Raw genomic sequence first — 64343 nt, forward strand, 5'->3', positions numbered from 1 at the left:
GCACCAGAACCGTCAGGCACAGGAACAGTTTTTTCCCCTCAGGCTATCCATCTCATGAACAGTTAAAACTCCCCCATTGAGCAATAACTATGTGCAATACACAGTTTAGTCTCTTATATTTATCCAACACATCCAACCTCTTCTGCCATTTCATTCCTCCGAGAGAAAAAAAAAAAACATTTACACTGTACATAACAGATTGTATGTATGTGTATAATTAGTTTTATATTTATTATTATCCATGTCTTGCTGTGGTTTTGTATCGTTTCTATATTGTTGTACACTGGAAGCTCCTGTCACCAAGACAAATTCCTTGTATGTGTAAGCATACTTGGCAATAAAGCTAATTCTGATAATAGGTATGCGTCAAGTGAAATGTATAATACTAAGACTTTTGTCTACTACCCGGGTAGTGTGTGTATGGAAATGGCAGCCTAGCTGTAGATGAACAATCCTTCCATGCAATCAGGTCCAGGGTTAACATCAGAAATAAATCTTCTCTTTATCAATCACTGGGTCTGACTCGCCATTCGTCGTGGGTATATATATCACTTCACACAGTGAAATCAGGCAATTTAAAAAAAAAAGCACTTGTGTAAAGCAGTTTCCACAAGATCAATTTGGAATTTCCTTCACAGAAAGATGAATTCTTGCTCCAAGAACAATGTATAAATCAATCACCTTATCAATAAGATTTATACAAAAAAAGTCCACAGCATTTGGTCAGCGCATGCATATCAATTGAGAGCTTTTCTTTTATATCCTATGAAAAGTCAATTGGTCCAATTACCATGTGGCACCCTCAATGGGATAACTGATTTTACATAAAACACTAGTACATATACCCAAGGTAAATTTTAAAGGGGTTACATCCTCCCCTCCTGAACCTGCATGCAGTACGTTCATAAGAGTTCAGATGTATCAGCAGCTAATACTCTTACTTCAGGGAAATTATCAACTTCAATGGCTCGTGTGAAAGCTTGACTCAAACCATCTAATAAAGAATGTATAACTAATACCAAAGGATTCCCTAAGGATTAATATGTCAGTCTATCAGGTGGTTCCCTATTCCTTATAGAGCACCTAAGAAACAACTCTGACATCTCTGGAACAGGTAGATTCTCATTTCTTTCAGTACTTTCTACATTCACAACTTCACTGTTGTTATCTTCATTTTCTATTCTCACTTCCTTTTCTCTCTGATCAATAGGTTCTGCATCTTTATCAACCAACTCACTTGAAGGCTCATCAACATTTACAACTTCATTGACCTTGACAGGTAAGTTTTCCACATTGTCATTCAGGGATTTTTCAGGGACTCACAAGGCTTGCAACACTGGCTCTGGGATGGACAAGGCTTTAAGAACTAGCTCGTTGGCCGTGGCAGGCATGGGCGTTGGATCGCGGAACGTGGCAGGCGCGGGCGCTGGCAGCAGCACGGGGTTCCCACCATACCCCACAGTGCAAGGAGAATGGGAGCCTCATAGTCAATGAATTCTACTAAAGAGAGAGTTCACACTTGCCTCTAGGCAGGCAGGACTTCTAGTTCATAGAGTCCAAAACGGTAGATGTCCTTGAAACATCTATCTCCCCAATTAAAATCCTGGGCAAGACTGCAGAAACGCTCAGTATACTGCTCGATGGTTAAGTCTTCCTGTTTGAGAGACAGCAGTTGCAAAGCCGCTAGATCCATAATGATGGTCAGTTGTTCTGTATTGATTGCAAGAAGAGTCAGGAGAGCAGGATTTAAAATGTAGCTTATATTTAATAACAAAACTTGTCCAGATCCAAAACTTGGAAAACACAGGAACAAAACAAAACCAAAACTTGGAAACAGAACAAACATTACATCCATATAGGGTAACAGGAACAACAACTGCCAAAGTCTGAGCAAACACAAAGGACATTATATACACTGGGGCAAACAAGGTAAATGAGATACAGCTGGGAACAATCAGGGCAGGAAACAGGAACAGAGACACAAGAAGGTAAACACAAAACTTCAAACTAAATGTCTCTCAACTCCTAGCAGCCTCTGGTAGCTGCTAAGGCAAATGTCTCAGGTGTTACAATAACCCTTCCCCCTGAACATGTGTGAAAACAGGTGACAACATACAGAGAGAACTAGAGTGTCAGCTTGTTTCTGTGCTTGGGTTTGATGCTTCTGTTATTAACAAAGTCGTCTGGGTCACTGACCAAGTATCAAACATAAACTCATGCCATATTTTCAACTGGACTGCCAGGACCACGTAGCCTATGCAACACTGTGCTCAGGCACTGTGTGAAAAGCTTGAAAGCTGCAGGGAAAGCCAAACATCAACAACATATCTCCCAGTGTTCTAGAATTCCTGTTGGAACTTCTTCGATCATTCTACAAGGCTCAGAGGGAGCTAGACGATGACCAGTACCCTACTCTCAACCTGGTCGTGTTGTAGCTTAGAGGCTTAAACGCTACTGCACACCAGTGGCTACAGACAGCCCTCACCAGGCTATTATACATGAGCAACATCTTGAATGGCTGAACCGCAAACATCAGGAGACTACACAAACTTGCCATATTCCTTTGGCCAACATTCTGCCAGCTTCACATGCTGTCCTACCCTGAAAGAGAGGAAGGCCACCAAGAGGCCAGACATGGGATAGCCTGCATCACAACACATAGTGAGTCTGCCAGTGAAAGCCTGCGCCTAAGAGAAGCAAGACTGTAGTGGCAGAGTTTAAGGAGTGGGTGAATGTTCCCCTGAGTGAAATGGTACATCACCCACAACTACACTATGGAAGATGAGCAGGATGTGTTGGGTTGGTGGAATAATGGTGGGCCATTCTCGTTGCTTTTGAGACTCGCCTGAAGTGTATTTAACATCCCTGCAATTAGCAGCAGCTGTTAACCGCTTGTGCGTTAGTTCTGTTCACTGCCGAACCAATCGGAAGGTGATGTTTAGGCGGCCGGCTACTTTGTATGGCTTCTGAAACTCTTGAAACATTATATTTGAATTTTTAGAAAATTATACAATGTATTATTTCCTAGAAAATTCTAGAAGTAAGGGGGAAGTGTCACCCCACCTCAGGTTATAATGGTTGCTACAGCCCTGGCTTTGTTACTACTATAAAATGTAATTTATTTATTGAAAATGTAAATACTGTCTATATGATATTAAGATATCAAATTTACATACACAAATGGAATGACATATGGTTTTATAAAGTTACCAGGGGAATAAAAACAGAAAGACAGGACAGAACTGACAGTGATGCTGGGTGAGACTGAAGATCCAGGAGGTGCAGAGAAAGACTGAAAACTCTACAGGAAAAACAAAAAAAGACATAAAACCAAAAAGCCACTGTGTTACTGTGAAGATTAAATTGAAATGACCTGTTAAAATACTGTCAACACTTTGACAATATCTATTCTCTATTTGCAATCATTGTATGACTTTCTTGATTTTCTCTTAAAGGAATGGTCCAGTCGACGATATGGCCTGAGTTTGTTATGTTTGATACTTGGTCAGTGCCCCAGACGAAGCATCAAACCCAAGCACTGAAATTAGCTGACACTGTAGTTCTCTCTGTATGTTGTCACTGGTTTTCACTTTGTCGAAGGGGAGAATTTTTGCCATTTTCATGATCCACTTCTGAAATCTCTTAAAGGGATAGTTCACCCAAAAATGAAAATTCTCACCATTTATTCACCCTCATGCCATCCCAGATGTGTATGACTTCCTTTCTTCTGCAGAACACAAATGAAGATTTTTAGGAGAAAAATATGTATATAAACCTCCCAGACAGATATTGGTGATTATACTAACTCCATTTCGGACCACATCAATGGGTGTGTCAGCAGTCACTTCTTATAAGACAATTAAAATATACCTTAACCAGAAGTCATGGATGAGTAGGGAATTACGCCTCTTACTGAAATCACATGACACTGCGTTCAGGTCTGGAGACTGTGTGACCTACAAGTCTGCCAGGGCCAACCTGAGTACTGGTGGTTCCAAACTTCTTCCATTTACGGATGATGGAGGCCACTGTGCTCATTGGGACCTTCAATGCTGCAGAAAATTTTCTGTACCCTTCCCCAGATCTGTGCCTCGATACAATCCTGTCTCGGAGGTCTACAGACAATTCCTTGGACTTCATGGCTTGGTTTATGCTCTGACATGCACTGTTAACTGTGGGACCTTATATAGACAGGTGTGTGCCTTTCCAAATCATGTCCAATCAACTGAATTTACCACAGGTGGACTCCAATCAAGTTGTAGAAACATCTCAAGGATGATCAGTGGAAACAGGATGCACCTGAGCTCAATTTTGAGTGTCATGGCAAAGGCTGTGAATACTTATGTACATGTGATTTTTTTATTTTTTTTATTTTTAATAAATTTGCAAAGATTTCAAACAAACTTCTTTCACCTTGTCATTATGGGGTATTGTTTGTAGAATTTTGAGGAAAATAATGAATTTAATCCATTTTGGAATAAGGCTGTAACATAACAAAATGTGGAAAAAGTGAAGCGCTGTGAGTACTTTCCGGATGCACTGTAAGATGTTTGCTGAACAGTTGTTCCATTTCTTGTTAAAGGTTTTTGCAGAGAGTATTGATATGGAAGCACTTCCGCCAAGTATGACACAAAGGATCATTACCTTAGTACCAAAACCCAATAAAGAAAAGGAATGTTTAGATAATTGGCATCCAATTACCCTTCTAAATAATGATTATAAAATTTTAGCTCTGATTTTTTGCAAAAAGAATCAAAGAGATTGTTAACACTATCATTGACGATTCACAATAAGGATTTATGAAAAACATCATATCAAACCATATAAGGTTAGTTTTAGATCTACTGGATTACAAAGAACTTGTCACTAATAACAGTTTTTTGCTCTTTCTAGATTTCTATAAAGCCTTCGATTCACTTGAACATAGCTTAATATTTAAAACTCTTGAATTTGTGTTTGGCGATTTTATTTATTTATTTATTTTTTTGTAGAATAATTAGAACATTAATTAGAAATACTAGTAGTTCTATCAAGTTAAAATGTGGTATTTCCCCAAGATACAATGTATTACGTGGTATAAGACATGGCTGCCCTATATCCCCATATTTGTTTCTGCTGGCCTCACAACCTTTAACTCTTCATATTTCCAGTATTAATTTACAGGGTGTGACAATTGACAATACACAAATTATTATTAGCCAGCTGGCTGATGACACCACATTGTTTTTGAATGATGCCTCTTAAGTCCCTATTGCTCTAGGATTGATTCATGCTTTTTCCAGGGCTTCAGGTCTCCACCTAAACATTAATAAATGTGAACTAACGGCCATTAAAGTTGTGACATTTCCTCTATCTGTAACATTCCGGTGAAAGATCAAATTACACACCTAGGAATAATAATTAATAAAGACCAAAATACAAGATGTAGATTGAATTTTGACCCCCTTATAGAGAAAACCCAAAAGAAACTCAATACTTGGTTGCAAAGAGACTTATCAATAAAAGGAAGATTGTTTTGAAAATTGGTTCAAAAACAATCTTATTTCAGTCAGACAGCTTTTTGACCCATATGGTAGACTTTATAGTTATTCAGAATTATTCACAAGTATCAAATTCCTATACCTGTTAAAGAATATGCAGTTGTTTTTGATGCGGTTCCTTCTGGAGTGTCTGCTGCTGCAAGGTAGTGATTTTCCATGGCCGTCTACATATTCCTTTAACTTATTAGAAACAGTGCTTGGAGGCAAGGGCGTAGGGGTTGTACTTGCTTGTTTTGATTATTTTGGGGGTGGAAACCACGCCCCTGCTTGAAAGTGTATGTTTCTCTTAGTTTAATAATTGTAAAATTAGAGCTCTTTTCCAGAAAGAGATGGTAAGAATTTCTTAGAGTACATAATACCATATTGGAATAACATTGTAGAGTATGTGCCTTGAAATAAGGTGTGGTCCTTGCCCCAAAAGTACCTGCTTACAAATGAAGTAAGAGAAATAATGTTTAAATTGATTCATAGGTTCTATCCAGCTAAAGCTGATCTTAAGCTATATAAATCAGACATTGATGTAAATTGCTCTTTCTGTCAATCGTCAGTGGAAAATATTACTCATTTGTTTTGGTACTGTGCCCATACACAGAAGTTTTGCTCAGAAAATTGGATGGTTATTCAATCTCATTTTGTATGTGACTTCTCTTTTAGTTTAGAAGATGCATTTTTGGGAATGTTTGATTACTCAAAAGAAAGTGAAGAAAAATATTATATAATTAATTTAGTTTTGTTGTTGTTGTTTTGCTGGCAAAATACACATGCAAATATAGTGGTGCTAAACCTTTCTTTCCTGTCTTTTAAGAGTGAACTCGATGAGTATGTGTAACAGTTATATCATAAGGAATATTGATATGTATATAAATATGTACATCTGTGACCCTGCTCTTTGTTCCTGTGCTGTTCTATGTTTTGTCTATATGTAATATTTGTACTCATTGTCATTGTTTTATGTAAGCATTAATAAAAAAGGCCTGTTCTTTTATTTTGACGGCTCGCAGGCGGAAGTGCTTTTCACAGTTCGATGACGATGACAGCACTTCCGGTTGTAGATGGCTTGTGTTTGGTGTCCGGTCAACAACACAAATCATGAAATGTGATTAAAATCATCAATGACGATGACAAACACTTGATTATTGATCGATTAAACCCGATGCGAGATCAGAAACTGATCAAACTAAAGCTGCTGGAAATATTCACCTCTGTTCTTCAAGTTTACAACATCTAACAGGTAAGAGAAAGTTACATTATTATCATCATCATCACGTGGTCAGCATTAGACTCGTGTACTTGAGTGTTTTCACTGTAAATGCATGTCAGTTGAGTAGAGATGCATCACTTTTGTTTTATTCCTTTTATAAATAATTGTGGTGATATTATACTTGAGTGATTATTCATGTACTAGTGTTGTTATTAGTGAAGTGCCAGACTGTTGTAAATACTGTGTTGTGCATTAAGAGTCTGCTGACAAAGTCACTATATTAATATCTGATTTCATTAGATTGTCATTATAAGCAGCAGTGTGCATTAATGTCTGAACTATTGAACACTTTGTGTAATATCAGATGTGAAAAACATTTGTCATGTCCAGTGACTTTTCCCACTACAAGTTTTGCCATTTATAATATTGAATTTCCATTGATTACAATTTGAATATGCTTGTTAGTGAAGACTAATTATATTTGTAACATTATAGACTATTTATAATGTTACACACTGCTGTCCCATTTGAAATACTGGAAATCATTTTAATTTATTGCACTGGTGTCTTCACGTTTAAGTGTCGAGTATGACATTCTCTCACTAACATGTATTCATTAGTGCTAATATGGCATTTTAACACTGATAATCTAGTTTTTTTGTGTGTTCCTTGATGTATTGTTGTGATACTGTGAGCTTTAATTGAGGATTTATGGTATTAAATGACATCACACACACCGGAGGTGATATCAGCCATGTTTAAGTTTTCCTTTATTTTGTGATATTAGTCACATGTGTTCAAGAGTAACACGTCCTCTCAGTTATGGGAAGATTACTGCAATTTTAAAGTTTCAATATAGTTATGTTAACAGAAATAAAACAGTTAGTAACAATATATACATGTGTTTGCTAGATATTGAATGTTTGTCTTGTTATTGTCCACCTGACAGAATGGACATCTGAATATGTTCATTCATTGACCTGTATGACCTATACAATCTTTAACAGGATTCATTTTTCAAAAGTATTGTAGGACTGACCCCTGTACCTTTACAGGATGACTGATAAATCGATCAGGCTGATTAATTGCGGAGATTATTGTTTGATTGGCTCATTTATTTTCAGTAGTGTGTGTGTGTGTGTGTGTGTGTGTGTGTGTGTGTGGTTTTTTGTGTATCATGTATATTGCAGCATCAGCATGACTCATTAAACCGCTGGTGTGTGTGTGTTTTCTGAGTGAAGGATGAACTCTCCGGGTGAGCGGCGGTGCATCAGTGTCCAGCAGTCTGACCTCATGTGTAAGGCAGGATGCGGTTTCTATGGTAACACCATCTGGCAGGGCCTCTGCTCGAAATGCTGGCGAGAAAAGAATCAGTGCGTTCGAGCTCCGCAGATACAGGATGACCAAGTGCTGGCCGAGAGGTGACACACACCAAACATGAGTTTCACCATCTATAGTCATTTCAGTCTGTGCTGTAGCGGGATGAAGATCTGTCTGTGTGTGTGTGCGTGTGTGTGTGTGTGTGTCAGGTTACAGAGAGAGGAGGAAGCAGCAGCTGCTCGATCACAGACCTCCGTCACGTCCTCTACAGCGTCCAGTGTGCCCATCGTGAAGAGACTCTTCACATCGACTCCCAAAACACCCGTGAGGAGAGGTGCGACTTCTGTACTCTCACATATACACGTGTGAGAGCAACACTGACTGGAGAACTGAACCATGATACCACATTAACACAACCAGCCCACATCATGACCTCTTACCAGTTTAAAAAACATATTTGAACATTTGAAGTCATTTATTTCAGTGCTGTTTTTAATTGAAACATTAAACTTATTACCCAGCTCTCTGAAACACTATTTTAATTCTGTTCATTAAACACATATTGACCCAATAGCTGGGCCTGTTGTCACACTATATGGGGTAAGTTGTCACAATGGAACCTGCCATTAAACAGTCTATTAGATAGATGTAAACATGCGTGAATGTACTGTATGTCAGTGTGGTTTTACAGTGTTCACTTACACAAATTACAAAAATATGATGATATTGAAATTTTAGTTTGGAGGGTTGAATTCACAACAATTATTCAAATTTAAGGCAGTTTTAAATCAGGTATTTCAAATCAACAGTTGAACCTTCTGCTAGAGAAAACACACATTTGTTTAATTAGACGTTTTACTCAAACTCAAAACTTTAGTTAATTGAATATAACTGTTGTGACAACTAGCCCCGGTCTCTCCTATACACTACAAAGAACATAAAATTACAGGAAGTGCTTGTTTTGTGTGATCAGTTCATAAGAAATGAGGCAGTATCCAGTGGAACATCATGTCATGATCATGTTCCTGTTGTTGCAGACGCAGCAGCTCTCACGACCCCGATCACACGACACTCAACCTCTGCAGATGGTGACCCCGTGACCCAACATTTCATTGACTTCCTGAAGAGCTTCAACAGAACAGGATATGACATCTTCAGACAGTGTCACGCCTTCGCTGAGAACATCGCACATAAAAAGGTCACAGACATTAATGTGCATTGATTTATGATTTAGTTGTAGAGCAATTAAACTGATATTTTTTATATATGTAACATTTGATATTACATAAGTAATTCAGGGGAATATTACATCACTTTGAGAACATATAAAGTGCATAGATGTTATTTCTATTGTTTGTAATCCACACTGTAACCTAAAGAAACAAGTAACCCCCATGAAAATATGGGTTTATGGGAAAATTTGGTTGAACTTTAATATCAGTAGATAATAGTTATAATCAGTTATAGTTTGCATTCATTAACTCCACAATCATTCAGCGCAGTGAGGTGTCTGTACTCTCTGCAAACATTCTGAAAATGAGTGTCACACTCTTCATGCTCGTGTTTTCTCATCCCAGCTTACTTCCTTTTTTAAAACAAAAGTCACTTTTTCATCTTTTCATGTTACATACAGAAAAGTTCTGTGAAGAACACACATACAGACGCACACACGCACACACATGCACGCACTCACAGACACACACTCACAGACACACACACTCACACTGAAGCTGTTTGACTGGTTTGTGTTGCAGGTTGTTGTTGGTGAAGAGTCTGTGCAGGACTTCTATCAGAACATGTCTGAATATCTGCAGAACAACCTGAAAGGTAAAAGACGCAACATTATGTCTGTCATGCATTAATATTAATACCAGAGCTTTTGCTGCTCATAATCATCATTTGTCAATCTTATGGACTGACTGTCATATTTGTTTTTATTTCCCCAGTAGGTATAGAGATTTGTGTCATTGCATCTGTGTATGTACATGTGATTGAAATCTGTTTAAAAACACATGAAACTGCTCATCAGTTAGCTCATTTTTTTTTTTTCTCAACAATATGTTTATTAGAAGTTTTCTTTTATATACATATGTGTATGCTTAATCAACAACAAACAAACAAACAGTAGGCTCCTCAGCAATCAAGACATCCACTGGGATACAAATGAATAGTATGTTACAAAGAACAACTTCTCAGACTTAGATCGATCTATTATACATATCATTGAAAGTAAAAAAAAATTAAAAAAAAAACACACATGGTAAAATTAAATATTTATTTAAACTTCACAAAATTGAGCTCGGGTTAACCATGTTGCGAGGTTACCGACACCATACTTGGATTATTAGTCTTTTTCCAATACATTGCAATCGATCTTTTAGCATGCAGGAGACACATTTCTATCGTTATTCGTTCACTTTTGTCGTACATGTAATCTTTTGGATAAAGCCCTAAAATAAAAAGCCCAGGGTCCATTGGAATGTCTTTTGAGACAATTTTTTCAATTGCTTTTTTAACCTCCTCCCAAAAGGACTTTATCTTACTGCATTGCCAAGAACAATGAAATAGTGTCCCCTTCGCCTCAGTGCATTTTGTGCATAAGTCTGGAATAATGCTATTATATTTATTTAATTTAGCTGGGGTGATGTATGTTCTCATTAGCCATTTATACTGTAGCAATCTTAGTCGAGTATTAACTGATTGAGTGTGAGCCGCAGTACATGTTGATTCCCAGTTTTCTAATGAAATATCTGTTTCTAGGTCTTTCCTCCACGCATTCAGTTTGTAATTAGAATTCTCAGGTGAATTGGACTGTAATAAATTGTATAACTCTGATATAGCACCTTTACTTAGAAAAAATGATGTCTAAGAATAGTTTAAGTTAGATTTTGAGGGTTTGGTTAGGACATTGTTACGTCTCGTTCTAATAAAGCTTCTAAGTTGAAGGTACTTAAAAAAATATTTTCTATCTATTTCATATTTGTGTGTAATTTCTTCAAATGACATCATATAGTCTGTGTTAGGTAGGTACAGATCTTTAATTTTTCTAATCCTTTTGTTGCCCATGTTCTAATACAGCATCTGCTCTTCCTGGAGTAAAACACTGATTTCCCCATATGGGACTGTACTGTGATAAGTTAGATTCTTTAATAAACTTTCTCACATCAAACCACACCTTGAATCTATTTTTGACAATTGGATTGGTAGTTTGTTTCATCAAATTTGGCAGTTTATCTGAATATAAATATAGGGGTAAAGGCAAACTTAAGCCTTCCGATTCCATTTCTTTCCACTGTGGAATATCCTTTGTTGCAAAATAAAACCTAATAGACCTAAGTTGTACTGCCCAATAGTACCAGATTATATTTGGACATTTCAAACCTCCTTTGTTATATGGTAAGTGTAGTAGGGACAGTCTGATTCTAGCACCTTTATTTTTCCAAATAAATCCAATAGATAAGTTTCTGAAAGAAGATTCTGCCAATCAAGGAAAGAGGTAGGGACATCCATCTATTAGTGGATTCCACTATTTCCTCCATTAGAGGTTCATAGTTGACTTTAATGATCATTTCCAGATTTGACACAATTTGTACTCCCAAATATGTTAACTGGTCTACCACTTTAAAGTGGGAGATTTCCCTAGGTGGATTCTCCCTTTCCTTTTCATCAAGCAATAAAATATAGGACTTGGTTTTATTGATTGCATATCCTGAGATGTCGCGAAATGCTTTTATTAATTCCCGCAGCTTAGGAATAGTTCTGCGGAATTGCGAAATAAATACAATAACATTATCCGCATATAATGAGAGCTTATGTTCTACTTGTCCAATTGTTATTCCAGCTATTTCTGCATGCGTCCGTACAGCCAGAGTAAATAATAGCGGGGATAAGGGGCATCCCTGATGACATCCTCTTTTGATTGCAGTTGGTTTTGATATTCCTGTTTGTTAGAATTTCTGCTGTTGGATTTAAATACAGTACCTGAACCCATTTTAAGAATGTTTTCTCACATCCAAATCGTTTCAAAGTTTTAAAAAGATAAGGCCACTCTACCTGATCAAAAGCTTTTTCTGCATCTAAGGACAGGAGGGCCTTATCTGAGGAGTCCTCCAAACTTTGAATAATATTAAAAACCCTCCGAACATTATGAAATCCCTGACGTCCCAAGATAAACCCATTTTGATCCCTGTGTATTATACTAGGTATTGCTACTTGTAGCCGTTTTGCTAATATTTTGCACAGGATTTTGAGGTCAGAGTTTAATAGACTTATTGGTCTCATATTTTCACATCTGTTGCTGGGTTTCCCTGGTTTTGGCAATAGTGTAATTAATGCTCCTGTCATCGACTACCTTCGTGGAAAGCTTCCAGAAACATTTCTAATAGAGGTTTCAGTAATTTTGTTTTACATTTTTTATAAAGATCTATTGGGAGCCCATCTGGTCCTGCTGTTTTACTAGATTTCATACCATCAATAGTATATGTGTGATAAATAAAATTATTATAAACACTATAAATAGGCCTTGAAGGAATCCCACTTTATACCTGCCTTTGTTTGTGTTGTGTTAATTCTAAAATAATTATCTATTTCTTTCCCCACGTATTTAACAAAATCTTCATCTTGTAACCATTTTTGATTTAGATCCCTAGGTGGATCTTTTACGAGATTCCTATCCACATATATCAGACAACATGGCCCATGATCTGATATTAATATGCTGTCATAGTAGCAATCTTTTACTTTGGAAATTAGTCCCGCTGAGATTACGAAATAGTCTATGCGTGACTAAGTCTGAAAGGTGCTAGAGTAAGAGGAGTAAGCTATATCTCTGGGCTTCAGGTGCCTCCAAATATCCAACGAGTTTAACTCTTTAATAAAGTGATGAATGGTTATCCTACTTCTACTATGTGTTTGATCTGTCCTTGATTGGGTCTAGTGTACAGTTCCAGTCCCCTGTAGTTATGTACTCTCCTGGGAGGGATGCAAGTGTGAGAAATAGATCTGTAAAAAAATTGGGCTCGTCCGCATTAGGGCCATATATGTTTACCAAATTCAGATTCACTGAGAGAAGAAATCCCTGGATGAGCAAATATCTACCACATTTATCCTTAATCACACTTGTAACTTGAAAGGGTACTGATTTGTGTATAAGAGTCATCACTCCTCTAGCTTGTGAAGTAAATGAAGCTGCGTAGACACTCCCCTGCCACTTCCTGCCAATTTTTGCATTTTCATCTTTTCAGGGTATGAGTCTCCTTTAAAAAAACAATTTTTGAATCCATTTCTCGTAGCTTATCCATAACCTGTTTGATTTTTGTAGCTTTTTGTAAACATCTGCAATTCCAGGAGGTACGTTTAAGTTCTAACTTTTGAGCCATTCCAAATACTATACCATGATGTTCCTTTAGTAAAAATAACCTGTCTGAGAAGATTAACACATTTAAACACTGGAACGTACATTGAAACCCCCCCCAGCTTGTGTAGCCTCCGATCACTATTATGGACAGATCCTTTGGATCAGTCCTCTCGTCTTTATCTAAGTTCACTAAAGAGCAAAAACAGACAGAATTTAGAAGTAAAAAAAAAGAAAAGTTCCCTGCCTGCTCCGAACTACATTATGCAGGAATAAGCGTACTGTATAAAATATGTTAAATAAGTGCAGGCTTAGTACCAGCGATCAATGTACTGAGATTGCCACAGCCTTTAACAGAAAAAAAAAAAACAACCTCATATTAGCAATAATGTAAAAAAAAAAAATTTCAGTCTATGTTTAGTAGCTATCTCTCGGTGACCGGTTTTTGCTCATCCAGCATCTTCTTTGAACTTGTTTATGAATTCCTATGCCTCCAGCGGTCTGTTGAATGTGTAAGTTTGTTCTTTATAAGTTACCACCAGTTTAGCTGGAGGTAATATGCCATGTCTGAGTTGTTTATGCACTTCTGTGGCAAGATCATTGTAAAATCTCACTTGCTGGTTCTTGTAAAGGATGTTTTTCTTCACCTATGCAGATTTCAATACAAGTATTTTATGCTTGTAATTCAGAAACTTCATTATCAAAGTTCTCGGTGAAGCATCGGCATCTCTTCTCGGCCCGACGTCCAGCACCTCCGGTATCCAGCTTTCCAAAAATGAACAGGGATCTGAGCTTTCAGCTCCCTCGGGCAGATTCACCAACCTCAAGTTATTTAGTCGAGATCTCGTTTCCATGTTGGTGATTTTATCCTTCGATTTATTTCTTCTCTCCAGGGTCTGAACCGTTTCCCATAGTCCGGTTTGTTCGTCTTCCACTGCTGACACGCGTACCTCCACTTGTGTCATTCTTTCGGTACAATCAGCAAGATCCTTCTTTATCTCTTTAATAGCAGTCAGAAATTCATCGAACTTTAAATTATTTATTGCTGTCAGTATTTCTTCTTTAGCCCCTGTGAGCACGCCTTCACTTTGCTTTGAAGCTTTTTGCTCCACGTTCTGCACCCCATAATCAGTTAATTTCGATTGCGTCGGTGTTTTCCCTTTATCTTTGCCCATCTTTCCAGTATTTGGCATTCCTGCGTCGAGCTTAAAGTTCAGCTACACTTTTCAAGATCGAGTCTGTGAAATATATCAGGATTTATTCAGGATCGTAGCAGAGCAGTGTCAGGCGTGGCTTTCTAGCTTGCGGCCATAACCGGAAGTCGCAGAGCTCATCTTTTACTTCAGCTTGTCACTGTCATTGTGATTTGTGTGTCAGGTATTGAGAAGGATGTTGTAAGACCTGCTATGAAAACAAGACACACTTTGTCACATTTGTCCATTGAAACTAGAAATCACTTTATCACATCTCTCTGATCTGCTTGTTTATTATGCAACACATCATGACCTTTCACCCCTGACTGTCTGTATCGACCGGCCACAGCCATGAGCACCAGAAAATGTATAGAAATGATTTTCCACCTGTTTGCTGGGGGAAAGAGTTTTGTGAATAAAGTGAAATCTATAATGAACATACTTTACATAGAAAGGAAGTGTGTTTGTGCTGGGAAGTCTATACTCAAATACTCGAGACACAAATCACGACTGTTTAAACTGAACTGCAGCTGCTTACTGAACGAGACAGATTTCTGCACTGAAGTCCACATGATCAAGAGTGTGTGTGTGTGTGTGTGCAGGCTCATCAGATGTGCTGGAGCTGGTGATGGATGAGGTGGAGCAGTATGTGATGGGCCGTCTGTACCAGCAGCTCTTCTGTCCCGACATCACTGATGATGAGCAGAAAGATCTGAACATACAGAAGAGAATCAGGTATGAACACTGAGTGAATCAGTGAATCAGTGAAAGTAGTTTCTGTAGTTTCTCGTGTGTGTGTGTGTGTGTGTTTGCAGGGCTCTGCACTGGGTGTCTATTGCGATGTTGTGTGTTCCAGTAGATGAACAGATTGCTGCAGTGTCAGACAGTGTGGAGAAAGCTATAACAGGTATATCATTATGACACATTTATAACACAGTGCTGCTGATTACACAAACAGTCTACAGACTAATGCATTAAATCAGGGGTTTTCGAGTGCATGTACCGGTACGAGCAGGGGAGGTCCAGGTCTGATTCCTGGAAACAGGACTTGGGGCATTCTGAGGGGCTTCCCATGGGTCAGGAGATGGCTGTTGCTGTGACCAAGGCTGGGATCGAACACTTGATGCATGTGGTGCCATCCATGAGCTACTAGACCTCTGACTTGAAGAGCTGGCCTCTGCTTGAACACATTCCAGCAGGTTTGTCGAGTTGGTATTCGGAAGGCAGGATAAGAAGGTCAAAGATAAGTAATGTAAAGTTTGGATGCCCGGTGACACCATGCGAGAAGCAGACGTGTGTGCTAGTTTTTGATTATTTTCATGTTTAATCCGGTGAGATTCGATACACCCATTTACATATTTGCTCTTTTGAGGTAAACTTGGCAGAGAAGTCAAAATCCTCAGACTCTGGAGACGTTAAAAGACACTTACGTGCTCTAGCTGAAACCTCTGACGGGCCTGCGAGCCGTGGACTTGAGTTGGAAAGCACGACGGGAGATGAAATCCAGCGTCAACTGTCCAACATCTCGGTGATGCTGATGAAGGTTGTTACTGACTTGGAGGATCTCGCTGTAATACGTCATTCTATTACGGCGATGGAAACAAAATTCTCTGAGTTGATCACAAAAGTTACAGAAGTTGAGAAATTGATTATCTGGAATCATCAGAAAGGGAATTATCCGCTAATCCGCCCACGTCCAAAACAGACTTGGAAAACATTTTGGAAAAATTGGAAGATCTTGAAAATTGAAATCGAAGGAACAATATACTAATTGTTGGAATTCCTGAGCATGAAGAGGGCAGAGATATGGTGAAATTCCTGGACGAGCTCTTCCCGAGTCTGCTCGACATAACAGGCCATAAACTGGAAATCAAACGAGCTCACAGAATCCCGGCTCGCAGATTTGCTGAGGGGGACAGGCCCCGATCAATTCTGGCCAAATTTCTGACGTCATCTGATAAAGATCTCATGTTGCGCCAGGTGAGGAGCAAAGGAAAGCTTTCTTGGAAGAATCCGAACTTTGCGAATTCGACGAGAGAAACGCGATCAGTTCAAGGAATGTAAGAAAATCTTACACCAACAGAAGATCGCTTTTGCACTGATGTTTCTGGCCAAACTGAGAATAGACACCAAGGACGAGAGCTAAGTATTTTTATGCCCCAAAAAAGCACTGTCCTTCATTGAAACTATGGGTGAGTAAACCATTGCATGTTACTTATGTGAGTGGACTGACTCGCTGTAGGTAACTCGACTGTTTAAGGAAGCTGGGCGGCATTTTTGTTTCTTTCTGTTTTGGCTCCGCCTAGCGGCTGGAGTTTGTTTTTTGGAATGACACTTCTTTCAAGAAACTTTTGCATGGACGGATGATCACTTTTACACTGTAGTTCCCGGCCAGATTGAGAATAGACACTATAGATGACCGCAAAATATCCACATGCCCACACAAAGGATGTCTTTTATAAAGCTGACAGACTGAGTAAATCATGATGTATTTTTTTTATGCGGCCTCCGAGTGAATTTGACTCTTGATCATCCGAGGAACCAGGATGTCTATTTTGTTTCTTTTTGTGCTAGTTCCGCTTAGCGGCTAGAGTTTGTTTTGTTGAATAACACTACTTCAGGACAGTTATGGATGAATCTGTTCGTTCTTTGTACTTATGCCTCCTGTTGGCTGGAGTTTGTTTTTGTGGAGTATTATCGTGGGACATTGAAATGATTAGGTCATCTGCTGCACTCATAACAGCCGGCTCACTGAACAATTGTTTGTCTGTCCGAGGAAACTGAATGGCTTTATATCAGCTGGAATTTGTTTTGTGGAGGAACACACCTTCAGGACAGTTCTGTGAATGAATCTACATGTTCTTTCTGTTTATTCTGCCTGTTGGCTGGGGACTGTTTTACAAAGTATTTTCTGTTATGTGCTTTTGCCTCACAAAATCTGTATAGAAGCACCGGGCTTGAGTAATCTGACGGCAGAGTTGTCGCAGGGGTTCTCGTATGCGTACATGGACCTTTTGAGTTTAGAGGGATTGACGACGGTTGGCGCTGTCGTGCGCCGGGTTAATGCGCACGTTTTCTTTTTTTCTGTTTGTTTTGTTCTGGGGAAAGTTCGGGGTTTGACTGTTGCATTGATGTTGAAAAGTGGTCTTTGTAATCTTGTTTTTGACACACAATTAATTTTTTCTATTATATCAAATGTTAATATGAGTGGGATATCTTTTCTCCATGTGGAATGTGAATGGGTTGGGGCACCCCATAAAAAGAAGGAAGGTTATTTCTTTTCTTAAACGTAAGAAATATGATATAGTGTTTCTTCAAGAAACGCATCTTTCCCCGCAGGAAGCTGAAAAATTTGGGAAGATATGGGGTGGACATGTTTGCTTTAGTGCTGGCTCAAGTAAGAGTAGGGGGGGTCATTATATTGATGAATAAACGTCTACAATTCAAGTGTCTCAAACAGATTAAAGATAAATTAGGAAGAGTCACTATTGTTTTAGCTGAAATTCAGGGGCAAAGGTTGATTTTGGCTAATATTTACGCACCTAACGTTGATGATCAGGGCTTTTTTATAGATCTTGAAGGGATCTTGCAAGCCGCTGGCTCCCCTCATGATATAATATTGGGAGGAGACTTTAATCTTTTGATGGAAGCAAAAGTGTGTAAGCTCACTAGAGCAACATTGACGCTTCACAGGATGTGTAAAAATCTTGGTCTTGCAGATGTTAACTTGCAGAAATTAACTGTATTACAAAATTTAACTACCTGCTATAGTCTTTAGCAGTAGAGACTGCTCTTGATATCCCCCTCTCTTATTTCAAGCAATTTGAGAGCATAGCGAAGTCTTTTATGTGGAGGGCAAATGCCCCAGATTACATTTTAGTAAGCTACATAGGCCGATTGACAAAGGTGGGTTAGGCCTACCCAAGATTTTGTTTTATTACTATGCGTTCAGTCTCAAACATTTGGCTCATTGGTCGCTTCCACCTGAGAGAGCCCCTCCCTGGTTCTGCACTGAACAAGAAGTTCTTGCCCCAATTTTGCCATTGCAATTTTGCCAGAGAAGTTAAATCACATTATTTCATATTTGCACTCGGTATGGACAAAAGTGTCCAGAGTGTTTAATTCAGATATTTATCTAAATGTTGCCTCGAACCTATGGCTAAACCCCAAACAATGCATTAATAAGTCCCCTTTTTGTTGGTCGGAGTGGATTGCGAGGGGGGTTAATACACTCGGTGATCTTTATGAGAGTGGTGTGATGAGATCCTTTGAAAATTTGGTTCAATATTTTGGGATTCCCAGATCTCAGTTTTTTAGGTATCTTCAGCTACGCCACTTGCTCTGTACTATTTTTGGGAATAGCATACACCCCCCTAAAGCAGCAGATACTCTAGGAGAGGTGATTACTGCTTTTGGAAAAGGTCATGAGGCATCAGTGTATTACTCCCTGCTAATTCAGAGTCTGGGAGACGGAGTCTCAACCACTCTCAAGAGATTATGGGAGAAAGATCTAAACTTGGTATTGGAGGAGGGAGAATGGGCTAGGATTTAAAAAAATATAAAAAACTGCATCTAGAGATGCAAGGGTGCGCCTTATACAATTCAAGATTTTACATTGGTTCTATTGGACCCCCTATAAATTGTATAGGCTTGGTCTTAAAGACACACTCACCTGCTGGTGATGCCAATCAGCGGACGGAGATATAACCCATGTCTTTTGGGGGTGTGTTGAGATTCAAAAGTTTTGGTTAAAGGTGCAGAGTCTGGTGTGCGATGTGTTAGGCATTCAGGTATCATTCTGCCCCAGTCTTTGATCTTGGGTGATGGGGTGGTCATTGACATTGAAAGTAGACACATAAAGAGTTGGGTCTTAACTAGTGTCATGACCGCCAGGCAGATCATTTTGAGGGGCTGGAGGTCGGCTGGAGCGCCCTCTTTTCAGGAGTGGTGCTCGGAGATGGGAAGGGTGGCGTCCTTTGAGGAAGTAACATTCAGAGGAATGGGGAGGTATAAAGTATTCGTGGAGAAGTGGGGTGGCTATTTGTCATTTGTGGATATGTGATTATTGTTGTTGTGTTTATCTGTTTATTTATTTATTTCATTTTTTAGTGCATGTGTGTGTCTGTGTCATTTGGGACCACTGTTATGTTGTTGGGATTAGGGTGTGATTGGCAGGGGTAATAGTTGGGGTTAAGTTTGATTCTCTGTATATATATTTTGTCTTATGAGTTACATATATGTGAATCAATAAAAATTGTTAATCAAAAAACAAAAAAAAAACAAAAAAAAACAGGGGTTTTCAAATATTTCAAGGACCCCCAAATATGATGATATGAGACCATTGCAAGGCAGCTTTATATTTTTCTGTATAAAGACAAAATTTCATTGTATGAGAAATTTTAAAAGTAACTGTGATATAATAAAGATAACATGTTAGTGAAATTGAATAATTGCAATGTATTCCAAATAAATGTTGTCAAGTGAAGTGTACATCAGATATCCTGTGCTCAGTAAGTAGGGAGTATTGAACACAGTGTAGGGACACTGCGAATCAGAATGCAGCTATAGATTTATTTCTTTTTAATCACAAACCTACAGTATATGCAGATTCTTTCAGCTATGACTGTCAGCAGAATCAAATAATCATGATTAATCTCATGTTTTCTATCCAGTCTTTAAAAAGCAAAGTGATAAAAAAACAAATAATGTCACTTTGTATTGTCAAACTTTGTTCTACATTTTTACACTTTTATTTTTTTACATATTCCACATACCCCTTTACTCAGAAATACACACGCTGAATAACAGCATTGAGAGCCGTCACCAATTCTCTCATTTTACAGAATTACAAATTGTACACTGAAATTGATTTTATTTTTTTAAACACACTGAAACTCAAAATGTATTGTATTTTAAAGTAACACATTGCATAAGTATTCAGTTCCCATATATTCTGTATATAAGAGCCTCTTAAAGAGCACAGTGTCATATTAAAGCTGCACTATGTAACTAAGTGATCTCTAGCGACATCTGTGCTTGAAACTTAAAATTGCAACCGGAGTTATAACGTGCTATTTTTATGTTGATATTATGTTATGCGATTAAACATTTAAAAATTAAATATTACTTGCTTTAATGAAGATAAAAACACTTGTATTTACTTATTTTGAATGAATGAATTTTATATTTATAGCACTTTTCTTACACTACACTCAAAGCGCTTTCACATGGAGAACAATCCACCACCTGTTACAAGCATACTTTAATATGATTATTCAAGTGTTTTATCTACTATTAATGTTTGTATTGTACTACACTTAACATTTTAAAAGGTGAAACTCGTAAGCTAGTAAGAGTTCAATGGAAGTCTTTATTATTTTTATATTATATTGTACAGCCTCAGTTGATAATGCAAGTGAACCGTAATACTACAATAGTAAGTCTAAGCAATGCACACAATAACACAGTAAACTAAAAACATGAGGATTCAGTAATGATGGGGTTAAAATATACTTTATTAAACATGAAAATAATATGCTTAAATATGCAATGTAACAGTTACAAGAAGTCAATTTCATAAATATTAGTAAACATGTTCCAGTAACTTCACCGGACAACACAGATACATCGTGATCGGTTAACACGAGTAATGTTGATTCATACAAGCATGACAAGCAATATTAGCTTCAACAACCCTACCAGACAACATATCCAAGCATCAAAGCAGGTAAACAACTTCACCCAATGGATAACAGATAAACATCCATCCAGATTGCTATCCTGAACTGTGCCAGTGTAACTGATTGAACTGTAGTTTCTTTCTTCTTAACAACTACTTGCAAACTGAAACAGTGCATTACCGCCATCTACTGTTTACATGGAAACGAGACAGCTGGCTCTTCTTTCCTGTGTTCATGAACATGATGTAATGACGCAAGGATGTATGTCATAAGCCAGTGATTTTGCTCCAAATCCAACCCGACAGCTCAAAATACAAATAATGTTATAGGCTTACCGTAGTGAATCGGGGTAAGGTAAGAACATTGTTTTGAACACTGATTGTTTATGAACTCAATCAATAATGACATTTTGTTCATTTTTAACCAAAAAATCTTACGTAGTGCAGCTTTCAGCTGTCAGTGCTTCATCACAGAAAACTACTTTTCATAGTAGGACAAAAACTAAGAGATTTCAGGTTCTTATAACACAGACTGCAAGCACACTTGTATATTATTGATACAGTATATTTGTTCAATTTGCAGTTAATTCTGGTGACATGAAGCAACATTCATAACGTCATGGTTACTTATGTAACCTCCGTTCCCTGATGGAGGGAACGAGACGTTGTGTCGATGTAGTGACACTAGGGGTCCCTATACGAAACGCCACAATTGGCTGAACTGTGTTACGTGAACTGGCGGTGTGTGGTGGGCAGACTACTGTGCGCCTCATAGCCAGCACACCAGGTCGACATGTAACCTCCCACAACATACTTTGAGTGTCGAACGGCCCTTTGGGGACAAGTTGACTACCCAAGAGATAGAGACAGACTTAACCCAGCCGTGGCCTCTTTTCCCCTTCTCTTTTTCCACTCCCTAAAAAAGAAGGGGGATTATCTGACTGGGCCGCCAGGTCTAGTCGGGGGGTGTCCCTCCCAAGGGGAAGACACCGCGGAGACCACACCTCACCCAAAGGGGGGGGGGGGATATTTAAGAGGAAGAATACGTCACATGGTCTTTCCAATCATGTGGAGAGTCTTCAAGGTAGATCCTACCTAACGGGGGAGAAGTTACTACAAACATGGAGACTGGGGCAGAGGGGCTCTGCCCAAGGAAGACACAGTTTGCCAACAGGGAAACAAATTAGCGGAAGATATATATTGCATGGGGTTAGCCTTACAGGGAACCGCCACATGCGGAGCACCTACCCCAGAACAGGACTCTTAGTTAGCACGTGTACTGGGCCGGCAGCGAGTCTCTCTGAAAACTCGATTGCCACAGGGCTCGGAGGAAGTCAACCAGGGAACAAAGTTTGTGAACACTACTGGGAATTAATGGCAATTAATTATAATTAATGGTGCACATCTTCACCTCAAAAGGAGGTGGAAGGCGCTATGTGCAAGCGATACACCCGGCCGGCTATCCTGGGCTTATCCGCTTGTATTGCGTGCCACTACCTGGGACGAAACCGGTTCCACCCAGAGGTTGTAGAACTGCTCCGCATGCGATCCAAATAGATCCGTAAAGCGTGCACCGGACACAGCAATGACAGGGCTGGGTCTGCCGCCTCCTGGGGCAGCGCTTGCAGGTTCACCACCTGGTCCCTAAAAAGGGTCGTGGGAACCTTGGGCACATAGCCCGGTCGGGGTCTCAGGATCACGTGAGAGTAGCCCGGACCGAATTCCAGGCACGTTTCGCTGACAGAGAACACTTGCAGGTCTCCAACCCTCTTGATGGAAGTGAGCGCAGTCAGGAGGGCAGTCTTCAAGGAGACGATCCCATTGGGGTCCCCAAATCGCCCCTAGTGCTAGCCGCGCTGGCCTCATACCCGTGGGTAAAAGGACCGAGGCGGGGAGCCTCTGGGGTGGCTTGCTTTCTTACGAAGGCGAGCCGCGACCGCATCGTTGCCATAGACATGTCCTCGCAATGAGAACATGACCATCCACGAATGCTGTCTCCACGTGAGCAGTGCCCAGACACGAAAGACAGTGACCGTGACCGTCAGAAGGCGAGAGATAACGAGCGCAACCAGGAATAACACACAATAGGAAAGGCATCTTTAGAAAGACGCGTCTTTAAAAAGACGTTCCGTGTGTGCCGCTCTTTTAGAGAAATATACTCTTTTAGGAAAATATACTCTTGTTTCTGCCGACGCGTCCAGGGGCATTGTCTGCAGTGCACCAGTGCAGAGGAGGGAGAAGCCGCTGAAATGCAACGTCAGATCCAGCAGAGGTGAATGAACAGTTGTGGGAATTCAGCTCAGTGAGCATGACCGTTCGGCTCCGAAGAGAAAATCTGAATGAGTGGTTGCATACCAGCTCCTTTTATACCCGTATGTCCAGGGGAGTGGCATGCAAATACCACTAGCCAATTTTCATTGGCCTTTTATCAAAGACCAGAGGTGTCTCGGGCTCCCAAGAGTGACCCCTAGTGTCACTACATCGACACAACGTCGAGTGAGTGACAGATAGGGAACACATTTTACTTCCATAATGTGTCATATTTCCTGGTGAAACAGTAAGATAATAACTGCAGGACCTCAGGATTTGAGTGACTGAATCATGTGATTTTGCTGATTTAATATTATTTATTGATTACATCAGCAGAAAGGAAGTTGTTAAAGATGCAGAAAACATTATTACATCTTGATGAAGATCATGAAAGATCATTTTCTTTATAGTAATGGTCTCCAATAAAACAGTTATCAAAGTAAATAGGGTCAATTTGACAATAATGTTCTTTATTTTTTTTTCTTCAGATCTGATAGACATGGACACTAAACGAGTTCCTAAGGAGAAGTTGTGTTGTGTGACGTGCTGCAGTAAACACATTCTGACAGCAGTTCAGGGCAGTAAGAAAGCAGCGGCATCGGCGGATGATTTCCTGCCCGCTCTGGTTTATATCATCCTGAAGGCCAATCCACCGCGCTTACACTCCAACATCCAGTACATCACGCGCTTCTGCAACCCCAACCGCCTCATGAGCGGAGAGGACGGATATTACTTCACTAACCTGGTGAGAATTCACCTTCACCATCAACTCTCATGATGTGTATATGGAAGTGAAATATCTCTCATGACCATCATTCATATAGCGGCATCTGTACACATGATCACGTCCATAAAGTGTGGGAAAGTTCTATTATTTCATTACTGAGGGTTTGAGTTCAGAAAACTCATATGAGCGAGTGAGACAAATAGAGAGCGTTGTTGCAATGATAGTGAAAACTTCTGGATTGATGTGTGTGTGCTGGACGTTGTTGTTCATTTGCAGTGCTGTGCTGTGGCGTTCATCGAGAAGCTGGATGCGCAGTCTCTGAATCTCAGTTCTGAAGAATTTGAGTGCTACATGTCTGGTGCAGGGTCACCTGAGAGAGCCACTTCCTCCAGCCGCTCCTCACAGAAGTGTGTGTCTGTCCCTCAGAGGTCCGGCCGGGAGCGAGCGCTGGAGTCTGACCTCATTGAGTGGAGAGACGCTCGTGAACACTCTGTGTTGGGTCTTCTGGACGGAGCAGCTGCTCACACAAACACCTCCAGCAGCTTCTCCATTGACTCAGAGAACATCGGTGGAGATCAGTTGCCTCCTCCACTACAGCCGCAGAAGTTCACCGGATAGATCTCGTCTTCACTCAAGAGTTCTTCTCTTTGCAGGTCATTATCTGAACACATGATGATCTCAATTCAAACAAGGTTTTTATCAGTGGAGCTACAACAATGACTGAAGTATTTTAATCTGACATTTGAATTCCAGACATGTGACATTTAACAAAGCTGAAGATTTTTGTGGTATATTTGATATTTTTTATATTTTTGTAAGGTGGAATGAGCTGGTAAAATTCAGATTATAGAATTGCAAGTTCAAATTTTCAGGTTAAGTCAAAAAAATTTCAAATCTGTCATATTCAGAGCTCAGAAATTCTAAACAAACTAGGTCAAAGGTCAAGCAGCGCTGGTTATTTACTTGTGCCCCCCAGTGATCAGAGTATAAATTAAGAAATTAACATTGGCCATAAATAATATCAGTGCTGTAAAAGTTTTGTCCAGTGTACTTCACGTTATATATTCTGTCAATATAAAGTCTGCAATGACAAGAAGTGAAAGAAATGTAATAAATTAATGAAAGTGAATGACTTCATTCTGTCTGAAAACACTTTTGCTTCCATGTAGCAGCAATATTTCAATGCAGTAACGGATACAATGCTTTTACTACAATGTTCATTTGTCTCGTGCCGCACGGGTCTGTTTAGTCAATGTCACGCTGATGAGTAAATTACCCAGCTTTACTTGACCTTTGACCTAGTTTGTTTACAATCTGAATTTCTGAGCTCTGAATGGAAGACATTTGTATTTGGAGTTCTGAATTTCATTTCCAAATTTCTAAATTTAAATCTACATAATCCAAATTTATACGGCTAATTTCACCTCTAAACAAATAAAAATGTGTTTAAAATTTCAAATTTATAAAATACGCCACACAAATCTTCAGGGTTGTTCAAATGAACAGATTTCAGTTTCAGATCCTTTAGTCATTGTTATACATTTATTAATATACTCACAGTCTTGCGTAGACAATGTTTGACTGCCTGTTAATAATAAAGATGTGTGAAGAGATCAGAAAGAATGTAAGGGTGTCAAGAACATGTCCTGTATATATTTCACCCTGAAAATAAAAGGAAATTAATTATATTTTGAAGAAAATGAAACCTGTTTTAATACCATTAAATGTAAGTTTTAATTTTGACATTTTCATGACAAACACATTTTCCAAATGATATCTTTACATTGTAGTGTTTATACCTCATGATAGTATTTGTTGTACTACCTTTATGCTTATTTAAAAAATAAAAACAATACTTTGTTCCAGTAATGTGAATCGCTGTTGAGAGAAAAAAAAAAAAAAAAACGCTGTAAAATGTCCCGCACATTAAAGACATTTTGGGTGGGAAATATGTTTGTCATGAAAATAATGTCACAATACAAAAAATCTAAATGATCCTAAAAATAGGCTCATTTTCTCATTTATTTTTGTAACTGAACAATAAGAGTGTTGAATTTAACAACATACTGGTGACTGCAGTTTTTGCTGGTGATCATAAATATGATTTTTCTTTTGCACTGTATAATTTATTACAACATATCAGTTATTGAGAGTATATATTTATTTGAGGTTTCCTCATGAGTCTATATGTTATATTAGGTGATTTGAAAACATGGACATTGAATGCAGATAACTGATGTGGCAGTGTAATCTTTATTTTGGTTATTGTTAAAGGGTTTATGAAAGCACATGGACATGAACTTCAGTCCCTGCTGTGCTGAAACAGATAACAGTTCCATAGCAAGTGGATTTCATGAAGAATGAAGACAAAGTTATTACAAAAAACATATTTAAGTGTTTATGTAACTTTTTAAGAAAAACTGTTACAGTGTGAAAACAAGATTTCATTATTCAATTGGAGAATTAAACATAAATTATTTATTTTAAACATACTTGTATGCAAAAGTTGTAATTTTGTTGTTGTATGTAACTTCCATCATGGGCAGTTTTTGACTCATTTAGTTATCCAAATAATCCTGATATGAAGCAATAAATGAGAATTATGAGAAATGATGCTCTCTCATCATTTATTCACTAATTAATTTATTCTTTCTAAACATTTGTAAACATGATCTTTCTTTTTGATTCTGATAAAAGAACGTGTGAACCCTGTTGCAGTTTATTCAGTCCTTTTCCATTGATTTCTGGTGTTTAAATCTATAACATAAGTGATCTATTGATCAAACATCTCATAAATAGTTCTGAGTATTTGATGACTGTTGGTCCTCTGCTTTTTCTGTCTCAGACACAGCTCTACACTGCTTCTAATCTTACATCACTGACAGGCAGGAGGTTTTTTTTCCTGTCTTCACTCAAAGTTTGGGATAGTTCACCCAAAAACTACAATTTACTCACATGCCATCTCAGATGTGTGTGATTTTCTTTCTTCAGCAGAACACAAATGAAGATTTTTAGCAATTTAAAGCTCCAAAAAGCACATAAATGCAGCATAAAAATAATCCATATGACTCCAGTGGTTTAATCCATGTCTTCAGAAGTGATATAAGTGAGAAACAGATCAATATATAAGTCCTTCAGATGTGAAAGTGAAACTAAACAGTCATCACGTGACTTTCAGATGTGAATGTGAAGATTTACAGTAAAAAAAAAAGGACTTAAATATTGATCTGTTTCTCACACCTATCATATCTCTTCTGAAGACATGGATTAAACCACTGGAGTCGTATGGATTACTTTCATGCTGCCTTTATGTGCTTTTTGGAGCTTCAAAGTTCTGGTCACCAGTGACTAGCATTGTATGGACCTACAGAGCTGAAATATTCTTCTAGAAATCTTCATTTGTGTTCAGCAGAAGAAAGAAAGTCATACACATCTGGGATGGCATGAGGGTGAGTAAATGATGAGAGAATATTACTTTTTGGGTGAACAATCCCTTTATGAGACAATCATAGTCACTTAGTTTGAATGTATCCAGTTATCACATTGTTTTGTACTCTGACTTGATTCCTAAAAAATTAATGGCTGCTGAGAGCATGAAACTATAGAAATATAAAATCTCAACACTCAAGCTTTAAAGACAATCTAAAGCAAACAAACTAAAATCATATTCAGCCTATATGACATGTTAAAATGTGTTTATTGTTGGGTCTATGCAGTTTGTGTTTGATTTTAAGGAGTTTTTCCCTTTGTACAATAAACAGTTTTATTACTGTGTGGTACAAACTTGATGTTCAATGTAAAATCTGAGTCATGAAGCAAAACTAGTTGAAAACTGCTTTTCTAATTTGTTACATCACACAGTTTTACTGATGATTTAGAATTAATATAAAACCCAGGATATAGAGCTTGAGTGAATGTGGTGTGGACTCTGTGGATGAGGGTCAGTGTGTCAGAGACGCTGTAGAAGGACAGTGTTCCTGCACTGTGATCCACATACACTCCTATTCTACAGCAGCTGGAGGAGACACAGAGATCAGTTCTTATGTTATTGTGAAAGAATGAGCAACTGGAGGGAGAGCAGAACAAACACCAGGACTGATCATTACCCCCAAACATACACTCAACACCATCTCCCTTCCTGCTGATGCTCTTATATGACACTGATATAAACACACCATAATCACCACTTCTCCACTCAATCTCCCAGTAACAGCGTCCACACACACTCTCTCTACACAACACCTGAAGATAAAAATCAAATCTATCTGGATGATCAGGATACTGCTGGAGTGTGCCAGTGTAAGTAATCACTCTGTTCTCTTCAGACAGACGGAGGCGTTTATTCACTGTGTTTAGATCCCCTGTGAACTGACGGAAATCTGATGAGATAAAAACACACGTCATTAGATTAAATTTGGTCAGTTTTGTCAGTTTGTGTATGCATATACTGTATGTTTCTGTGTGTGTAAGTTTGTTTCATTGGGGTGAAGGTGAGCAGCAATGTTTAATTACATACTTATACTATATAGTAGGCATCTGTAACTAAGAATATATATTTGTGTTCTCAATTCTCATATTTTAATAAATAACATTGTTATTGTGTGTTATTGGCTACATGCCAATAATGTATAAATATTTAATTTTCTTATATTTACTGTACATTTGAACTCATTTTGTATCAGTTCTATTAAGTTTAATAATAACTCAGTTTGAATTTACAATTCTGTTGGTGAGACTGAAGAATGAAGCTCAAGTTTTTTCTTAGGCTGTTATAAAGCTGAACAGATATTAAAGACCAAACCTTCTCAAACCTGCTCTCATGTCTGTTAATCTTGTGTTATTTCACATGGATATTATGGGATTATGGGAAATGCATCTTACAGTAGCATGTGTTGTTTGTTTCTTTATAGTGACTTACACTGTAGAAGGTCATTCCTGGTCTTGGGTTCATCAGTGATAATTTTAATGTATGTTACTATGGGAATAAACAGACATAGTTACTGTCATTTTCACTTTGTATTTTTATTTATTATTTAGATTAATCTCTGAAAGTAAATAAATATCTGATATTTGACCTCTGTCAGATATCTTGTCAATATGTTCTGTGCAGAAATCCTCCAGTTGTTGTTTCAGTTGAGAGACAGATTTTATCACCTCATCAAAAGACAGGACAGAACTGACAGTGATGCTGGGTGAGACTGAAGATCCAGGAGGTGCAGAGAAAGACTGAAAACTCTACAGAAATACAACATGAAAATACAGAGACAAAAACCTTCATCACCTCCACTACAGTTACATTTATACTGTGATGATTAAATTAAAATGAACTGATCAAACACTTTGACTGTATCTGTTCTGTATGTGCAATTATACTATGATGTTCTCATGAGGATTTTGAAGCTTCAGTATGATGAATATTAATGATGAGATGTGTTACCTGCAGGAACTGGATGTGATCATGTGTATGTGAAAGCTGCTCCAGCTCAGCGTCTCTCCTCCTCAGATCAGTAATCTCCTGCTCCAGTCGCTCCAGAAGTCCTTCAGCTCGACTCACTGCAGCATTTTCCTGATCTCTGATCAGCTGTGTCACCTCAGAGCATCTTCTCTCAATGGAGCTCATCAGTTCAGTAAAGATCCTCTCACTGTCCTCCACTGCTGTCTGTGCTGAGCGCTGTTACACACATTACAATCAGCTCTTACTGACACCTCACACAGTCTGTGACTCAACTGAGTCTCAAACTTCTCTTTTCCTCTTCTCAAAACTCACCTTGTGAGACTCCACAGCTCTTCTCACCTCCTGAATCTTTTTCTCTCTCTCCTGGATTCTCTGTTGGGATTTTTTCTGTGTTTCCTCCAAGTGACTCTGTTGATCAAACAAACTGCAATTAAATCTTAAAACTGAATGATACAAAATCATTATTGTTGTATTGTGATTTTCACAAAACATGATTTCAAATCAGACATTATGTACAAATTAATATGTATATATTTAATGTTTTTTGTGTCTTCTTTTTATGTAAAACCATTGAGAATATCTATAACAAATCAACTGCCAATCAGATTTGATGTTTAATACGGCTGAAACAATTAGTTGACGTTATCGACAATAATAAATTGTCAACAAACATTTTCGTTGTCGAATAGTCGTTTGATGTCAATTAACGTAACATGAGATCACACTGAACTCTAATGATGATGTGTGAGAGCAGCACTGCAGTTCACGACTGACTGATGAGAGGAAGAATTACACAGATCACAGTCCAGATGCACTCTAAACTTTCCAAACAGCTTCAGCTGATGTACATCACAAAGTATGAGAGAATTATACAACAGTTCCAAATAAGTAAATAGAGAAGCACTCTCGTGGTGGAATAAGCAGATCTGGAGTTGCCACTCCGCTGAAGCAAAACTTGCATGTTGATTGTCTTTGAAGGAAACACCCCAGCGTAACATCTTTAATGCAGTTATATTTAATGTGTTATAGCTTTATTAAAGTTCAAATAATACTGAAGCATATCATGTAAATAACTACAAACTCTGAACTGTAATTTCTCTGTACGGTCAGTGCCTCTTCTATGAGTTGTGTGAATGTCCCGATCTAAGGGGGAGAGATTGAAACTGCACCGGCTGATGCACACTCATCCCTCGAGCGCACACGCTTAATGCAGCTAGATTATAACGTGATGACTCGCGACTTATTGAATCATAATATATGTGTCACTGTGCATTTCTTATCATGAAGAAAATTGTCAATATGCAGCTTTATTAATAAGAGTGAGTTTGTTTTTTTGGGAGTTAAAGATGGATTGAAGTGAACAGAAAGGTGAGAGAGGGTAGTCTTTGCCCCATTATACACTGCAACAAAATACATTTCTGATTTGTTTTTGTTTTGGCTTGTTTTCCAATATAAATATCTAAAACTCCTTTAAAACAATGTACATTTACTTTAGCAGATATACTGCAGAAAAAATATTATCTGAGAATGTTGAATATAATATTAAAATATATTTTAAAATATCTCAAAATCCTTTAATAAAGATGCATTGACCTGAGAAGCAGCATATAAGATATTTAGACTTGCTTATAGAGAATAGATCTTGAATATAAGTATATTTTATCTACTGCACTCACAGAAGTATAACCAAGTGAGAAAATACACTTATACACAAAATACACTTATTTAAGATATATTCTCTTAAAGCAAGTCTAAATATCTTATATGCTGCTTCTCAAGTAAATGTATCTTGTTTTAAGTTTTTTTTTAGACAATTTTAAATGAAAACAAGACAAAAACACTTGATAACAAAAGGACTTTTTTGCAGTGAATTTCTTTACTGAATTAAACTTAATAAAGTATTTTCCCCTTTAATTCAGTGAATGTCATTTAGAGGTATTTTTAAAAGTGGATTTTGTCCACTTTATTATTAGTAAGCACGTTTAATACAACCTTTTAAGTCGGGGCACACGCTGAATAATCGGTTAAGAGCTAATGATTAATGGTGCAATGATTGCCAAATAGTCTAATAATCGTTCAAGTAATCATTAGGATTTTGTACCAATGAGATTTCACTGTGGGTGGGGCTAAACAATGCAAAGAAATGTTTTTTTGTCAGTTCAAGAGCCTGTCATTTAGACAAATCTAACTGCAGAGATAATGAAGAGGTGTACAACAGTATCAGTGAACATGCTGTTGTGTTCAAAGCATTTTGTGCCTGAATGTTTCCAGAGGTGATGACTACTGAATGAAACGTGAGTCAAATGCGGAGAAAGTGGCTGGAGTTTTTTCATATTTTTCAAAGCAGGCATTTTTCAGAGGTATATTGGGATGTACAGCACAACGGCTCCAGTTTCGTCGTAAGCCAAGACTGCGATATGCTGTGTTTGTTTGTGGGTTGGTTATGTATTAATGTTGTCAGTTAGATCATCTTTCGATTCTCAAGTCTGGTAACAATCTCTCGGGCATGAGCAGTATGGTGGAAAGGGATTTGTGTGGGTGTGTGTGTGTGTGTGTGTAGATTTGCTTGAGACTGCAATGTCAACTAAAGGCTATAGGCTTTTTTTTTTTTTTTTTTTTTTTAAAGGGACGAGCCGTTTGATATGTCCCGACCCCACTTCCTGTTTCGGTAGGAAATACCTTAGAATATCCAACAGAACTGTGCTTGTCAAGGCACTTTACGGTGACTTTAATAGTGTGCGTATTATTAAATTAAAATAGTCAGGGCTATTCATTTAAGATTTTTGTTTTTTGTATTTAATCATTTGTATCCCCTTTTTTCCCAATTTTGAATGCCCAATTCCCACTACTTAGTAGGTCCTCAAGGTGGCATGGTTACTCATCTCAATCGGGTGGCAGGGGACAAGTCTCTGTTGCTTCCACGCATCTTATCACATGGCTCGCTGTGTATGACACCGCGAAGACTCATAGCATGGTAGGCTCATGCTATTCTCCGCGATCAATGCACAACATACCATGCGCCCCATTGAGAGCGAGAATCACTAATCGTGACCACGAGGAGGTTACCCCATGTGACTCTACCCTCCCTAGCAACCGGGCCAATTTGGTTACTTAGGCGACCTGGCTGGAGTCACTCAGCATGTCCTGGATTCAAACTCGCGACTCCAGTGGTGGTAGTCAGTGTCAATACTCGCTGAGCTACCCAGGCCTCCATTTAAGATTTTTTTTAAGATCTGGCCATAAATTCCTTCTAAAGATCTGGCTGAAGAACAACATAACTTTACAACCTCAACTAACAACCAGGTTTTGGTGAACTTTACTTTAAAAAATAAAAACATCATTATAATTTTAAAGTCAGAACAGGCCACGCCTGGAAGGCAGAGGAGGTTGTAAACAGGGCGGTGGAGGGCTGCCACTTACCCTGTGTAGGTTTGGTGTCGAGGGTTTACTGGATCATCAATGTGTCAATGCAATGCATTATTTCCACTGACCCACTCTGCCCTTATCCAGGGTTTTTTGGAGGGGGATTAAGTGGGGGAGCAAAACCAGGCCAAGCTAGGCACTGGAGGGGCGGTTGATGCAGTTTTGCAGCTTGCCTCTCACGGCACTCTCCTACTTAATCTTTTGGAGGATTGGTTTTAGGGACTGGATGGGTGGTAGGTAGAGATTGATAGCTTGTGTTTCTTCTAACAGAGAAGAGGCTTTGGGTGTAGGGTCTGTCTGCTCATGGGGGGGTGGTGGGGGGGGTTGTATTAAACCCTGGTTGTAATGTATGTCTCGATGGGAAAGGAGTAATGTCTTGATGGGACAGCAAGAATGAGAGGTAATCGAAAGGATCTGGTATTAATGGGGCAAAACATCCGTAATAGGTGGCTCCCGGCTGATGACCTGTAGATGGACAACTGAAGGCACTGGCTGAGGTGCAGCAGGCAGTAATGATTTAGACATTTACCTGTCCATCTGTTTAACATTTAAAGGGGTCATGAAATGGAAAATCAAATTTTTCTTGATATGTAGACATATAAGAGGTAACTGTACTAAAAAAAACATACTGTAAATTTCAACTCAAAACTTCCTCCCCAGTCTAAAAAGAGCATTTATTATTCCTACCATGCTTAAACATCTAATTTTCAAAACTGCGTGTTCATGATGTCACGAGATTTTGCTCAGTTATATTTACATAACCCACAACATGTGTCATCGCACCCTTGGCCCCACCCACTGGCGCTCAGTTCATATTGTAAACAGAGAGAGAGACAAGCCTAGTGCTACCAACTATTTTGGCCGTTGGATGCATTTCTGGTGATCTGTGCCTCAGTGCACTTTGTTTGTGCATCATGTTTTACCGTACTATGGACTGTGTTTGTAAGGCTAATATCAGTGTGGACTGCTTGTGAACCAGTCATAATACAATTCAAGCTTTGCAAAGGAACTTTTATTGAAGAGCGGGACAGTTAAAAACACTTGACAGCAAAACCGTGAGGAAAACAGTTTCATTTATGAATATTTCAAATGTCATGACTGTTAAGCTGATGTGCTTGAGTGAAGTTTAAAATATTCAGATGAAATGTGTTGGATGTGCGTTATGTGCAAACCCTGAAATTTAGTTTTATAATGTTGTGGAGAGCTTGTTTATTCTCTTCCGATTGAGTTTCAAATATGGCTGAATTTGAGGGGCTGCACGATGTTAGCCAATCAGAACAGTGGGCGTTTACATTGAAGTTTAAAGGAGATGCTGAGGCCAAAACTGAGCATTTCAGTCAGAGGGCCAGAGACAGGTGGAAAATTATCATTTATTACTAAACTATGACAGTTTCTTGCAAAAACTTTACTGACATTATCAGTGGGCCTCAGGGAAGATAAAAATTACAGTATAAAACAATAGCATTTCATTACCTCTTTAAAGGTGCAGTATGTAATTTCGTGCTCATGCACACACTCCATAGGGATGTGAGCGAGTGAGCATCAGCCAAAACAATGATGTAATGTACAAAGAGACTGAATGTGATTCACTGGCATCATGCTGACAGATGAGGTAGCATAATTAAAATTACACAGTTATGACTGTTTTACTACAAACTTTGAGACTAAACTAAAACTACTTATCAGCTAACATAGCATACTGATACACACATACAGCTACACACTACCGAACTATACCAGACAGTTTACTGTTGCATTGCACTGTTATGTTGCACTATGGTATGTCATATGTTGTACTACGATCAAGAAACCAGCGTATTTGCTTAAATTTATCCTGTATACCTGACTTTTAGTATAAAGAGAAGATCGTTGAAATTATTTGAAAGTTACGAAGCAAGGTAGTTTGCAATTCGTCAGCGTTAGCAGGCAAGATCAAGTTAGCTAAAATGACATAGATCAGTCTTTATGGCATTATATTTCACACGCTTTGCAGTTATGTAAGCTTACCTGTCCAATAAGAAGAACACCAATTCAGGGTCGGTTTTGATGCCCAAAACCGAACGAAGGTCCCTCCAGGAATCAAATACCCTGCCGATGTTCACTCTAGTTTTCGCTCGACCACGTTCCCGCTTAGCCAGACGGGATTCAGTAGATAAATGTTTTTTGGTTTTTTTGGCTTACTCTGAGTTTGTATAGGAGTCGGTGTTGTGCTGCGAGCCGGAAGTTTGCTGGATTCCATCTCTAAGATAAAGTTACCTAGTGTTGTAGACAGTTGTCACTGTTGAATAGCAGAAGAGAAGCACTGAGGCAAGGCTCTCGGGAGCGCGCATAAATGTCACATCCTTTGGATTTTCCCGGCAAAACCGACCTGCTCCCTTCGTATGAAAATCAGTCTACAGGCTTTAATAGGCAACCTAGGAAGTCTGGGAAGAGCAACTTTTATAAGTTGCATTACAAGCCGTTCACACATTGGCAAAAAAAAAAACAAAAAAAAAAAAGACGAATATTACATGGAAATTGTTACATACTGCAACTTTAAGGTCTATTGTTTACATATGATAAAACTGAGGAACATTTAGATCTTCTAAAGGCCATCTCTCTGACAAAAAGAAGACAATGGCCATCTAATGTTGAACTGCCATAAAACTGAAAAACTGAAAATAGTCTTCCATGACTGCTTTGTAATACTGTTTTAGTACAGTCAAGGGCAGGCTCATTCACCGACAATGTGCAACGATGTGGATTGTCCGCGTGTCGAGAAAATCTGGACAGACTGTGCTGATGACAATTATGCGCCATGCATACTGTGCACGTTCCAATCGGCAACGGACAACCGAAGTATACTTTGGCCTTAAGATTGTGCAAATGAGCTGACACCACATCTGTAACATCCACTGTGATAATACAGGTGCATCTCAATAAATTAGAATGTCGTGGAAAAGTTCATTTATTTCAATAATTCAACTCAAATTGTGAAACTCATGTATTAAATAAATTCAATGCACACAGACTGAAGTAGTTTAAGTCTTTGGTTCTTTTAATTGTGATGATTTTGGCTCACATTTAACAAAAACCCACCAGTTCACTATCTCAAAAAATTAGAATACATCATAAGACCAATAAAAAAAACATTTTTAGTGAATTGTTGGCCTTCTGGAAAGTATGTTCATTTACTGTATATGTACTCAATACTTGGTAGGGGCTCCTTTTGCTTTAATTACTGCCTCAATTTGGCGTGGCATGGAGGTGATCAGTTTGTGGCACTGCCGAGGTGGTATGGAAGCCCAGGTTTCTTTGACAGTGGCCTTCAGCTCATCTGCATTTTTTGGTCTCTTGTTTCTCATTTTCCTCTTGACAATACCCCATAGATTCTCTATGGGGTTCAGGTCTGGTGAGTTTGCTGGCCAGTCAAGCACACCAACACCATGGTCATTTAACCAACTTTTGGTGCTTTTGGCAGTGTGGGTAGGTGCCAAATCCTGCTGGAAAATGAAATCAGCATCTTTAAAAAGCTGGTCAGCAGAAGGAAGCATGAAGTGCTCCAAAATTTCTTGGTAAACGGGTGCAGTGACTTTGGTTTTCAAAAAACACAATGGACCAACACCAGCAGATGACATTGCACCCCAAATCATCACAGACTGTGGAAATTTAACACTGGACTTCAAGCAACTTGGGCTATGAGCTTCTCCACCCTTCCTCCAGACTCTAGGACCTTGGTTTCCAAATGAAATACAAAACTTGCTCTCATCTGAAAAGAGGACTTTGGACCACTGGGCAACAGTCCAGTTCTTCTTCTCCTTAGCCCAGGTAAGACGCCTCTGATGTTGTCTGTGGTTCAGGAGTGGCTTAACAAGAGGAATACGACAACTGTAGCCAAATTCCTTGACACGTCTGTGTGTGGTGGCTCTTGATGCCTTGACCCCAGCCTCAGTCCATTCCTTGTGAAGTTCACCCAAATTCTTGAATCAATTTTGCTTGACAATCATAAGGCTGCGGTTCTCTCGGTTGGTTGTGCATCTTTTTCTTCCACACTTTTTCCTTCCACTCAACTTTGTTAACATGCTTGGATACAGCACTCTGTGAACAGCCAGCTTCTTTGGCAATGAATGTTTGTGGCTTACCCTCCTTGTGAAGGGTGTCAATGATTGTCTTCTGGACAACTGTCAGATCAGCAGTCTTCCCCATGACTGTGTAGCCTAGTGAACCAAACTGAGAGACCATTTTGAAGGCTCAGGAAATCTTTGCAGGTGTTTTGAGTTGATTAGCTGATTGGCATGTCACCATATTCTAATTTTTTGAGATAGTGAATTGGTGGGTTTTTGTTAAATGTGAGCCAAAATCATCACAATTAAAAGAACCAAAGACTTAAACTACTTCAGTCTGTGTGCATTGAATTTATTTAATACACGAGTTTCACAATTTGAGTTGAATTACTGAAATAAATGAACTTTTTCACGACATTCTAATTTATTGAGATGCACCTGTACATTTTTGACATCTGAATGTTTAACACAGATTATAGGTACATTTACAAAAGCAACCGTCATTCATTACTAATGTGAGTCAGTAAAATCACAAATTCAAGCATTTGAGATGAACTTTATGCGAATATGAGCAGTGACACGGTGCAACAACTACCAGTGAGAGCACACACAGTGGTGCTCATGTGATCTGTCAAAAATGTGGGGTATCCAGTAGTAGGAACCATGGGGTCAGGAATTAGCAGGTTAGCAGGTCCCTGTTAGCACTTGCTGGCATATGCTGGAACTACACCCTGTGGTGGCAAAAAGCATGTTTTTATATTGACATCCATTCAAAAACAGCTGTTTTTCTGATTTCTGATATATTTTTTTCCAAGAAACCTTTCAATCGAAATGATTTCATTACATTATAGTACATGTTTTTCTGGTGGCAGCTTGTTTTTGAAGAGCTTTTAAAAGTGTGAAATAGACTTATGCTTGTTCCCTATCACTTGGAAATGAGTGCCCATGAGCAAAGATGGCATCCTAAAGATTGCATATTTTTGGGGAACCCTGCACTAGCTGAGCACTGCCATAGAGATTAATGGGGATGCTAACATATAGCTTTCTCCAGGTATTTTAGAGCTCCTTGTTAGGAATGCCTACAGCGACTACAGAGATTTAATTTCTGTGTGTGTATTAACATGGCTTTGTGCCTGCATAAACAAATGTAATATCAATATATACAGTACCTGCTTCTGAGTCCTCTCGGCAGAAGCTGATACAGTGTCGTGGTTTTTGTGGTCATCCATCGTGCACAACATGCAGATACACTTCTGATCAGTATGACAGAAAACCTCCAGAAGCTTATTGTGTTGATGGCAGATCATCTCCTGAAATCGTCCTGTTGCGTCCATCAGATTGTGTCTCTTACCTTGGAAGAGATTCTCATGTTGTTCAAGGTGATTTTGACAGTAAGAGTTCAGACACTCCAGACAGCACTTGACAGCTTTGTGTTTTCTTCCAGTACAGACGTCACACTCCACATCTCCAACTCCAGCTCCAGCGTAACAGTGAGCAGGAACAGCAGTTTGGAGTTTCGTCTTCTTCAGTTTCTCCACCATTTCAGCAAACACCACATTTTTACCTAAAGCAGGTCTTGTAGTGAAGGTGTGTCTGCACTGAGGACAGCTGTAGACTCCCTTCACATCATCCTGATTCCAGCAGTCTGTAATACAGCTCATACAGTAACTGTGTCCACAGGGAATGGTCACTGGATCCTTCAGTAGATCCAGACAGATAGGACAGCAGAACTGCTCATGAGCCACTGAAATACTGGCTTCTGCCATTTTACTGAATGCACTCTGAGACAGAGAGACACGTACAACAGCTCAACAGCACTTTAGTTTCAGTTTCCTTGAAATTATCAGTTGACAGTTTCCTGGTTCTGTGTTTGAGAGGCGTGTGCAAAACAAAGTTCTGTTTTTAAAGATATTGTTCACTAGGTGTCAGTCTCACACTTTTCTGTCTTTGTCTGCAATCAGTTCAGAAGTCAATCTGTAGTTTTTGACTACTAAAACAACAAATATAGTTCAGGTTTAAGAGCATATTAGCTGATTCACAGTCAAGCTCAAAGATTCTGATGCTGTTCAGCTGCATGGATTCAGTCTGCTCTTAACCTCCTGGAATAACAGTTTAAATGTAACTGGACCAATCACAGAATCTCTTTCGGTTGTTCAGTTTGTCAAGAACTATTGGATCTTCAGTTAATTAGGCTGTTGTCACAGTGACCTGTTTGTACACACAACCCAGCCAGTGGTGAAGTGGAATTAAATCAGGAAGAGAGTTGAAGATAGGGATGGGCGGATCGATACTAAAGTATTGATACTTCCGATACTGATGTGGTATCAAGAGTATCAATCCTCACATAAAAATATCGGTTCTGAAGTTTTTTTTTAACTAGTGATCTTATTATTTAGATAACAAGAATATGAATGCATCTCATAAGCTTCGAAGTGGAAAAGAATAATTATATGAGCGAATAGTTGCATGGCACCGGAACATTTTTCTCTTCCACTCATCTTGACGCACAGAAATGCTAAAATACACCAGCAGTCACAGACAGTGCTCACCCTTTCAGTCACAGCGCTCGTTCAAAGAGGGAGCAGTGCTTTCCTGAGGTAATGACAGAAAAACAGCATCTTTAGATATATACACACTAAGTAATGACAAACGTCTCGGTTACTGTCGTAACCTCCATTCCCTGATGGAGGGAACAAGATGTTGTGTCAATGTAGTGACACTAGGGGTTGCTCTTGAGAGCCCCGATCACCTCAGATCTTTGAGAAAAGGCTAATGAGAATTGGCGAGTGGAATTTGCATGCCACTGCCCCGGACATATGGGTATAAAAGGGAGCTGGAATGCAGGATTCATTCAGGTTTTGTGCTGAGGAGCTGAGACATGGTCCTGGCCATTTCAGCAGCTAGTACAGCATTGTGGCAAGAGGGACACAATGTCTCTTTCCCTCCATCAGGGAATGGAAGTTACGACAGTAACCGAGACGTTCCCCTTCTGTCACTCACTCGACGTTGTGTCGATGTAATGACACTAGGGATCCCTATGGAAAAACGCTACAACAGCTGAACCGTATTATGTGAACTGCCGATGCAGGTGCAAGCAAGATTCTGCGTGCGTAATAGCAGGTGCATCAGACTGCATGTAACCTCCCTCAATGCCCCAAAAGTCGTCATGTAGTTCCCCACATCCCTGAGGGGGGTAAGCGACGTAACTAGCATGGGAGCAGGCCGCGCCAGGCTTTTCTCTCTGTTTTCTCTCCACAGAGTATTAGATTCAGCTGGGGCCATCTAACGCTATCATACGCATCGAGGAAGGTGTTCTTATCCTTTCATATTCTTTCAGAGGGAAAAGACCCCGCGGAGACCACATCCTGCCCAAAAGGGGAGGTCAACATGTGGCAATACGACATATGGGCTCAGCAGCCGCACATGGAAGAGGCGTGGTGGTCGCCACGAAAAAAGGGGGGAAATCTACAAACACAGCAACCGGGGGCAGAGAGAGCTCTGCCCAAGGGAGACGCGGGTCTGCCAACAGGGAGACTGTATCGTGGAATATACATCACAGGGGTTACCGGAGTAATCGGCACCTGTGGAGCACCTATCCCAGTACAGGGCATATTAGACCCTGTAGTGGGGCTGGCTGCGAACTCCTCCGCCGAGTTCGCGAACCATAGGGCTAGGGAGGAAGGACATCCAGGGTCCACAACTTCGTGAACTCGACTGGGGGTAAAAGTGCACATTTTAGCCTCTTGAGCATCTTGAACGGGAGTTTGTGTAAGGCCCGGTTCAGAACTCACAGGTCAAAGATTGGCCGCAACCCACCGCCTTTCTTTGGTACGATGAATTAAGGGCTGTAGAACCCTTTCCCCATCTCAGCTGGAGGGACAGGCTCTATTGCGCCCTTGCGTAGGAGGGTCGCATCTCCGCAAGCAGGGTGGCGGCGTTCTCACCCGACACTGAAGTGGACGCCGCTGAACCGGGGCGGGCGCCTGGCAAACTGAATCGCGTAGCTGGTTCGGATGGTCCTGGCCAGCCACCGCGACGGGTTGGAAAGCGTTAGCCACGCATCCAAGCTGCGGGCGAGGGGCACTAAGGGGATCGCATCTGACATACCTGGAGGTGGGGCCTCACGGCGGGGGGATGAAGGCTACGCCATGTCGAGGAGCGTTGCTTTGATCCGAGGTGGCTGCGCTGAGGGGGACCTAAAAGCACTTACCTTGCTCTGCGTACCCGGCATAGGGCGGGTTAGCGACTGAGGAGGAGGGCCTCTTGGGCTGTTGCAACCGCCTGATCCACCTGAGGGACCTCCGCATACCTGTGGACTTCCCCGCCGTCGAGGGTAGTGAAAGCAGATGAACCCAGAAATCTGTTTCAGGCAGCGAAAGGTGCCCTCCATGACCTCGTGAGTTCGTCATGCATCTCCGGAAAGAAAGACCCGAAGGTGGCAGCCCAGTCGAGTCCTGGGGAACGGGAGGGCCGTGGGGAATTACCCGGCGAGACCGCGTCCATTGAACTCCCCAAATTGCCTCCAGCACCAGCAGGGCCGGCCTCACACCCATGGGTAGAAGGCACAGTGTGGGGGGCGGCTAGAGTGGCTTTCCCACAGAAGAAGGAAAGCCGCGACGGCAACGTTACCATGGTCATATCCTCGCAATGAGAACATGAACCATCCACAAACGCTGCCTCAGTGTGATCGCTGCCCAGACACATGAGGCAGCGACCGTGGCCGTCAGAGGCAGAGAGATAACGACCGCATTCAGGAATCGCACAAAGATGAATACGCGTCTTTAAAAAGACGTTCAACGTCAATGTGTGTGCTCTAATAGCAGGAATATACACTCTTTTAGCGCTGTCGAAGCGCCCAGGGGCGAAATCTGCATTTGTCGTGCAGAAGGAGAGAAAGCCACTGGAAATGCGCCGTAAATCCAACAGCATACGCGTCTGCTGTTTCATTCACCTCTTAAGTAGTATTCAGCTTGCTGATAGTACAACATCTCGGCTCCGAAGAAAAAAATCTGAATGAATCCTGCATTCCAGCTCCCTTTTATACCCGTATGTCTGGGGGAGTGGCAAATTTCACTCTCCAATTCTCATTGGCCTTTTCTCAAAGATCTGAGGTGATCGGGCTCTCAAGAGTGACCCCCTAGTGTCACTACATTGACACAACATCGAGTGAGTGACAGAAGGGGAACCTAGACATGACATGTATTATAATGGGCGGCTGTCCCCCTCCACCTTAAAGGTGTACGTAGCTGCTATAGTGGCACACTACAACGCAGTGGAAGGTAAGTCTCTTGGAAAGCACCTAGGCCATGCCTCTTTCCCTCATGGTACCTCTCCGTGGTCCTTCTGGGCCTTCGGAGAGCCCCGTTCGAGCCCCTAGAGTCAGTCGAGTTGAAGGCCGTCTCATTGAAGACCGCCCTCCACTTCCATCAAGAGGGTCGGGGACCTGCAGGCGTTCTCTGTCAGCGATATTTGCCTGGAGTTCGGTCCAGAAGACTCTCACATAATCCTGAGACCCCGACCAGGCTATGTGCCCAAGGTTCCCATGACCCCCTTCAGGGATCAGGTGGTGAGCCTGCAAGCACTGCCCTGGGAGGAGGCAGACCCAGCCCTGTCATTGCTGTGTCCGGTGCGTGCTTTGCGCATCTACTTGGACTGCATGCAGAGCTTTAGATGCTCTGAGCAGCTCTTTGTCTGCTTCGGCGGACAACGGAAAGGGAACGCTGTCTCCAAACAGAGGCTTGCCCACTGGATCGTGGATGCCATTGCTCTGGCATACCAGGCCCAGTCCGTGCCCGCCCCTTTGGGAATACGAGCAAACTCTACAAGGAGTGTGGCATCCTCGTGGGCACTGGCCAATGGCACCTCTATAGCAGACATCTGCAGAGCAGCGGGCTGGGTGACACCCAATACCTTTGCGAGATTTTACAGTCTCTGGTTTGAGCCGGTTTCATCCTGTGTTTTGTCAGGTACAAACAGGTAAGTTTGGGAATACGGAACAGCTAGCTGGGTGTATCGCTTGCGTATAAAGCCTTTCCCCTCCATGAGGCGAAGACATGCACTATTCTCCCATACAAGTTCACAAAACCATGAACCCTGGATGTCCTTCCTCCCTAGCCCTGTGGCTCGCGAATTCAGCGGAGGAATTCACAGCCAGACCCAGTACATATGCTAATGTGCCCTGTACTGGGATAGGTGCTCCACAGGTACCGGTTACTCCGGTAACCCCCTGTGATGTATTTTCTGCGGTACGGTCTCCCTGTCAGCAGACCCGCATCTCCCTTGGGCAGAGCTCTCTCTGCCCCAGGTTGCTGTGTTTGCAGAGCTCCTCTCCTTCATGGTAGGACCTACCACCGCGCCTCTTCCATGTGCGGCTGGTGAGCCCACATGATGTATTGCCACATGTTACCTCCCCTTCGGGCAGGATATAGTTCCCGCGGTGTCTTTTCCCCCTGAAAGAATAGGAAAGGAAAAGAACACCTTCCCCGGCGCATATATTGAGCGTTAAATGGCCCCAGCCGAATAACTAAATACTCTGTGGAGAGAAAACATAGAGAGAAAAGGCCACGGCCTGCTCCCATACTAGATAGGTCTCTTCACCCCCTCAGGGATGTGGGGAACTATACAATGTTTTTTGGGGCATTGGGGGAGGCTACGTGCAGTCCGAGTGCATCTGCTATTACGCACGCAGTAGCCTGCTTGCACCTGCATCGGCAGCTCATGTAACACAGTTCAGCTAGTTGTGGTGTTTTGTATAGGTACCCCTAGTGTCACTACATCGACACAACGTCGAGTGAGTGACAGATAGGGAACGTCTCGGTTACTGTCGTAACCTCCGTTCCCTGATGGAGGGAACGAGACATTGTGTCCTGCTTGCCACAACACTGTACTACCCGCTGAAATGTCCGGGACCCTGTCTTGGCTCCTCAGCACAAAACCTGAATGAGTGGTTGCGAGCCAGCTCCTTTTGTTCCCGTATGTCCGGGGGAGTTGCATGCAAATTCCTAAAAGAGTATATTTCTCTAAAAGAGCGGCACACATGGAACGTCTTTTTAAAGATACATTTTTTAAAGATGCCTTTCTGTTTGTGTGTTATTCCTGGTTGCGGTCATTACCTCTCAACGGTCACGATCGCTGTCTTTCGTGTCTGGGCGCGACCCACGCGGAGACAGCGTTCGTGGATGGTTCATGAACTCACTGCGAGAACATGACCATGGCAACGTTGCGGTCGTGGCTTGCTTTCGTAAGAAAGCAAAACACCCCAGCGGCTCCCCGCCTTGGTCTTCTACCTACGGGTATGAGGCCAGCGCGGCTAGCACTGGGGGCAATTTGGGGACCCCAATGGGACCACCTCCGCTGGGTATCCCCCCATGGACCTCCCATTCCCCAGCACGCTCGTCTGCCCCAATCAGGCTTCTGGATGAGTCTGCGGTCTCGTCTCATGGCGAGTTCGACCTCTTGTTCGGAGCCCGCGAAGCTGATGAGCTCTCGAGCGCAGCATCGGAGAGCGGGCTTGTCCAGTCGGACACAGAAGCCTCAGCTGGGCTCCCCCCTTCAGGTATGATTGCCCAGTCACAGGCTGATGCGGAAATGACGGACATGTTTGAAGACGTTCAGACAGAAAACAGCAGTTCCACTGAAACTCTTTCAGAGGCTCCTGGGGCATATGGCATCCTCAGCGGTGGCCACTCCGCTCGGGTTGATGCATATGAGACCGCTTCAGCACTGGCTCCAGACTCGAGTACCGAGATGGGCATGGCGCTGCGGGACACATCACGTGGTCATCACGCTGGTCTGTCACCGCCTCTTCAGCCCTTGGACCGACCTCGCGTTTCTACAGGCAGGCGTTCCCCTAGAGCAGGTCTCCAGGCACGTCGTGGTCACGACAGACGTCTCCAAGACAGGCTGGCGTGCCGTTTGCAACGGGCACACAGCCGCCGCCTTGTGGACGGGCCCACGGCTGTATTGTACTGGTACGCCTGGCCCTCATAGGCAAACCGCAGGAAGGGTCTATGTCGAGGCAGGGCCAAGATGTGGAAGTACGGTTGATTGATTCCATCCGGACTGCAAGACATCATGATGACGATTGCGCCCCCTCATCGTCTCTAGTGAGCGGCGCGACAAATCAACAGAGCTGTGTACACCAGCTGTGATCTTTCTGCGATGTATTCTTGAATATTTTTTCTCTAGCAATGAACACGCATCATTTATGCCCTGTCCCGCTCCGCACTTGTTACCTCTTTTCCCTGCATGTGAGTAGACATGAGGCGCCACATAAGTTAACGTGGTACCAAATCGCCTTTAGACCATAACGTTTTTTCCTTCTAAATTTAGCTTTATTAATCAGCAGGTTACGAACCTTTAATAATATACAAATAGATTTCTGTTCTAATTTTGTGAAATTAATCACATATCATCATCTCTGGCATGGATGACAAGGAAAGACAATAAAATTACTAGTTGGTAGCATAGTCTTTCACACTTTAATGAAAATATAAAAATTGTCCATTCAGACTTTTACATTTTGAAAATGTTATGCAGGGGATACCCATGAACCCCCTACAGTATCATTCCTCAGTCACAAGGGCTTCTATGCCCCCATACTTGGGTATTTGAATGCAAAGAAATATAAAAAAAATATATAATTTGAAATGTACAAATATTCAAACAATTACTGGACTGCTGTCATTATGCTTCAAAATGAACAGATGATCTTTTAACATTCATATCCAACTGCACTCGATTGATAAACTATAAAATATTGTCATATTTTGGTAGAAGATCCCTCAGACCCCACTGCTTTGGCTATCTATGGGCTCACAATGCTGTTTGCTAGAGACTATTTTGACTGTTTAGGATTTAATTTTTTTTCTTTTCTTCTGCCTACTTGGATATATAAAAAAATATAAAAAATTGCAATATACAAATATGAATGTATATTGTGATAAATATCGATATCGAACGATATGAAAAAGAATATTATGATAATATTTTTGGCCATATCGCCCAGACCTAGGAAACGGTGTAAAGAATGACAAAAATTGCTTCATCAGAAGTGTGTGCCCAGTACAGTCTCAGGGAAGGAAAGGAAAGGAAAGAGGAGACTTGAAGGACTCACAGCTTATCGAGTTCTACTAAGTAATTAAAACAACAAAATCCTTATATATTTAAGATGAATTAGTTAATTTCTTCTTAACTTAGATTTAATACCAGGAAGTGTTATAGTGACAGAATCTTTTTGATTGGTAAAACAAATGTATAGGATGAATACACCTTGCTTGTACACATGTGAAGTATTTATTCAACTCTACAACTTTTACTTGTACTGTAAACAGTTCAGGAGCTACATTGAAATCACAGCCTGGGTCTATCAATATGGGTGCTGAAAGCCAGATTGCAGAGACCCTTAAACATGCACCAGGCTTGGCAAGGAGAAAGGCCACTGTAAGTATATGACAATCTGTATATAAAATGTAGTGACAATTCTAAAAACAAAAGCAAAGGTGTCCTTTCTCAAGCAGAATGTTTAAAGACTATTGTGCTCTTAGTAGACCACACCTCCTGGGTTTTATAACATCACCTGTCTTAAACTCAAGAAAATATACAAAACGTCATGGTTACTTTCGTAACCTCCTTTCCCTGATGGAGGGAACGAGACATTGTATCGATGTAGTGACACTAGGGGTCACTCTTGGGAGCCCCAAACACCTCTGATCTTTTTTTAAAAGGCCAATGAGAATTGGATAGTGGAATTTGCATGCCACTCCCCCAGACATACGGGTATAAAAGGAGCTGGTATGCAACCACTCATTCAGGTTTTGTGCTGAGGAGCCGAGATAAGGTCCCGGCCATTTCAGCAGGTTGTTGAGCGCTGTGGCAAGAGGGACACAACGTCTCATTCCCTCCATCAGGGAACGGAGGTTACGAAAGTAACCATGATGTTCCCTATCTGTCACTCACTCGACGTTGTGTCAATGTAGTGACACTAGGGGTCTCTATACAAAACGCCACAACTAACTGAACAGTGTTGTGTGAAGTGGCAGTGTGTGACGGACAGACTGCTCTGTGCCTCGTAGCCAGCGCACCAGGCCATCACTTAACCTCCCCCAATGCTCTTTATGAGCGTCGAACAGTCCTTCAGGAACAAGTCTACTGCCCAGCAAATAGGTGGAAAGGCTAGCCCAGCCGAGGCCTCTTTTCCTTCTCTTTTATCCCCCAAAACAGTGGAATTTGTTAACTGACTGGGAGCCCTAAGTGTCTATGTCTTCTCCCAAGGGGAAGACACTGCGGAGACCACACCCCGCCCAAAAAAGGGGGGGGGTATTTTGAGTGGAAATACGTCACATAGTCTTTACCGAGCCTTGTTGGAAGTATGTCATGTGGAGAGGTCCCATGGTAGGTCCTACCCAAAGGGGGAGGAGTTTCTACAAGCATGGTGACCGGGGGCAGAGGGGCCCTGCCCAAGGAAGATGCAGTTTACCGACAGGGAAATGATTTTGCGGAAAATATCACATGGGGTTGCCTTCGGGGAACCATCGCATGCGGAGCACCTACCTCAGTACAGGGCCTCATTAGCGCACTTACTGAGACGGCAGCGAGTTTCTCCGCAAACTCGACTGCCACAGGGCTAAGGAGGAAAGTCATCCAGGGATCACAGTCTGTGAACACTACTGGGAGAAAAGAGCGCACATCTTCCCCTCAAGGGAGGGGAAAGGTGCTATGCGCAAGCGGTACACCCGGCCAGTTGTCCTGGAACTTACCTGCTCGTGCCTGCCACTACTCGGGACGAGACCGGCTCAACCCGGAGATTGTAGAACCTCGCAAAGGTGTTGGGTACTTCCCAGCCCGCTGCTCTGCAGATGTCTGCCAAAGAGGCGCCACTGGCCAGGGCCCAGGAGGCCGCCACACTCCTGATAGAGTGGGCTTGTAACTCCGCAGGGGGTGGCACGTCCTGAGCCTGATATTCCATCATGATGGCGTCAATGACCCATCCTCTGTTTGGAGACAGCGCTTCCTTTCCGCTGTCCACCAAAGCAAACAAAGAGCTGCTCGGAGCTTCTAAAGCTCTGCGTGCAATCCAAATAGATGCGTAAAGCTCGCACCGGACACAGCAACGCCAAGGCTGGGTCTGCCTCCTCCTGGGGCAGTGCTTGCAGGTTCACCACCTGATCCCTAAAAGGGGTCGTGGGAACCTTGGGCACATAGCCCGGTCAGGGTCTCAGGATCACGTGAGAGTAACCCGGACCAAACTCCAGGCACGATTCGCTGACAGAGAATGCCTGCAGGTCCCCTACCCTCTTGATGGACGTGAGCGCAGTCAGGAGGGTAGTCTTCAAAGAGAGTGCCTTAAGCTCAGCTGACTCCAAGGGCTCAAAGAGAGCTCCCCATAGACCCTGAAAGACTACAGAGAGGTCCCACGGGGGGACGAGGTGCGGTGTAGAGGGGTTCAACCTCCTAGCGCCTCTCAGGAACCTGATGATCAAGTCATGCTTCCCCAAGTACTTACCATCTACTGCATCGTGATGAGCCAAAATTAGTGGCTACATACACCTTCAAGGTGGAGGGGGACAGCCGCCCCTCCAACCTCTCCTGCAGGAAGGAAAGCACCGATCCGACTGCACATCTCTGGGGGTCTTTGTGTCGGGAAGAACACCACTTAGCGAACAGATGCCACTTCAAGGCATACAGGCACCTGGTAGAGGGAGCCCTAGCCTGAGTGGTCATGTCTACTACCGCAGGCGGTAGGCCACTTAAGTCCTCCGCATCCCATCCAAGGGCCAGACGTGGAGATTCCAGAGGTCTGGTCACGGGTGCCAGATGATGCCCCGTCCCTGGGAAAGAAGGTCCTTCCTCAGGGGAATTCACCAGTGGGGGCTGTCGCGAGGAGCGTGAGATCTGAGAACCATGTCTGGGTGGGCCAGTAGGGTGCTACTAGGATGACCTGCTCCCCGTCCTCCCTGACCTTGCACAGGGTCTATGCAAGCAGGCTCACTGGAGGAAACGCAAACTTGCATAGTCCAGGGGGCCAGCTGTGTGCCAATGTGTCTATACCAAGAGGTGCCTCGGTCAAGGCGTACCAAAGCGGGCAGTGGGAGGAATCCCGGGAAGCAAACAGGTCTACCTGTGCTCGACCGAATCGACTCCAAATCAGCTGGACCACCTGAGGGTGGGGTCTCCACTCTCCCCTGAGGGTAACCTGATGTGACAGCGTGTCCGCTGCAGTGTTGAGGTCGCCCGGGATGTGAGTGGATCGTAGCGACTTGAGGCGCTGCTGACTCCAGAGGAGGAGATGGCAGGCGAGTTGTGACATACAACGAGAGCACAGACCGCCTTGGCGGTTGACATATGCTACCGCTGCCATGTTGTCTGTCTGAACTAACACGTGCTTGCCCTGGATCAATGGCCGGAACCTCTGAAGGGTGAGCAGAATTGTCAGCAACTCGAGGCAGTTGATGTGCCAATGCAGCCGCGGGCCCGTCCACAAGGCGGCAGCTGATACGCCCGACCCTCGAATGCAAACCGCAGGAAGGGTCTGTGTCGAGGTAGAATCAAGACGTGAAAGTATGCGTCCTTCAGGTCTACTGCCACGAACCAATCTTGATGCCGGACGCTGGCCAGAATGCATCTTTGCTTCAGCATCTTGAACGGGAATCTGTGTAAAGCCCAGTTCAGTACTCGCAGGTCCAGGTTGGGCGCAACCCACCGCCTTTTTTCGGTACAATGAAATAGGGGCTGTAAAACCTCTTCTTTCTTTCTTACAAAAGCAAGCCGCGACCGCAACGTTGACATGGTCATGTTCTCACAGTGAGTACATGAACCATCCACGAATGCTGTCTCCGTGTGGGTCGCGCTCAGACAAGAAAGACAGCGATCGTGACCGTTGAGAGGTAATGATCGCAACCAGGAATAACACACAAACGGAAAGACATCTTTAAAAGATGTGTCTTTAAAAAGACTTTCCGTGTCTGCTGCTTTTTTAGAAAAATATACTCTTTTAGGAAAATATACTCTCTTTTTTCTGCCGAAGCACCCAGGGGCGTTCTCTGCAGTGCACCAGTGCAGAGGAGGGAGAAGCTGCTGAAATGCGCCTTCAGATCCAGCAGAGGTGAATGAACAGTCAGCTCAGTAAACATTGACTGTTCGGCTCCGAAGAGAAAATCTGAATGAGTGGTTGCACGCCAGCTCCTTTTATACTCGTATGTTCGGGGGAGTGGCATGCAAATACTACTCGCTAATTTTCATTGGCCTTTTATCAAAGACCAGAGGTGTATCAGGCTCCCAAGGGTGACCCCTAGTGTCACTACATCGACACAACGTCGAGCGAGTGACAGATAGGGAACATAGAACTTCCTTTTTTAAATGGTAAAAGTTGCTGAAGTATGCTTCTTTTCATAAGAAATCAACTCTCAACAATTAAAATGGCCTTGTGTTTCACCCTCACTCAGAGCCCACAGCGGCCTCGATGATGGCCAGCATCACACTGAGTAAAGGTGAGATCCAAGTGTTCTCAGGTGAAGATCTGAGGATAACCTGCAGCGTGTCTCCTGGAGATACAAGTGGTTTCGGAATGGAGCTGAAATGGGTTTGGATGGTTCTCGAGAGGCTTGGATTGAGCTCAGTGGAGAATGTAGCTGTCAGGCAGTGAAAGCCATTTGTTTTGAGGACCCTTCCCAGCATGACCCTCAATCTGCATGTGGATTGTAAAATTTTCAACTCGTTTCTAATAATACATTTCACTGTGATGTTTTGTAATTGTGTTTTCTCTGAATGTTGTACAGTTACATGTACATCGTCATACCTTCAGTATCATTATATACGTCAGTGGCGTGTGGTGCATAAACCGGGTACCCCTTCAATCCCCCCCATCCCCCTTAATCCCCCCATTTCAGATTGTACGATATCATTGTATACTAAAGAGCAGAGTAAATATTTTGAGAAACATATTTTGTGTTCTGTATAAAAAAGTTAGTCATATGGGTTTGGAATGACTTAAGGATGAATAAATAATAAAAGACTTATTGCGAGGTGAACTATTCCTTTAATTATGTTTCTAAGGAAAGTGTGTGTGGAGATTATAGTTCACAAAGTGTGCATAAACAGTGTCTTGCATTTGGACAATTCCCTCAGCATCAACGATGGGGAGACACTGAGCTCGAGAGTGTTCATTACATGCATTTATGAACATGTTCACGCGTTTCACTTGCAGGAGGATGGGTGCTCTTACAGACACCAGCTACACCTTCAATTATTGACAATACAGTGATACTGACGTGTCGCATTAGATACAATCCCGTGGCAAGAGAAGTTTGCTTCTATAAGGACATGTCTGAGATTCAGTATCACCGCAGTAAACAGCTAAGCTTGAAGACGGTGGTGTTTACTGGTGCAGGTCATCATGGATGCAGGGTTATGAATGACACTCGGCTCAGTCTGTTTCCACTCCTGTGACTGTACTAGGTGAGACCTGGACAATGTGGAATATCATGAAAATAATCTACCCTTTGCTAAGCGTTGCTGACTTTGGCTACTGCTGATCACTAATCAAGAGCACAGAACATCCTTTTGGAACACATGAGAGATTTCCATGAACAGCACAATTTTCTGTCAAATTAATGTGGGATGGACTAAAAAAAAAAGTGTCATTGCAAATAATTTTTATGTAATTGTTATTTTTAGTGCTCGACCGAAATATCGAAATATAATATATTGGCCATTTCTTTGTAGTTTTAAATTATTAGCATCTGCCGAATAACTGTTATGTGCTTTTGTGTTACAACAATAATAAACTGGCGTGCAACAATGTCTCTTTTAAACAGTAGTGTAGTATTTAAGCTCAACAGATGGAAATTATGTTTAAAGTGCTCTTGTGTTTCATTCTCCCTCTTTCTCCTCAACAGTTCCCTGTAACTGTCTTGTCTAATGATAAAAGGCAAGTAGTATTAAAACTTCTATAATATACTGTATTCAAATATGTGCACTGAATATCTTTCAAAGATATAATTCAGAAACCTCAAAAAAAAAAAAAAAAAAAGAAAAAGAAAAAAGAAAACTGTATTCTTGTCTGTATTCCTGTGAAGCACGTATTATGTCAGCCTGAATCAAAACTGTGTTCCTCTGACTCACAAATGTTGTTTCAATCACTGATCACTGCTCTTTCTGGATCTACACAATCCAACTTCCTTATATTGATGTTTTAACAATTTCTTTCTTTATGAGATGACTACCCAGATAGCACATGTACATCTCTGAAATGTCTGTTTTAGATAGTTTAATATGGAAAGCATCGCAATCTAATAAACATCTGCAAAACATTGTTAAAAGATCAGATTTACAAACATTCTAAATCATAAACGTCTCAAAGACGTTTTAAAGGATTTCTGGGCTTTAAGCTGTCTCCATCTTCCAAAGGCATCTCCAATATTTATTCTTGTTTTACTATGTCTCTGGTCATGGTGGTTTTTAGACAGATGGCGAGGCTTTTTAGGTCGGGTGGAATCTGTTATCTCTGATCCAGTTCATTTGCTGGCTTCCATGGCTGCAGTACGCAGTGTTGTTTGCCTGAAAACTTGTTCAAATCTGGCAACCCAGTGGTCTTGAAATACTATTGGTGAGTGGGCAGTGGGCGGGATCACACAGGCCAAAACATAAATATAAATTCTGGCAGGAATGGAAACTTCAAAGTAGAATATACTGGCTGTAGCATTGTTATCGGAGAAGCCAGTATTTCAACTTAGCATGTTTCCTAATTCTCTAATGACATATAATGGTCATTTTATAATTTAGTGCAGTAAAAATATTACATATAGCACCTTTATGCAATTTTATGTACATGCCATTATTTACTATACGCTATATCATATATATCGGCATAATATTGGCCACGCTAGTTATCAGCCATTAAAAATTCCATATCAGTCAATCGCTTGTTACATCATGCAATAACATGATTGAAAACTATGAAGGGTTAATCACAATTGAGGCTGTTCTGGACATCTCTACAACATACTCACTATGATACTGTGACCATGACACAATGCCTTGAATCAATATGTAAATGAATTAATGTTATGGTAGAAATGAATCAATTAATTAGGCTATTTATTTAAATATTTGGAAAAGGGACGACGATGCCTCTTTAGTGTTTCTGGGTAGCTTGTGTCATTAAGTTCCGGGTGGCAACAACATCTCACAATGTTTTGTATTTCATATCTTCATTCCTCCAAACACACAGAACTTTCAAAGACTTGCATTACAAAAAAGAAAAAGCTTGTTTGAATACATGGCAGACAGCACCAGTTGCTAAGGTAGGATTGGTCAGTAATATTTTAAGGTGGAGCTCAGCAAAGGGTCAGTTTAGGTTAACAGGAAACACAAAAAGGCTGTGTAAATTTACACTGCTGCCAGTGCAACATTAACCATGTTTCAAATGTTCCAGATAAGTTGAACGCCGCAGTTGGCCATTGTTTCTGGTCGGATCGTTCTTGGGAAGGAAGAATTTAAGATGTAACACCCAGCTGAACTTTTAAGGGGAAAACCTTAATATAGAATACTACTTCATGAAAAACAACAGCTGGCTGGCACCTTCCTCTTCCTCCAACACATACACTATCAGACAGGTACAGCACTAGGATTAGAGGACATACACCTGCAAAGCCAAAGTGACAATTCTGGATGTGGAGAGGTGGAGCAATAATCTGGAACTGGAAGTCCGTTAACCTGTGCTCCAAGTGGACCTGATGATGTAAGAGCCTCACATACTGAATTAGCACTCTGTTCTAAACCCTAGTGAGCTGCCTAGCTGTTGTCTTCTAAGACAGTGTCCTTCCTGATATGGAGCCTCATAAGTGACTGACGTGGAACACTACAGTCAACACAACTCTTGATTGATTCCAATAGAAAATAATCGTAGCATGTTGCTAATCCAACAGTCATCTCGGTTTCATTTTTTCACGGAGCTTGTCACAATGCATTCTTCTGGAAGTATATATTCGATGCTACCTTCGAATTAGCCCAAAAGAACATCTAATAGCACCGTTTTGCTTTCTAACTTTTGGAACAGCCTTTCCATAGTCTTCTCGTTCAAATTCTGCCTTTGTTAACTTAAAATGCTGTCTAGGTAGGTTGCTCACTAGGTTTGAAAAAAGAGCTTTTGACTAGTACATGTGATACACTAGAATCATGCTGTTCAACACCTCATGTCTGTCTTGGTGTTCAGAAAATCATCATTTTACCTTACACCATCACTCAAGCTCCTGAGGGAGAAGAATTAAAGAAAGATGTAGAACTGAATGTAGTTTTCTTTGCAGACTTTGTACATTTCCACCTTGTCAATAGGAAAGAAGAGCCTCGATCAAAGTGATATTCCTTGCTTGATTTTATTACAAGTGCGCAGAAACCCAACAACCCAAAGCCTACATTGTGATATGTGTTTTTATACAATACGTTATTCTGTATATGATTTGATATTATATGGTTTGTATGTATACTCTGTTGACTCTAAATTCACATAATTTATTCTATCATTTGTGTCAAAATGCCTGTATGAGTATAAAATAAAGACTTCATTCCAAAAGACAAAGTAATTGAATGAAGACCATACATCTATTGAAAACAATTATTTCCTCATCATAACATTTGAATATGTACAGAATATCCAAAAAAAAAAAAAAAAAACAGTATGCAAAAAGAGCTGCACAGGACTCTTAAGACAAAACATGCTAGACAACCAAGGATTCGACCAAATATTTAAGACTGAGGGGGACCAAAGCGAAGAATCATTCACTGACAAACTCTTATTGATGGAGCACCTGTATATAACTATTCAAGTCATAGTCATGTATGTACTTAAGCTATTTGTTTTGCTCAAAATAATAATATTTTATTATGACATCAAATTAACCAATCTGACATGATTAACAACAGGGGATCGAATGGCTATAAAGAATCAAATCCAAAGAATTGCAAGATTCTTGGTAAAGACACCCAAAGATGACTGATGCATGTTTACACAGTGGACTTTTGTCTCTCTAACAACACTACATTTAACCAATGAAGCAATGAATTCCTCCCATGTCCATGTCATGTAAAGTTCAGCATGGATTTCACACTGGTTTATTCATGGAAAGGATGTTAGTCAGGGTAGAGTAAAAACCCAGAGAAGGTGCTGTCATCTTCACTGCTGGAGTAGACACCATTCCAGTCTCTGAGGGTCTCCACCCATACCTGGTCACCAGCAACTATCTTAAGGATCACTAAGTTGGATGCCTGGTCAATGTCTTGACCGTGCAGAGTGTCCCTTGAGCGCACCTTGCGCACCCCATTCACCACCAAAGAAGCTCGTAAAGGCTTGTTCCTCACTGTGATCTGGTAGGAGAACACGTAAACTCCTGAGTAGGTGCAGTTGAATTTACTGGTGGCGATATCATAATGGTTTTCATCATTGTAGAATACCTTGTCGAAGCGAACTGGAAATCCTGAAGGAGGGAAAGACTTGCTTGGATACAGGCCAACGCTGAATGCGGACCGTAGTCTCATCTCACTGTTGCCCATCGCACCCTTTATTCCACGCAGACCTCGGTCGCCACGTTTACCTTGGGGGCCGCGCTCACCCTTAATTCCCCGGATACCTCTCAGTCCTTTGGGTCCTGGTGGGCCACGTCCTCCGGGCTCACCCTTCACTCCAGGAATTCCTGGTTCTCCACGTTCTCCAGTGATGCCAGGGTTTCCGTGCATACCGTGTTGTCCAGATGGGCCAGGATCTCCACGCACACCTGGTGGTCCAGGGTCACCTGGCTCTCCTTTCTGACCCCTCTCACCCAGCAAACCGCACTCTCCTCTGTCTCCCTTTTCACCCTTTTCACCAGTCAGGCCTTGGGGTCCCGGCGGCCCATCTTTACCTGGCTCGCCCCACTCACCCTTTGACACATTGAAATTTGGGTCTCCTTTTTCTCCTTTAGAACCTTTAAATCCTGGCAGGCCAGCCGCACCTTTCTCACCTTTAATACCCATGTCACCTTTTAAGGGAAAACAAACATATTTCATGACTTTTGTTTTGATCAAACAACTCTTTATATTCCCAGTGGGATGTGATGGATGAGTAAAGTCCACCTTTCATTCCAGCTTTTCCCTGAATGCCCGGAGACCCAGTGAATCCAGTGTTTCCTTGGTCACCTTTCTCTCCTGTTACATTAAAATGGAAAAGCTCAAACATGCAATATTATGCTGAAGCAGTCATCAAGATTACAGAGATAACAAACAGTAAAAACATCATTATGTAAACTACTTATCAAGTATGTACCTTTATCTCCTCTAGATCCTGAAATTCCATTCAGCCCTATTGGGCCAGGTACACCTTTGGGTCCAGGTTCTCCCTTTTCACCAGGTATGCCTTCAATGTGACATAAACACATCTATAGAACTCATGTTTTTTCCCCACATGCCTATAGTAAATGGGTCATGACCCTGAGAATAATGATCTCATATTACAAAACATTTAAAACATGGACTGAAACCGCTCCAAAAAGGATTATGCTTTCCAGGGAACTTAAACTAGGAAATCTAACAAAACACATTTTAATTTGTGATCATATCCTGCTCATCACACACATTCCACCCTGTCAGCAACATTTAATGGGAAATCAATTACATTTCTTTAAAATATGCGACAAATGGGTGTTATCACCATTGGGGTTGCCAATATTTCTCAATGCAAATGTGTGACACCTCAGAATTTCCGCCATCTGACCAAGTTTATCGCTGCTTAAATATAGGAAAATAGACGCCCTTTACGGAAACCCAGTTGCAACCCTAGTCACTGCTGTCTAACAGAGGGAAATGGACTATTAAAACAGAGGTTTTACTGTCTCAAATATCAGTCATTCATTTGCAAGCTAAGAATATACAACTAACAAAACAGCTACATGTAATGTGTTAAAAAAAAAAAAGCATTTGCTGATAGTTCCACCCTGTTATGCCTCATTCCATTTTTAAATTCAATCATTTAGCTGGTACATTCAAGAACTCAGCTGCTTAAGCTCAATCAGTGTTGTTTTCTGAGCCATAAAATCCTTGTTCTGATGCAATTGTAGTGAGACAGACTACTGTCTTGAAGTATTTCCCCTGGTTGTGGTGAATTTTCCTTTTATGCCAATATAATTTAACTTTAATGCGACTTGCATTATGCAGTGCATATAAGAATAGCGCATCTGTCTGTTTTATTGTATCACCCCCTTCAGTATTATGTGGGTTTTGATAGCCTGTCAGCATGTGTTTGTGGGGTATATTAGGGCGGCTACGTGCAGTCTAGATGCGCGTCACGGTCTAATGACTGCCCCCTTTCCGGTATCGGACACTTCCGCTCCAAAGGTATGTGTTGATGTTGTTATACCACGGGTCTGTTGAATGCTTCATTCTGATTGGTTCACAGACGTTCTAAGATGTGCAATTATTTTTAAAGTAAACGCATGGCTATAAAATAGTTCCAGGTCTTGACCGCATAACAGTTCCATATCACTTTGCCAAATTATTTCAGTTATTTCAAAGAGCCCTACAGGCTACCACAACAAAATAACCAATTAAAACAAAGACATTGGTTAAAGTAGATAGGTTAAGAATGTTAAAACAATGTCTAAAATATCCTACATTTATTTCAATTTTGGTTAAAAAGAGCCCTCGTGCTCCCTTGTGTCCCCTGCACTTACACACCCTCTCACACATACACATGCACGTGTGCACGCACACACACACATACGCTGGCACTCGCACACACACACACACATACGCTCGCACACACACAACCTTTTTATTCATATTCCGAAAAGCAGCACATCCTCCATTGCTAGTTCTAACATGACATTTTTGAAATAGCAATGAAGGCTGGAGCTGTATCAGAGCTAGTACACTTGATCAATACAACAGTTTCTATATTATCTGAAATATCTGTGGGAAACACCCTCACGCTCCCCCTCTCTCACACACACACACTCGTGGACACATAGACATTATATACCCAAATATACTTGTGAGAGAAAAACAGAGTGGTCATGTCAGTGCACTCCTGCATCTCAGTTGTTAAGGTTTATAACGGGAATATGGCGACACGCATCTTGGCGATTTTGAAGTTTACTTCTGACGAGAAAAAAGGTAATCCCAGAAGTGAGATATCTCATGATCTAAGTTTCTCTCTTTCAATCCCTCAAATACAAACTCACACATGCAATAACTTGTTACTCCATTAAGTCCAGTAAAACAGTGCGAGCCTCCGTTGCTAGTTCTAATGTGATTAATGTGTTTTCGGATTAGCAACAAAGGCTATGACTGTATTAAAGTCGCTGAATCTGTGGTGGAAGCAAGTAGTTCGTCTCATAAAAGCGTTTTAGGGACGAAAACCAGAAAATATCTTGAGATAAAACCCTGAACGATGTCTTAAGGTGTGGTAACCATGGCATAAGTGGAATAATTGACTCCGGCCTATTAAATTGTTTAAAAATAATGCACACCCGAAGTGCAACGGTCACAACGTGCATTATTTTTCAACAGTTCAATGGATCGTCGTCAATTATTCCTTACTTATGTTAGATGTTAGGCTAACCGCATGGCTCTGGTACCCTGTGCTAATAATGTTAGTTCCTTTGTATGTTATAGCGTTTGTTTGTGCGAGGCTCGTATGGAGCTCTACTGGCCGACTGCTGCCTACCTCCAGTCTGTCTGTTCCGTACTGTATACCGCCTGTGTATTCACGGCCGTAATTATGGCTGTAGCTCCAACACTTTTGGTATGTGAAATCATTAAATACAATGGTGATTAAAACACATGCGGGTTTAATGTTTTTTTAGCTTTTTATAATGGTCTGTTCTATTATAGGTCAAATAAACTGCTCACCAGAATGTGTCTGTCTGCACTGAAGCTGCAGGGCTGAACTCCGACACTGCTGTTTTGTTTTACTATTTTGTTTTGCTTTGTTTTGTTTTTGTTCTGTTTGTTTTGTTTTGTTTTGTTTTACATTTTGGTTTTTGGCATGTTTACATTTACAACTCTGTCTCTGGCTCCGGAAGTACTGTTTTGGGACTCACAGAGAGAAGTGTGATCATTCTATTTGTGATTGGGTTAGTATTTCCCTGTTATCTGTTGGTTTTCCCTTAAACATTAGTGTCAGCAGCATTCTCCCCCCTCTGCTGGTGCTACAGCTCTATCCTCTACCCCCCACTCTGCTACACAATGTTAAAATAAATCAGATCTAAAAAAAAAATTACAAATTCAGTATGTAATGAGTTTGAAAGAGGCACTATATACCAAGAAATAACAAGGGTCAGGGTCATTCACACTGGGAATACAAAGGTTAGGGTTGTTCCTACTGGGAATATATATATAGATAACACATTATTTAATAGAAATAACAAATGAACATGACTAAACTTCACTGACCTGGCAGTCCAGGGTCTCCTTTGACACCTTGTGGACCTTTCTCTGGTGGACAGCACTCACAGAAGTTGAAGTAGCATTCATTATAGTCCAGTGTGTAGTTGTCTTTTGCTGCAGTGGGGGATGCAGTGGTGTCTGTAGGGTAATCTATATAGCTGTCTGCAGGAACTGTTGTGCTCTCTGTGACTACCACAGGGAAGCGCTCTCTTGATTTGGTGTAGTCCACAATCCGTGCCGTGACAGTAGGCTTGCCTACATAAACAGTAGTCTGCACCATCTCTCGTGGGGGCTTCTTGGTGTACTGATACTTTGGCCTCTGGGTGGGCTTGATCGCATCATATGTGGTTATAAAGATCAGTGCTATTACAGCTACGAAGAGTGTGCGCATATAGAGAACACCCATTTTCTGTCTGTGGAGAAGGTGAAGGTAATTAATCCCAAAATTGTAAATGTTAGGACAGAAATGCAGGCACGAATGCTTGTTCAATGCATTGTAAACTCACTGTTGGATGAATTCCAGTAAATTAGGCCAGAGTTTCCTTCAAATCTGTGCCATTAAACCATATAGATAGCTAGAAACATGTCAACAGTTTAACTGAATTGTTCAAAAGATTTTCTTTTAACTCTGCATTGACAGTAGTTGACCTGAAAGAGAAAACTGACTATAGAAAAAGACAGTTAAGGCTAATGTCCGCTAAAGTGTGGCAACTGTAAATCCAGTGATTACTTGCATTCTTACACATTTCAGAACACGATGAATCATGAAATCGAGCTTGTGAATTTATAACATTTGCATTTATGTACTTACACAGGACACTGGATGTTTCAGGCCTAAAAGTTACAACTGTACATTATTAATTTGAGCATTTATAAAATTAAATAGTTAAATACAGATATTATCAATTTGGGAAGTATTTCCATATGCTGAATAATGTGTGTGAGTTATTTCTCTTCAATCTTTTTAATTTTATTTAATTGTTCCATGTTACTCATTTGTACCATCTTGTGTATTAATTTGAAAAGGGGTAAATTATTCATGGTTTGTTACGTTCAACTGAATGGAAATAATACTGAATGGAAGTCATTCTTTGACTCATCCTATATATCCATATGAGCTAAAACCTGTTCTACCTGTCTAGAGTGTGGTGCTTTTGTGAATACAGGACCCTCATGAATCAAGCCATCCAACCAACAGCAAACAGGGACAAAAAATCATAGTCTAGTAGCTGGACGGTTGGACGGGGGGGGGGGGGGGGGGCTGTTCACGTGACATTTGATACAGCGAGCATTCAAACATCAATTCTCCTATTCTAATGGATGGACAGATGCCAGGCACTGATCTTTTATAGCTATATCAACACCTTGAAGCTGGAATTAACAAACCTGTTCATTTGCCCTTGTTTCCAAATTCATCATTTTATTCTGTATCTTTGTAACAGAATAGTTTGTGACATTACAGATGATGTTTGATTCTAAAATTCTGTTGCATTCATTGAGTCCAAAACCTGCCAGCTGAATATAACGGGCTCAGTCAGAGTCTCATTCCAATCTGTTTGGTTTCACTCCAAAAAAGCTTTTGTCCAAAAGAGCAACGATAATCTCATGAGCTCACTTCAGACTCTGTTGTTTTCTAGGGGGAAATGGCTAATCTAATGAAGTTGCTTTTGAGGTAAAATGAAGGCTACTAGCACTCACTGACCATGACCGGCTTTGTTGTGTGAGTAGATGTGATGTTTCAGACCAGAAACATACTCTACACAAGTACGCAAATGCTTAAATGAATGCTTGGCCAATGTATAGTAAGCACACAATTTCATTGTACAAAACATAAATTCTTGTGATACTGTGGTGGTAACAAGCCAAAACTCAAAGAAGCGATAAGAGTTTCCTTCAAATGTCTATGCCATTAAAATGAATGTGTTATTTTTCAGGTGACTAGCTACTAACTTTAACTAACCCTGAAAGACACTCTTCAAAATGTATATGCAGCAGTGCTGAGAATGCAATACATACTAATGTTTTTAGTATTATATGTTTCATATAATAATGTTTTTCAGAAATAAAGTTGCACCTGAATATAAGTTGCTCCTGGTCAAAATTGCATTATTGAGAGAAAAAAGCACAAGTGTATAAGTGGTACTGATATTTTGGCAGAGGCATTAGGACCCAGCAGCAGACGACTTCCCTTCAGCTGTGTCAAGACACCAAATAAATAGTTTAAGTCGTTTTAATTGGGAACATCTGCTTTAAGTTGTCGTTTTTCAATAAAAGAAATGTGACAAACAATCCACATCTTTTTTTATAACAAATGCAACTCTGTATTTAACAAGCACATTTTCATCTGAGTGTAACAATATGCTTGCTGTATTCTACTAATTAACGTTAATGACTGTCAATAAAGGATATTTCTGAACATACGTATGTGTCCCTTTTTACTATGCACTAATTATCCAGTTTACTAACTGAATCTTTTAACTGATGAAATGTCACTAGAATGTGAGTTGCATGTGACTGTGGTCTTTAGAGGTAATCCTGTTATCACAAAAATATTATGGTGGACGTGAAATACTTGGTATAGACATCTGCAGGTATCTGTATAGGCTACTTAGCAACACTACTACCCTCTCTATAATTGATGTTTTCAGCTGTTTGGGTGTAAGCATAATGTATGTTTTTGTATGTGTTTTGACCGACAACATCAATTACATATAAATTACATTTATATAAATATATAAAAAAGTAATTTATATTCTAGAAAATATGGTACTGTGTTCTGACACAGTTCAGGATGCAACAGTGCTTGAAACTGAGTTCACGTATTTGTGTAGAGTTTGTTTGGGCCTGAAGGTTGTGCCGTGTTTATCCTCCTGAGACCTGAGCGTGACTGCTGTGTGCATTTTCCATTTCTCTTTTTGATTTGTAACTAGTAGCACCTAATAAACATGCAAAATAAAAATAAATAATAAAGTTTCTAGAGCAAATAGTTTTCCTAAAAATGTATGTCCAGATATGTGGACAGCAGGACTAAGTTTTGAAATTTTAAATAATACCAAGCTATACAAATTCAGATTTTATTCATCAAATAGTTTATGATGTTTCCAGGAGTGTTGACTATTCATGTTTTTGAGATGTTACAGACATTACATCAGAAATTAGCATAATTAATTCAGATTCAAAATAATGTCCAGCATCATCCAATCTCTGCCAACCATGTTAAAATAAAATGATACATTATAAATTCTGAATCTATGTACTGATTATCATTGTCACATGTCTGTCAAACATGTTGAGTGATCCAAACATCATGCACCTTATTTTCATCCTAACTCCATTTAAAGCCTCTGAAAGCAAAAAAAAAAAAAAAAAAATGTCTCAATGTGATAATGCACAGTGAATTTAGGATTTCTAATGAAGAAAATAGCGCTATTGTCCACTATGGTGTACACTGTGTTTAGCAGCGTGCCGTTTCGTGATTAATCGTTCAAATAAAAAAATAAAAAATGCCATATTGGATGAAACTAGAGACTCTAATGTTTTGACTCTAACAGGTTTTAATGTAAAAACTTAATTAAGTTTATTACCAGATGTAGTTTTGTTGCCGTTTCTCCCACAGACAAAATCTGTTGTGATCGGCACAATATTGTTTTGTCACATGACTGCAAAGAGTGTCCTGAACTGAGATCAGTTGGTTTAAGTTATGCATTGCGTATAGTGAAGACAAAACACAATGTACCTGCATGAGGACACGGGGTCGCACAAGGTTAAAGATGCAGTTTCACTCTTGTGACACCAAATGGAATTGCAAAAGTAATCACTGTTTTAAAAGGTGTTTTCTAAACATTTTTGATTGAGCAAATGTTGCTGGTAGGGATGCTCAAACAAACAGAGGAATGTTTAAATAGCACCACTGTCACAGTGTTTACACTCTTCTGGAAGACTTAAATGAACTTGCTCAGCTCAGCAACTATCACCATGACAGTACTTTACCTGAAATAGAAAACTGACCATTTGTGGCAATGGCAAGTGTGCAACAAATACTTGCGATGTGCCATGAATTGCACTCAGATGCATGAAACCGAGCTACAATCATTTGTGTTCACTTACCTGTGTAGAGTATTTTTCAGGCATTAGAGTTATGCCATGGCAAAAAAAAAAAAAAAAATGTCTCTTATCATATCCAAGAAGTTCAGCAATCATTGAAGGAATCAAGAATAAGACATAAAGAGTAAAAGAGAGTTCAGCAACTCTTCTATTTCAGACTATAGGATGGCATATGAACCACAGCAAGGCAATGGGGTGATACCTATCTGAAACATGAGAGGACGGGGGGCTTCAGGAGGGTAATACTCCACGATGACCTGCTGGTGTCACTCCACCATTCAACACAAACCCAACTATAGTGCTCACTTTACCACTGCTCATGCAAAGAGAGGCGCCTCCATTTGGCCCCTCTGCTGAACACAGGCCCTGGGCCCCTTGGGCCCCCCGGCCACCCCACATCCCTCAAAAGCCTTATGGGAGCTAGACAGGGTAAAGCATAGGACACGGAGCCTGTATCACAATCCAACCCTCGAGCCCTGGGAGCTCTACTGCACACACGGATGCAACGGAGTGGACAGGCATCAGTGGCTTTGAGTTATAATGATCCTTTGATCGAGAGATTTGAAAATGCAAATCAAGAGT

At 40.9% G+C, this 64343-nt stretch overlaps 3 protein-coding genes across 4 annotated transcripts; 1 reads left to right on the top strand and 2 right to left on the bottom strand.

Annotated features, from left to right (window-relative positions):
• Nucleotides 1-6578: 6578 nt before the first annotated feature.
• On the top strand, nucleotides 6579-26933 carry LOC127429605 (rab5 GDP/GTP exchange factor-like). Of its 2 annotated transcripts, XM_051678727.1 has the most exons (10): nucleotides 6579-6771; nucleotides 7983-8162; nucleotides 8271-8395; nucleotides 9099-9259; nucleotides 9816-9888; nucleotides 15210-15342; nucleotides 15423-15514; nucleotides 24085-24341; nucleotides 24600-24976; nucleotides 26598-26933. In XM_051678727.1, the coding sequence occupies exons 2-9, from the start codon at nucleotides 7984-7986 to the stop codon at nucleotides 24939-24941; spliced, it is 1362 nt and encodes a 453-aa protein (XP_051534687.1). In that variant the 5' UTR covers nucleotides 6579-6771; nucleotide 7983; the 3' UTR covers nucleotides 24942-24976; nucleotides 26598-26933. The 2 variants fall into 2 exon arrangements, with proteins under 2 accessions (XP_051534687.1, XP_051534686.1); XM_051678726.1 differs by having other exon boundaries at nucleotides 24600-26933.
• Nucleotides 26934-27069: 136 nt separating this feature from the next.
• LOC127429602 (tripartite motif-containing protein 16-like) lies at nucleotides 27070-39040 on the bottom strand. Its single transcript, XM_051678722.1, has 6 exons — nucleotides 38414-39040; nucleotides 30091-30186; nucleotides 29761-29994; nucleotides 29399-29558; nucleotides 29242-29298; nucleotides 27070-28702 (listed from the first exon to the last, which is right to left on the bottom strand). The coding sequence occupies exons 1-6, from the start codon at nucleotides 39008-39010 to the stop codon at nucleotides 28164-28166; spliced, it is 1683 nt and encodes a 560-aa protein (XP_051534682.1). The 5' UTR covers nucleotides 39011-39040; the 3' UTR covers nucleotides 27070-28163.
• A 16069-nt stretch (nucleotides 39041-55109) lies between these two features.
• otol1b (otolin 1b) lies at nucleotides 55110-60227 on the bottom strand. The gene is made up of 4 exons (XM_051678724.1): nucleotides 59664-60227; nucleotides 56539-56628; nucleotides 56349-56420; nucleotides 55110-56254 (listed from the first exon to the last, which is right to left on the bottom strand). Exons 1-4 carry the CDS (start codon nucleotides 60061-60063, stop codon nucleotides 55371-55373), a joined length of 1446 nt encoding a protein of 481 aa, XP_051534684.1. The 5' UTR covers nucleotides 60064-60227; the 3' UTR covers nucleotides 55110-55370.
• Nucleotides 60228-64343: the final 4116 nt, after the last annotated feature.

Source organism: Myxocyprinus asiaticus, chromosome 39, assembly GCF_019703515.2.
Source record: "Myxocyprinus asiaticus isolate MX2 ecotype Aquarium Trade chromosome 39, UBuf_Myxa_2, whole genome shotgun sequence".
Lineage (NCBI taxonomy): Eukaryota > Metazoa > Chordata > Actinopteri > Cypriniformes > Catostomidae > Myxocyprinus > Myxocyprinus asiaticus.

What these genes read in the sequence shown, in the direction of transcription:
- LOC127429602 (XM_051678722.1), bottom strand. Translation starts at nt 39,010, where the DNA reads ATGGCAGAAGCCAGTATTTCAGTGGCTCATGAGCAGTTCTGCTGTCCT. An exon ending in CCGAGAGGACTCAGAAGCAG is followed by an intron (nt 30,187 to 38,413) that starts GTACTGTATATA and finishes TTTGATCAACAG; the next exon opens with AGTCACTTGGAGGAAACACA. An exon ending in TGACAAGATATCTGACAGAG is followed by an intron (nt 29,299 to 29,398) that starts GTCAAATATCAG and finishes TTATTCCCATAG; the next exon opens with TAACATACATTAAAATTATC.
- LOC127429605 (XM_051678726.1), top strand. Translation starts at nt 7,984, where the DNA reads ATGAACTCTCCGGGTGAGCGGCGGTGCATCAGTGTCCAGCAGTCTGAC. An exon ending in CAAAACACCCGTGAGGAGAG is followed by an intron (nt 8,396 to 9,098) that starts GTGCGACTTCTG and finishes CTGTTGTTGCAG; the next exon opens with ACGCAGCAGCTCTCACGACC. An exon ending in GATATTACTTCACTAACCTG is followed by an intron (nt 24,342 to 24,599) that starts GTGAGAATTCAC and finishes GTTCATTTGCAG; the next exon opens with TGCTGTGCTGTGGCGTTCAT.
- otol1b (XM_051678724.1), bottom strand. Translation starts at nt 60,063, where the DNA reads ATGGGTGTTCTCTATATGCGCACACTCTTCGTAGCTGTAATAGCACTG. An exon ending in AGGAGACCCTGGACTGCCAG is followed by an intron (nt 56,629 to 59,663) that starts GTCAGTGAAGTT and finishes GTCACATTGAAG; the next exon opens with GCATACCTGGTGAAAAGGGA. An exon ending in GGGAAAAGCTGGAATGAAAG is followed by an intron (nt 56,255 to 56,348) that starts GTGGACTTTACT and finishes TTCCCTTAAAAG; the next exon opens with GTGACATGGGTATTAAAGGT.